The 72,089-nt window shown below is 38.0% G+C and overlaps 1 protein-coding gene and 1 long non-coding RNA gene across 2 annotated transcripts in view; one reads left to right on the top strand and one right to left on the bottom strand.

Annotated features, from left to right (window-relative positions):
* Nucleotides 1-20,393: 20,393 nt before the first annotated feature.
* Nucleotides 20,394-64,252, bottom strand: LOC144248896 (uncharacterized). Its single transcript, XR_013342080.2, has 3 exons — nt 61,525-64,252; nt 59,434-59,484; nt 20,394-21,929 (listed from the first exon to the last, which is right to left on the bottom strand). It is a non-coding gene; the product is annotated as an uncharacterized LOC144248896 (long non-coding RNA).
* A 7,565-nt stretch (nt 64,253-71,817) lies between these two features.
* Nucleotides 71,818-72,089, top strand: part of ST6GAL2 (ST6 beta-galactoside alpha-2,6-sialyltransferase 2) — a 172,082-nt gene continuing 171,810 nt past the window's right edge. The window contains exon 1 of the mRNA XM_021545540.4: nt 71,818-71,976. The gene's annotated coding sequence lies outside the window, so the exon portion shown is untranslated. The remainder of the gene's footprint in view (nt 71,977-72,089) is intronic.

Here is a 72,089-nt window from a genome sequence, read left to right as displayed (position 1 = left end):
CCAAAGTCCCCATCAAGTATCTTCAGGGAGCTTTCTTTGGTTGTAGCTTCTTTATACAGCTTTTGTTATAATGAGCAAAACTTTATATCAATGTTTGAGGCATGAACTATTTCAGTCTCTGACATCATCCAAGTCTGCTACCTTGCTGCCACAGAAAACTGTGTCATTTAAAGACAGGAGTTCAGCGTAACAAAATGGGCACAGTCCTGCTGAAGGCTTTATCTATGTCACTGCCTTAGAAAGACTGACTGGTTTCCAATGCATTTCTGTCATCAATAAAATGAATTAAAATATTTGGCAATGGAGTTACTGTTGCAGTATCTTTTTCCAGAAGCAGAGGTTGTACCTTGAACCTTTTGGTTATCCAATAGGTGCAAAGGCAGCCAGCCAAACTCCCGAGTGCTTTCCTCCCAGTGACTTATAGCTTTCTGGCACAGTAAGACCCAGCCTTGTTCTGGTCTTAGACCCTTGTTCCTAAGCATTAACCTCCAAGTTTGGTTATCCTGAAGATGAAACTCAGCTTGGCTAGTGACATCAGGGACTCTCTGTACGAGCTTTTCACCCTATTGGTGCATACTTGGTTACAGCACTAAGTATCAGCACAAATTCTCTGGTCCTGCTGCTGCTACTGGCAGCCATTGCAAGCAAAACTGCCTTGCCTTCTTCAATTTGTGCTTAGTTTAATAATTTTGACACAATAACCCAATCATTGTCTTTAATTAACACAAGCTTCTGATCACTAGTTTTGGCATTAAAAAAAATACAAACATTTAAACAGAAAGTTTTTCTTTCCCAGGCTCAACTTCAGCAGACACTCTTCTCTCATCCTCACATCAAATTCCTTTATTTTTGCTGTGGTTGCACTCAGACTTTTCCAACGCCATCTGTGAAGAGATACGGAGTATAGGTTGTTTGGATTGTGTGCATGTTGGTTTTTCCTGCTAACTTTTGCTTCTTACTACCTTTCTTCTACCCTATTGTGGGTCACTAATGACTGCAGTCCCTTGGAAATGTCCATGTCCTGGCATCTCTTACACAAGTGTTGGAGCAGACTGGACCCATTGTGTGCATCCTAGGCAGTTCCTCTCCTCTCCTTCTACAGAGGACACCTGCAGACCCAGCTACCCAAACCTATTATACCCAGAGGAGGTTATTCCAGAACACCACACCCCTAATGGGAACATTTTCTCTTCTCCTTCACTCCTAGCTCTGTTGGTGTCTAATTTCTCTAAAAGCATAGCCCTTTAGCCCTAGTTGTTACCCATCCTTCTAGGTGTTCAGCTGGGACTTGAACCAAATGAAAGAGGAGAAAATTTACAACAAATCCCAGAATTTTGTTTTGGCTAAGTCTCGGTGCTACGGGTAACTTTTTTAAGTGTTCACACACAGTAGTATCTTAGTCATTAGCCATTTTCCTTGTCTGATATTTAAAGCAGGTACTTATGGTAACTTTATGGTGACTGTTTTTTAAGATTGGTCCTTAATAAACTGGTAAGGAAGACCCAGTGGGGAACACTGCAATGAGTAAATGATTTTAAGAATAAGTGCTTATGACAGGGATTTCTAATAAGAATTGATTGTTCACAGAATCCTTGTGGCTTTAAATAAATGGATTGAAGCATCTGTCACAGCCAAGCATGGAAAAGAAAATTCCCTAAAAAGCAGATTACATAAAACATATATTTATGAAAATTTTATGCTGACAGAAACAGCCCATGGATTGCCATGCCATTTCTCCTTTCAATTTTTCAGCTTTTAAAAGATATATTTACATATTCTGCCTTTTACCAGTGATTTCTTATACAGATTGACAATAAGAAACAACTCACATATCCCTTTCTGTCTTTTCTTTGCTTTTGCATTTCATTTTTCCATTGTGTTTGAAGTGGAATAATATACACTGGCATAGATTGTGTTTTCTGTTACTTTTGATTACTCACCAAATCATTCTGGAGAGTTTGTTAGGCTTTTTTCCTAATTATTTGGTTTGATCTCTGCTTGGGGAATAGGGCATTCTTTGCTGTGCTGTCCTGAAAATAATTGCATTTGCAGTGATTGTTTTCTAATAACAGTTCTGTGGAATAAGTGTTTTGAGGCTATATCCGGCTTTATTTATGAGAACAAAAGAATTCTGCCCAAATAATAATTGAGTAAGGACTTTGTGTGTTGGTTCACTATTTGTAAAATATTTATACACCCCATGACAGTTCCTATATTTCTTCACTTCTCCAGTACAATAAAGAACAAATGTCATGTCAAGCCAACTGTTATAACATTGTCATCTAATCTGGGCAGCAGAGTGCCTTGGTATGGACATGAGGCTTTCTAGATATTCATGAGAGCTGATGGCCCAGACAGGGCAGAAATAGTTGCAGTAAACTGCAGTAAATATTATTCTGTAAGATAATATTTTATTTTTATTTTTTTTAGTTGTAGCAACAGCCAAAGCTGATTGCGACACTTTTGGCAACACTGAAAAACTATTTGCTTTCCCCAAAGTATTCTCATTTATTTTATACTGGGAATATTCAGGCTCATAGAAAGGTAATGAGAAAGAATGACAGTATTTTAACTGTGTTCTCAGCATGTATTTGGGTTTTGAATAATACCTAGTGATTATGTGGCATTCATTCAAAATGTTTCACAGGTTTGTGCCTAGGTATCCTGCAGTTCCACTCTTCCTGACATTCATTTTGAGCTGAGTCCATAACAGTTCAGACAAAGGCTTTCCACTGATATTAGTGGTGGATCTGAGCAAATAATTCCTGCACAGAACAGACTATCATCCTCCAGCTCCTCTTTATTCTCGTGCCACAATTAACATCCAAAGTAATATTTTCCATGGTGCAATTTTCATTTGTAATTTACAATTTGTGGAATATTGAATATTTCAATACATGCTTTTTCCAAGTTTTCTCAGCTGCATAAATCTAACACAGAAGCTCTATCCTTAATTATTTATGCTATTGCAGTGCACCAGTGTAATTCTTTTAATATATATTGTGGGTTTAATTTTTGCTTTTTATATTCTATAACCTGTAAGAGTACAGTTCAAGAACTTTTAAAAGTTGCTTCAAGAAATAGTTTTTACTTTTTTTTGAGAAGTCAAGAAACAAGTGTAATACTTAGTATTATATCTGGAGAATTACCATTCTGAAGAATCATTGTGACAAGCTGTAAAATAAATGAAAAAAATAAGTAAACATCAGTTATCCTTGAAGACAGAAAATAAATCAAATAAAAACAGAGCTTCCAGAACTCTGTTCTTCAGGTGTCAATTACAATTATTATTATTATTTGTCGAACAAAAACTCATTGTCAGTGCAATATATTGATCATTATTTTGACAGCTACTAACTGATCTGCTTGCACATGCACATTTCAGAGACGTTATATCAATTAATGTCATCAGCACTGTTTATTAAGGTATAGTGGCTTGTTCAGATTATCAGCAATCCAGAATAAATTATAAATTTTGATATCATTAAGGTTAAATAGACATAGTTTGTGTCTTTTCCTCTCCTCTCTTAACAAATCTGGCCATTCCTTTTATTTTGTTATACTGACTTTCACATATTCTTCTCTCCTTGCTCCCTTCATAAACCTATTTTTCCATCAGCCAGTAGGGAATTATAGTATCTAATGAGAAAGTTGCTGCTTTTGATCCCTTTATAAGGTAACTCTGATTAATGTTCATGGGTGTTATACAAAAAGGAAGAGGACAGAATTTATCTCCAGTTTCAGGATGAACAATTAAATGCTTATGTATATACAAAAAGGAAGAGGACAGAATTTATCTCCAATTTCAGGATGAACAATTAAATGCTTATGTATACCTTACTCAAGTAAACCTTCCAGTGACATAATTTGCTAAAAAAATAGATCAACCAAACAAAGTAGAAAACTATGAGGACTGAATTTATTGCTATGTATTTTTCCTGACATCACTTATTACTGCAGTGGTCTGAGCCTTGCTGATAATAACATATTGATATTCATGAACATCCTGAGTTTGGGCCCCAAACAGTGAAAAATGTTATTGCAAATTCCCTTAATTGCAGCCAAAGTCTCCTTTGGCTTATCTGGCACGTTTTCTTTAGTTATCAGTCCTACATGGACCTAAGATCATAAACTCAGCCTTTTTTAGCTCCCAACTCCAGTCATAACCCATGAAGAATCCACAGGATTAAAAGCAATCTTTTTTTACTGCTTCCTCATCTGTTTTATAGGTTATCCTATCAAGAACAGTTTAAACCATGTATTATAGAGAATTTGCAATGATTTTGTATACGTTTGTTCTTTAATTGAGATGAAATAAAAGATTTAAAGGTCAATTAAAATATCAAACTTTTATGTGCCTTTACTTTAGTTTCCCTGCTATTTTGGAGCATTCCCTGAGTTACTGTGCCAGTGATTTGCAGTTTCAGACTTCCCCCAAAAAGAAGTACCCAGTGAGGGACATTTTCTTTATCTGGAGATGCTATATATTTTTTTATATGCGTCCTCAAACTTAAAAAAAAATCCTCAGTACATTAATATTTTTGTAGCAGGGTTTACAAGGGTATGAACTCCTTCTTTGCCTAAGAAGGCTCTGGTTTGAACAGTGTGATATTGAAGTGTAACATTGCTCTGTTGTCAGGAATGGCTAAGTGTAAATATATCTCCCCAAATATCTTTTTGCATACTGCAAAAAATTATGACAGAGTTCAGCTCTACACTCAAAATGGTCTCAGGAAAGAAAATAGGGCTTGAAATTTGAAGAAATATTGAAGAAAAGCATTAATCCAGGAGATGCTTGATACTGAAACATGCTGAAGAAGTAGACATGCTCTTTTATGTACCTTACCTTTTCGGTTGGTGAATATTGTAATATATTCAGCAAATATTCCTGATAGGTTTTAAACATCTCTATCTGATCAATTACTCTTCTCTGAATAATTTATTAAAATATTAATGACAAACCAGATCAAATAAGTTATGGGTTCAGTATTTTTTTCTGTGTAGTAACTGGCCCTAAAACCTATTACAGGCTTTAATTTATAATGCATCGTGTTATATATATAAGAATTTAACAAGCACTGTGAATTATAGAAATGCAATTTTATCAAAGGTGACATTTTAAAACTCAAAAATTAGTCTGCAGCAGTTCAGAGAGACACAAATATTACAAAATAAAGTGATAGACCCATAATTCAAAGCACACTTGCATTTTAATTAATACTAAGATTCGATGTAACAGTAAATCTCTTTTTTTCACTACATCCCCTTATTTGTCCTCTTTCTACTTCAGTCCATTTTTGCATAGTCAGTTCTGTTCCTCCCAGTCCTGGTGCTTCTCCCCAGCTCCCACTACACCCATAGACACCAGTGTGCATCAGGGCAGAGCTAAGCTCCAGCTAAGAAAAATGCTAAAATTCTTGCTTATAAGACAAGGGAGTTGTCCTGCTGAAGCCAATGGGACAATGACACACCTTGACCAGTGCTCAGGGGACTTGAAGACTGCCTAAGGAGGTGGATGCCAGAGTGCTTCTATTGCCCTGCCTCTTTCCATGTCTCTTTCACTGTGCACACACAGGATTTCCAAAATTATTTAATCATATGCTGGTTTTAACAGAAAAGGGAGAGAAACTATTCTCTCCTACCCTGCACACTGGAAATTGTTTTACAGTAAGTCTGTCTAATTTTATATTTGACTAATGAATATATGATTTGAAAAATAGAAGGTAGCTCTTTTTGCTACTGTTCAAAAAAGATTATTTTCTCCCCTCTCTAAATAATTGTACTTTTCTGAATACCTGTCATTTTACTCCTTACTATCCAGGAAACATTGCCAGCCTCAGGTTTTGACTGTTTACATTGTCATTGTTCTCACAGAATTGTGAACAAAAATTGGAAAGGAAATCATGTGCCCTGAAGCATACTAGCTTAAAACGAGAACCCAGTTCCACCACATAAAATACACCTGTCTTGAACACATCAAGAAAAGCACTTTAACATTACCGACTTCTGAAAATTTGCATTAAACCCCCTCCTCCCTGTGTAGCTTTTTTTGTTTGTTTGTTTGTTTGTTTTTTTCAAAAATTTGGTTTAACACTATTTTTTGGATGGAAATATTGAGGCACAAAAATAAGGAGAAATATGAACAGTTGTGCTTGATACTCTCTAATTTTTGTCCTCCTTCCCTTTTCCCTACCCTTTAAACTCCATGGTTGCTTCAGCCTCTCTTTTTCTGCAGACTGAGGCCAAACATGTTGAGGAATCTGCTTGTGGTCTTTTGGCCACAGTTACAGAGTCACAGGTGCAGGAGAAATTTCTTCCCATACTTAAAGAGTCACTTCAATTTTCCTTCAGAAGAGAGGACTGTCTAGAGGTCAGAACTGCCAGAACAGTTTAATTTTGTTTAGAAAATATATTCTGTGCACATTGAATTTAACCACTAGCTGGAGCACTGCAGATACTGTGATAATGCCTCTCTTGTTTTTTTGCCTAGCTCATTTTATAAAAGACTGTATGTAGTTAGTGCTGCTACTTTGAGAGTGTGTCAAGTTGGCAAAAATAACATCTCAGGTTTCTCTCCTTTGTAGCTTTCTAGTTAGCAGAATTCCTCTTCAAGCAGCAAATTTTAACAGAACTCAAGCTCCTCTGAGATTCACAGACTCTTAATATTATTCAGCTTCCAGATTAATAAAATTACTCTCTCTAATGAAGGTTATCTTCTCTTTCATTCTCCAGTATTCCAATTTTGCTTGCAAAATGCACTTTGGAAAGTGTCACACATTTTCTTCTTGCCTATTCTAAAGAAATGTTATATTTTCTTTAAAAAATCTGAACTCTGCCAAAGCACTAAACATTGTGGGTAAATTGCAGCCAAAGTCTCCTTTGGCTCATCTGGCACTTTTCCTTTAGTTACTAACTGTAGATAAAACAGTTTTAGGTGGTGCTGTCTGAACCTGAGAGAAGGTGGTGTTCTTATCTAAGTTGGAGCTACCTTGAATGGTTGGAAACAGGTGACCTCTCAAGGTCTTTTACAAACTGAGCTGCTCCATGAGTCTATGATACTCTTCCCTACTAAGAAAACTGCTTCCTCTCAATGATGCTAGTCATTTTGAGGCTGGTTCCTGGGACTGCATGCACTCAGCTTTTTTTTTATTCTGGATGAAGCTCACAGCTACAGCAACACCCTGTATTTGAAAAACATAAAAAGCAGATACTACTTTTTAAAGCATATGAAAACAGTTCTTTGTACCACAAGTACAAGAGAATATGAATAAGATTTCTTGCATTTGTGATACAAAAGATTAAATGAACAGTGCCTCATTTTCTGAAGAACAAGATCCAGTAAATTGAACAGGAGCAATGCCAGTTAGATGTATATGTCTGTTACAGGGCCCTCGAAGCGTTTTATCAATTCCTCTAGCCTGCCTTTTCTCTGTCACAGCAGGAAAGACTTCAGAGAGGAATACCAGAGCAAACAGATATACAAACCCTTAATGACAGCAGTGGGTCTTATTACTACAATTCACTCAAGAAATGTTATTACCACCTTTAGCAATTTGTGGTGGTTGACATTTTAAAAAATAGTCAGAAGGAAGGGTGTTGTTGTGCTTTGTGATATCAAAGTTCATCTGTGCCAGGCACTGTGAGAGTAGATTCCAGCTGCAAGTGTGTGAACTTTAATTCATCTGAATCTGTTTTATCTTCTAAGAGACTTTTTCTTTCCCTTCATGTGCCTTTTCTCAACTTTTTTAAAAGCCCCTTTTGTGTCATCTGAAATGCAATTTCACAAATGGACTACCAGGACACATTGAATCCTAAGGCTCTTCCACCCAGAAAGGGAAAAATAGAGAAGAATATTCACCCTCAAAGCACCCACCTATCCTTCCATAAAAAGTTTATTGTGGCAGCTCTCTTTTATCTTACTGTACTTTTCAAATAGAATGCTGAGTTATTTTCTTAAAAGTCTGAGAAAGCTCTCAGGCGTTTTAACCTTCTTGACAAGGTAATATCTGTTGTCATTTCCATATATTTTGAGTGATAACTTATGCACCATCCAGTTGTGGCTGGGGCACTTGAGAGAAAGCCAGGACTATGGGATTGTCTGTCCCTGTAAACCTTCACCTCAGCTTCTGGCAAGGCAATCCTACCTGGCATGCCTAAGCCCTGAGCGCTACAGTGCAGGAGTTGAATTGTAATGTATCTCTTGACAAAAATGAGGGGGCTCCAGTTTTTATGAGAGCCATGAGACATTGCAATGTTATCATCAAATCAAATTATTAACATTGTCAGAAAAAGGGCTCACCTCACTGCCAAAAACCTGGACTCATTTAAGTCCAAACATATACCCCTATCCCACCCTTCTGTTGAAGTATTTAAGCCTTAGCAACATTTCAGTTGTTGAAAAGTTCAGGAATGGAAACAACTACTTTTTTTTTTTCCAAAAAACTATGCTGTTGCAAATAAATAAAGACTGACTGTTAAATTGAGACTATTGAGATCAGTGTATGGTCAAATTCCTCAGAGCCCCTTCTCTAGTAGAGACTTACCATCCATTTGTGTTTATGAAGTCTGTGTTAAAAGCCTCAGTCAATACTCCAAAAGCCCTGAAGGGACAGAGAGGAAGTTTCTATCAACTTCTTAGAAAGTTTCTTAAAATTTTGTGTTCACAAGGACAAAATCCAGTTTAGGCAAGTATAAATGTGTTGTCTGCCACAATCAGCAAATTTCTTAAACTGGGCTGTTCTTAAAAGCAATGCAAACACTTTCAGGGTGGGTGTAGGTTAAAACCTGGCCATGGGGTCCTCAAGCTCACAGTGCTTCTTTTAAGTGCAGTCACAATTAGGGATAGAAACCCTTGAAGGTAATGACTTCAGAGCCAAAATGAGAAAGAAGATACTGGACTTTTACTCTGCAGACACAAAAGAAATTACTGTAAAGGATTATTGCTTAGCAATTCATTGTCATAGGCTGTAACATGGTCCAACAGCATTAGGCTGTGGTCACAGCTGATTCCTCAGATCAGTCTAATGGGAGCAGACAGCAGTAGAGCTATATGTCCATGATGCCCTCTAAGTCTGGATCCAAGTAGAGAGCAAAGAGGAGGAGCAGAATTGTGACATTTATATAAACATTAAATTAGAAGAAATGTTAAATATGAAGCGGAATCCATACAAAAAAAAAGTAAAAAAGGAATTGAGGAGATTTGCAGTTCAGTTAGGAACTCTTCAAATTAATCTATTAATGTTAAATTGGGGTGAAAATAGGTCTAATACATAGTAATGAAGCTGAAATTTAGCCTGCAGAGTTAAATGGGCAAGCCCGTCATTCTGTGTTAGCATGAGTGGAAATCAGGAGGGACAAAGGGTGGATAGACAAAATGATACCATTGGCAGACAAACTCAGTCTCTGCTGAGCAAACTCATCACTGGCTTGCTCTGAGAAGCTCACAAATTCTCTGCCTTTCACCTTTTGGACAGAATGAAAGACATGCTGGCTGGCTGCCAACTGCTAATTCAAGTGCTTTGTTGAGGAGTACGACAGTAATTCAGCCAGGGACAGACAAGGAGTTTGTGTGGATCCAGAAGAGAGCCTTTATATTTTTCCTGGAGATTTCTCAGTTGACCCTGACTAATCCCCTCTTACTGGATTTGCACCCCTAGAAACCTCTCTTTGAAGAAAGTTTGCTCACCAGAGGAAACTGTCCAGATCATCAGAGGCTGGAGAGACAGTCTCTGAAGGGAAGAAAATCAATCTTTGCTGACCAATGGAAATTCATGAAAGCTTCTCTGAAGCCTTGTAGCAACATGTATTTTTATCACAGCAATGTACACAGTATATAGGGGCAAACCTGGCATCCTCATCCAGGACTCCCTGGAGAACATGGAGGGTTTATGTGAACATTTGGCTAGGTTTTCCTCATTTTTCCTCAGCTCCTTGTACTGCCCAGTGCTGGTATTTCATTGAGATAAGAAGAGAGATAATTTTTCCCATAAGGAATCGTCCCCAAAGTTAAATCCAAACAAAGTAGTTCCCAAGTGACAGACTGGAGCCATGGCACTGCTGTGTGGCAGAAGGAAGTGCCAGTGGTTGGCTGCATGGACCAGCAAGGAAAGGAGAGGGGACAAAAGGATGCAAACACTGCCTCTTCCTTGTGCCTGAGGACAGAGCTGGGGAGAGAGCTTCAGACCCTCTGAAGAGGCTATGAGGGGCTATGAAGAGGCTTAAGTGTCTACTGTTTGAAAGTACTTACTTCTGTTCCACGTTTTTAATACTGAGGGTGCTGGTGGAAGACATGCTCCTTGACTTCTGTTTCTGCTTTGAACATGATGCAAAATTCACATCCCTTGGTATAAAACTCTGCCATTACTCTTCCTCCACTTTCCTCAATTACTTGCAGTTCAAGGTCTGATCAAATTATAGAACACATAAAAATAAATCTTCTGTTCAAGTGGAAAATCAGCCAGAATTAGGTTTTGATTTAATATAGACTATATCTTATGTTAAGAAATTATTTTGTGTATTTGTTTTATGTTGCCATCCTGGTTTGGATATCTGAACAGGTTATATAAGTTATTAAAATGTTATTTTCCTTCCTAAGTTTATACCTTCCTTAGTTTATGCCTCATTCCTACACTTGTATCAATGTACCGTATTTTGCTGTGTATTTAGAAGTGAAAAAATATGAATATTAAATTTATATGACCTTTACCATCCACAAACATTAGGCTCATGTGTGGCATTTGAAATGAGTTATTTGGTCTGCACTGACGAATGTATAGGGGAGACTTAAGTCAACAGTGCAGTATTGATGGAAAAAATAAGCTTAGTAATATTAAAAACCATTTCAGATAGAAAGAGCAGATAGCGACTCAGTCTCATTGAGGTCATAGCAGATGCTTTTCTGCTCCCTGAAGTGGTGTTTGGGAGTTGCAATCATCTGTCTTTGTTTTCCAATCCAAGAAGGATGAATAATAAGAGAAAATAAGAGGTCATAAAACAGGAAGAACCTCTCCAGGAACCTCTAAATACCTGTAAGTACATGCATGAACACCTGCACAGTTTTAGATGCAAAAGGTTGGGAGAGTGTGCGTATGTGTGAAATGTACTAGGTAAAAAATACCACAATGATAATGCACATAAAAAAAAAAATCTTCTGCTCATATGATCATTAAGATGATACTTTTAGCAGAACTGTAGGCTGTCACATCTCTTGAATTGTGTGAATAGTTCTCATGTCAAAGGTCAGTTTCTGAGACAGGCACTCTTTTTAATCTGAATTCCTAAGGAAAAAGGTGCCTGTTTCTCAAGTACATGTTACAGCAGGCTTTTTTTCAAATCCATCATTGCGTTTCACAGAGGTAGATAGATGCCTCAAACATGATAATTACTGGCAAAGCTGTTCAAGGTGAGGGGCTGCTTAGAAGAGACACCTCCTGCTGCTTTCACGGAGGGCATGAAGCCGCGCTCACCACTCCTGCCCAGCTCAGCAGCCCTGCCCCTGCATGCTGCATTGTCTGGGAACCCATACATGGCACATACATATTCCCATATATATTCCCAGGTGGTGGGCAGCAGACTTACTCAGGGGATGGGGAGAATGTCTGGGGATAGCCAAGGGGAATGTGTAGAAGATGTAGAGTCCTTCCCAAGGCAGTTAGAAGGGGTGTGGGGGTCATAGGAGAGTGGGAGGGATGATCTCTGCTCTAGTGGTCAGCTCACACTGTTTGACTTCTTACCAAATAACATTTCCTCCATTATTCTCACTACCTACTACTCCATTATAGTTTTCTCACAGCTACCTGAGCGGTTCCTTATCTAAGATATGTAGTTTATCTTTATTCTGACAGAACCCAGCCATTTTTCCTCACTTGATTTTCTAAGGAGAGGATATGGGTGAGCACATTTGTGTTTGCCTTCATCTCCTCTGTAACTGTAAAACTTCATGGCTGAGTTAAAGGATGGAGGAAGAAAGGAAACCTCCAAAACGCTAAATTTTTATATCTTAAATTAAATTTAGTTGCAGGTGAGAAGAGGGATGTCTTTAATATTCTGACCAAGGAAAGGGACTACATATCACATCCTCAGACAGGGGAAATCTGTAAGTTAATAAATAAGACTTTATCACTGTCTTTGCTGCAGAAAAGTTACATAGAAACTCCAGTCCAGCCTGAGATATCATCCTAGACTGAACCCTATATTCTGACAGATGGTTTCTTCCCAAAGGGTGAAACTGGGGAGACACAATTTATTACAGAGGAAAATATAGTGTTTTTTCTTCCTCAGAACACTTTCCATACTTTCTTATTTTTTCTCCCTTCATTTGAAATGAATCATTCCATCTGTGTCACTCTTCCACATTAGATTGTACCGGTTTGATTTTGTTTGATGCAGGGGAGAGGGGAAGCAGCGAGGGGATGTGACATACACTTTATCTTGAGTATTATTTGTCTCTAGGAGCCTGCGGTGAGATAAAACCTCAGAAAGGCCCATCATAAAGGATAGTCATTACTTTGTAAGTGCTTACGCAAATGTGGTGGAAGATTACATTTGGAAAAAAGCTTCTCAGGCTGTCACAGGCTCCACACATATTTTCTCTTTGAGAGCTGAGTTAATCAGAGCACACTGACAGACAGGTGGGGATGATGCAAATTTACAAGTCAGAGGCTTGGTGACTGACAGACACAACACATAATACATGAGAAGGAACAATATGTGAGAACACTTTCCCCAGATTTACAGTATTTTGCTAGAGATAAGAGTATAATTCCAGCTTTATTATTAAGTGATCTTGTAGAGTATATTATTTCAGCGTTACTTATTTTATTGAACAAGTCAGAAAGCATTTCTCACTTTAAGAGAGTAATGAGTTTATAGGTTTGGGGAGAGAGAAGGGAGGTCACTTCCATTTTCTTAGAAAGTGTCAAAATCCCAGCTAGACCACAGGACTCATTCTGCAATGACTGAGAAATTGTCTTGGAGAAATTAGAGGACAAAGTTAAATGGTTGCATATGTATGAAAGCATAAAATCTGACATTTCCTATTTAACCACAAATCTGCAACAGACTAAGCATGGTAGAAGGAGGGGAATCTGTAGAAGTAGCATAAGTGAATCTGTACTCTAACAGTTAATGAAAGCCACTTGTAGTAATATTTATGGTGTGTTACACCATTTGCAGCATTTTCTCTTTACATACGTTGTTTTTCTAAAGAATAATGAAAGTGTTTCCTTCTGACTTTAACTCAAAAAACCATTATAATCTTGATATCAAGTGCTACATATAATAGCCTTGATGTTTAATGTTGAATAATTTCTAAAAATTTGTGAAATTCTGGAAGTTTGGGCAGTGTTTCAACAATGAGATATTCTGAAGAAGATATAAAATGGTAAAACACAGCAGTAAGTTGTTATTCTTATTTCATGTTATACCTACACTTTGTATTTCAGGCCTTTAATTTCCTAGTGAGTCTCCATAGCATATTCATTTTTCTCCCTGGGAAGATTTCAGCACTCTAGTATTTTTCTTTTTTTGTATGTCTCCACTTTGCAAAGGACATCTATTCAATCAAACAGTAAAAAAAATATTGTACCATATGAGAGAGCTGACATCCAACCAGAGAACTCTAAATAACAAACACTTGAAGTACTCATGATAGTCAGGCTCAGATGTGTTTGGAAAAAGCTCTCCATCAGCCAAATAATAAAAGCCATGATAAATTCGCAGATAATTCTCCAAGAGAAAAAGGGTCAAATCTGATGAATGAATTGTTCATGAGGGCCGTTTTGATGAGCTATAATTATGTGAGCAAAATCCCATCATCTTTTGTCTCCTGATTGCATGATAACCACATAAAAGGAAGAAAATAGAAAGGAGATTAAGTTCTCACAGTCAGTAAGAGATATTGCATTGATTCTAAGTTGTTGCTAGGTAAATAATTAAACCATGATTTCACTGCTGATTTTATTTGTCTGCTGTGTGTAAAGGTTATTCAGATGCATCAGTGAAAAATTAATTAATATATTTCTGCCACTGCTCAAATAATGGAAACCCATGAAAATAAAATTACTGTAGTGGTTTGAAACCACTCATTAATGATCCGCCTCAGCTTCAGAAAGTGTCTCAGTAGTCTAATGGTCCTGACAGCTCCAACCATCTTTCTTTTTTTTTTTTTTTTTAATATCTTCACCACAGTTGTTGCAATAAATAGCTATCTATGAATGGATGATGTAGCTTAACCAACCAGATTTCATGTGTTGAGGTTTACCAAGGCTGTATACTCACCTTGCATATTCTTGGTTTCCCATTTTGCCTGTGTAGATCTAAAGCTGTGCTCATACGCTGCACCAAGGGAAGGGCAGCGCTGAGCAGACTGAGGATGTCATGCAGTGGTTATCAGTGAAAGCTTTCCTTTCCCACAATTAAACTTAGCTGCAATGTGACATGAACCTACAAACTGCAGGAAAAGACAAAAGGCACTGAAGGTCTGAATGATGAAGCCTCTGAGTAATTAGCATGGTAAAACCTGAGGCACATTTGTTCGCACCACATCCGTGCTAATTGCCCATTTACCAGGCTAATTTAACATCAGTTATTTCTGGGTTCATTCCATCAACAGTATATTTCTCTTGTAACTAGGCTACTATAATTTCAACATCAACTGTGTTTTGACTTACATTCACTTGTAACCCTTAAATATCCACAAGGGAGCTCAATTTGCTACAAGTTTTACTGTTTAAATATCTTATATAGAAGCTGGGGAATTTGCATTTCCGATACCAACATAACTATTTCAAGGACACATTATACAAAAACTCCTGATCACCCTGTGGTCAGCCAATGCAGTTTTCACAGCTCTATTTTCTGCAGATTTCATACTATTTCATTTCCCTCAAAATTCAATCATTCAAAAAGGTATCCCAGTCATTAAAGTGATTAGTGTCTTTTGTGCATTTGAATGATTGTGGCAAATAAGAATTAAAAAAGACAAATGATATTGTGTAGTATGAAATAGAACTTGATTTACAAGGAAATTAACTAATTGATCTGGTGTGCCCTTTCCAATTTTAATGTGTTGGCTTCTGTGATAGTTATAGACATTCATATTTTTCATTATCTACCAATAAAACTAAAAAGAGTATTGTCGTTTCTCTTCCTGTAAAGATTTTGTAGGATACTAAATTTCAGTTTTACTTTTGGGGAAAGATGAATGTTACTCTTGATATTTATGAAAGCAAGTGAGACATTTGTAGTGATTTTGACACTAAAACATTATGCTTTTATTTCAGTCTATGAAAGGAAATTTTAGCTATCCTGAAAACCCAAAACCAAGAAGACACTGGTGGACTTCCTGGTAGTTGTCTGAGAGAAAAATTACTTACCAAATGTTGCCCAAACTGTCAGAACTCGCTTGGCATCATAAGTGCTCTGGAGATTTGGGGCATAAGCAAATGTACAGGGCTCCAATGTAGTATAAACCTGATAGGCTGTTTTATTGATAGTTTTCAGTATTGGATCCATGCATGATTGCAAAACTTTTTACAGTAATCAATGATCAGTGAGAAATACCACATGTAGATGCTTAATACTATCTACTAAAAATGAGGATATGTATTTCTTACTTGTATGCTTAAAACTGATGAAGTAAAGACAGAATGGATCAAAAAATGGATCCACTTAGTTTACTTACAAATCAGGCCTAGAATATCCTCCCCAAAACACAAAACTTAGAAATACCCTGTGCAGCTGCTATCTGTCTCTGGAGACACCAGAAATCCATGGTGTTTGATATTCTGCTTGCAGAGAGCTATGAAATCTTAAGCACTCACCAGTAAGGGGGCACCGAGTTGTCTGCCTAAAGACCATGGGGGAGAAAAGTGCCTGGCTCATCCTAAGGTAGCTTTTCTATCCATGAGGACAATGGCTGGGGGAATTTGTTGCATCTCCTCTGAAACATTGATAGGTAGGTTTTGTCACTGTTTTCCACAAGTCTTGCCTAAGATGTGTCACACTTGGTGGAATTCAAAAGGTACTTATGCCTTCAATTTCCATTTGTAACCATAGTGGGTTTAGGGGTTATACCTATCAGAAAGGGTCTTAAAGCACAGGTGAGACTGGGATTACAGCCTGGCATGTCTTCAGAGGAGACCCCAGGCTATTGTGAATGAATTATAACAAGCGGAGTTTTAACAGAAAAAAATGGAAGGTACATGCAAAGATGTCTTTTGCTTGGCAGTGGAGCACTGTCCTGGCAGCTGGAAATCACTGCTTGTCAGCTGAACTTTCTGAAGTCATAGATGTAATCCAGTCCCTGGTACATGCAAGAGGAAAGTTCTTAACTCCTCAGCAGAAGAGTATAAGAAGGAAATGTCATGGTTACAATGCCCAGCTTAATTAAAAAAAAAAAAAATAAATGGGTTTTGTGTCTAACTCCAGCTTCAAGGGGTGAATCTTGAAGACAAGAAGATGGGGTTTGTTCTGTATATCTATGTTTATTTACAACTTCCTCGCGGTGCCTCCTCATTCATCAACATGCTAAGTGTGTTCCCGTGAAGTAAGATATCTAGCAGATATTAGGAGGGTGGACAACCCAGAAGAGAGCAAAGTACTTAGTTAGGAGTCATTCTGTTTAATGGATGGAGGACACTAGCCCAAAATTTCCATGCTTTATGGAAAGCAGTGTACATACATTTCTTTCAAAATGAGTCGAAACCTGGATAGCTCCCTTCTGTCATTTCCTCAGAAGTTTGAAATAGGAGAATAGGAAATGGAAGCAATAAAAGCCACAGACAGATATTTTTGAACCATATTCTTACCTGCTTTTTTAAATCTCTGGCCAGAATTTTTCAGAAAGGAGATGTTCAACTATAAAATTAAAAACTGAATATAGAACAATCTTCAGAAAAACAAACACGAGAGGACCAGTTGGTAATTCCTCTGTAAAAAGAGCCTGAAAAGTAGAAACCAAAAAAGTTACAACCTTTTTCCATGTTAACATTGTCATCAATACACTACAAAAATGAGAAATGCAAAGCAATTGCTGCAGCAGGAAAAGACACAAAGAGATGTATCAAAATGCCTTGAATCTATATCTGCATTTGCATACCACTACCAGAAGTGTCTTGAAATTTGCTGTGAGCATATGGAGGACTTGATCAAAACTAGAACATACATTTTACACCAGGGGCTTTATACAGATGTGCTAAATTTACAAAGGCAACTGAAGGACGTTTCAGACAGACTTGACAGATTACAGGCTTCTGCTTTTACCGTCACAATCTCTGTGTAAATCTGCTTTAACAACAAAGAACTGACACCACACAAGGACAAAATTTGAAAAACAATTCAGAGGTGCTGTAGAACTTTTCCCATTGCAAATATTAAGGTAGCCAAATACAAAGGTGCTTAAATATAGGGGTCACAGACTGAAACCAAAATGGAGAAAAGTATATATCATGTGAAAAGTCTTATTTTGCATTATGTTTTTTATGCATTGAAATGATGGTTATAGGTAAATATACAGCAGCTAAAATTTTGTACCTCTCTTTAAAGGACTTGACATCTGAGAAACATTTGAGTGATTTCAGCTATTTTGACTAAAATTTTATAGCAGTTGAGAAGATGACAGATAAAGTTACACGGCAAAACTATAACCAATTTCAAAAAAGTGTCAAGAATGTGAGGCTAAACTGAGTAGGGACCTAAATATCCCCTTCTTCCCATTGTCTTGGTTTAAAGTAAAAAATTAAAGTAAAAGATTACAGCTCTAGTTACTGAAGGATTCTACCTGTCAGATTGCATGAAGGCATGAAAGGAGGTGTCTGAAAAAGTCAGATTTTGTAAGAACTGTAAAAACAAAAAACCCAATGCTTCTCCTCAGCTAGTGACCTGCATCCACTCTCTTTTGCTTTGACCCAGTAGCAGTCCTAGGAAGTAGCTCTATGCTTCCTGCAGTTGCTTTCCTTCTAGGTTGTGGCCATGTCTCCTGAAATCTGTAACTGATCTGTTCTGCCTCCAAGTATTTCTTCTTTCCCTTGGATCACAGTGTCTTCCTTAAGTGCTCATATTTCCAAGGCACAGCTTCTCGAACTGTGCTTTGCACCCACAGACAGCCACAGCCTGTCATAGTCCTAAGGTTAGGGAAATATCTCTGCCCTCTTAACAAAAAGCCTGATTACAAGTTTGACAGCAGTGGTGCTGACCAAAAGATTTGAGATGCTGTGCAACTGGAGAACCTCACATATAGTATTGAAGGAACCAGAGAAGCAAGCTTACCTGGGTGGGTCAGTGGAAGGACTTGAGGCAGCATTAGGGGAAATGGTGGTGGTAGCAGGGAAGCTGCTGATGGCTGAACTGTGGCTGAGAATCTGTTTCAGAATGACAGATGTAAGAAATTCCTGAAAACCTTTAATAACACTATGGTAGCAGTAAATTGGTACCAGGCACCATGCAAATGCCAGGAGCTCCTCACAGAGCTCATTTCCCAGGTGATTTTTCTGTTTGCCACAATTGCGCATGAATTACTGTGAACTCTTAGGATGAATTGACCCTATTCCCTGCTGTTCCAAGGAATGCCATCAGCATACCTGCACTGCCTTCAGGAAAAGCAGTAACTTTTGTGGAACTAGTCCTGTTTATAACTGCTAAAGATTGGCCAGAAATGTATAAAAACATATATTTATGGTCTAAGGAAAGTCAAAGGTGTTTGTTTTCCTTTTTTCCCTCATCTCTGCTTCTTTAGAGTGCTTTAGTTGTATTCAGACACATATTGTGAGTGCAGAACAAGTAAAGGGTTTTCTATTTGTTTATTTATTTTAAGGCATTTATTTTGTATCCATTATTGAAAAACAGATCTGAAGTTAATCTATACACCTTCTCCTAGGAATTATATTCTTCACAGGTCATTTGCACTACAAAAGGCTCTAGTCCTTACAATGCAGGCACTTCTTACGGTTATGATATTTTTCATATTCAATATGGATAAACCAGTTAAAATTAAATGACAGTTATTAAAAATATTAACACATTTCTAGACACAGTAGCAATAAAAATGTGTGAAAAAAAAATCATTTTTAGGCGCCATTGTCTGTTGGTTCTGCAAGATGAAAAGCATACCAAAAATGTCAAAGTCTTCTTAGAGGCATTTAATTAGAGCAATTTTGCATCATGCTGTTGTTACTGTGTGTGACTCACCAGCACAAAGTACAACACGCCATTTAGATCCTTGTGAAGTTTGGCAAGTATTTGTTACGAGTTTTTAATTTTACAAATTACTTTCCTGAGTAAAGAAATAGGAAAGTGTTCTTAATGGAGGTTATGGAACCTCTTCTACCAGTTTACCACATTATGATATTATGCAGGTTTCTGCTTTCCATGGATCTGTCTGACACTAATCCTGACATATTTTGGGCCTGTTCCAAGATTGCTCCTGTGACAAACACTATACAAGTAAAAAAATTCACCCTTCTTTAAGTAGTGTCTACTTCCCTAAATTTAGGACAATTTCAGTCCAACATAAAGGCTTACATTTCATATTTCACTGTTTTCTTAGCCAAGAAATCGCACTAACAACTGATGAGATATAGGAAAATTGTAACACCGGGCTTCACTGACACTAAAAATTATAGAAACAAGGATCATTTCAATTTGTCTGTAGTTCCACTGAGGTAGGTCAAGAAGATACTTTCAACACAAAACAAGTAAATCCTCAGAAGTCAGTCAACACTTTTCCCTCCAGCACAACTGTTCATTGGAATGGATTTTTATATTTTTATTCCCATATTGCTGCAAATTAACACTAAAGCAGCATCACTTTGGTTCCCTCACTTTGATCATAAAAAGTTATTTATGAGTTTGAGAGTGAAAATTGAGTCTCTACCATGTGGTGCTCAGCCACTCCACACCTTATGAAACACACAGCATCTCCCTGTGAACCTCTCTTAGATTATTTCTGTGTTACTTTAATCTCACTCAGCCTGTTGAAAAAAAGATTTTACAGTGAGAAACTTTTCCATGTTCTTACATGGTGCAGTGGAATGTCTCAGCAGACCTGAGGGACAGAATTTCTCTGTTGTTTAAATTGATGCATCTCTACCACGTTCAGATTCAGCTGTAGCTCAGGAGGGTTCCACACTCCTTCCTGTGAAGGGACAACACTTATTTTTATGTCATAAGTAGCAAGCACTAAAAACATCAGCATCCATGATGCTGATGGCTTATGCCATCTTGGACATATAAGTCCAGAGAAAGAGGGAAGAACAGAGAAGGGAAGGAGGCTAAAGATAGCTATCTTTTTCCTGTAGAGATCGCATGGGATATAGGATAAAGATTGTACATCTGAGCAATCACATTTCCACAGCAATCCTTTCTCTCTAGTTAACTCTCTAACATTCACTTCTTTAAAGCATACCTGTAATGGAAAGCTGGAAGACTGTGCTGTAAGATGTCACATAGTGGAGATCACAGCAGCTCAGGAATGTGCAGTGATGAACTGACTGGCAGGATTTACCAGGCTGGGAACCATGGTCTTGTGCTGCTGCCTAGACCACTGTCAGGTATCCACCTGGGATATCTCTCAGCAGGGCATCGTTTACACAGGATGGATATTCTCAAGCCACATTGAGAATTCAGTCGCTTCCTTTATCTTCCCCCACTGTCCTGTATTATTGCATCTACAAAGAGATTTCACAACCACACACTTCTTCCCCTGTTCATATTCCACATGCTACTTTTTGGCATCCCTGCTAGCTCTACTTTTAAGAGTCTTTTAGTGCTCGTAATTCTTCGTTCCAGTTGAGAGTGAGAAAAGATGCCTGACTGAGAGCAGGTGGAGCAATAGCCTGTTGATATTCTTCATATGATGGAAGGTGACTGGTAATTCACACATGTAGAAAAAATTTTAAAAACACATAAAGAAATTTCTAGTGTTATTAAGCTTTAAAGATTTGGCTTTCAGCTGGGCTGAATTTGAGGTTTAAATCAATTGAGTTATTAGGGATTTCTGGAGTGTGTGAGTAGCTTCTAAGCAGTAATAGAAGATCTCTACAGCTTCCCTTCTTCCTACCTATAAAGAATGTGTATTTTTGGTAACTCTGGTTAATGATTAATGAGACCAATTTCTCAAACATAGCTCATGTAATTATCTTTGCAGTGGTTCAATTTGCATGCCAATTACCAAATTCCAAAGTGAAGATGCACTTGAAGGGTTCTCCATTTTTTTTTTAATTCCAATGACCTCACTGGTCCAGTAAAATCTATTACCTCTGTGTAAACCTAACTTGGCTTATATGCTTAGACTATCACTATTATAATAATATTATTACTATATATGTTACTTATATCATATGCTTATTTCAACATGAGTAATTTTCTTTTACCAAAAATTTCCTCTCAAACTTCCATTTTCCTTTGTTTTAGTTCACAAATGGGGACTCTCTGTGTTCCTGAGATAAGTTCTGAAGTGGGTTCACCAGAATTAGCACTACTATCTGGTCACTACACCTTGGTAACTGAATTATCAGATCTGAGGCCATATGGCAAACCTCTTGTTGCTAGTAGCACTTTGCTCCTTCAGTGTCTGCAAGTCTCAAATCATGCAATGGAGGAATTAAAGGGGCGAGGGTGATCAGCGGATTGACTCAGATGCTGAGAGCTGGGAGCAGATGCTTGACCTTGTGCCTGCCACCAGCGCATGAGGACAAGGACTCACACAGCCTCAGAATGCCTCCTCACACCCCAGCCAGTGCAGGACTCAATTTCCATTTTAATTACACAATCATTTATCAGTACTTACCCATAATAAGCAAATAAAGTCCTTCATCTCCATTTAGCAGTGGATAATTCACACATGTCTGCTAGCACTAATATTGTCTTTTCCAGGGACCATACTTAAAGGTTTTTACTCAAGTTCCAACTTGGTTCCCACATTGACGTATTTCCTGTGAAAACAAAAAAGGAAAGTAGTGAGTCTAAGGCAATCAGAGTCTGCTAGTATTGTCCCAAATCACCATTAAAGAAATTTTTTTTCCTCCTAAGGTAGTTTCTTTTTCATCTTTGTTTTAATATCTGCTCTTAAGGCTATGGTCTTCTGCTGTTACAGTTTTCAAAGCCACCTTTTAGTCAGCTTATTATTTTTACAGACAGATTGTCTGCTTGGGTATTTTCAACATGTGCTATTTTTATGCAGTCCTGGTTTTGCCAGATCAGTGTACTGATTTCCACCCATGGAGCTGGAATGTCCGAATATCATTGCACTCACATAAGATTGAATTAATCCCACTTACTTAATCTTTTAGTCTAGGACATATAAACACTATCATTTGAGAACTATTGGTATAATTTCAAATTTCAAATGTATCTGAGTTAGTTTAAATTTAATTAGCTAGCACATCAGTATATTCTTAGGTTTTAATATCACTAACACCGTAGACCAAAAAGTTTTTCACAGGGACTGTGCACAGGGCTGCAGATAGACACAAACTCTAAAGTCCGTGTTCTGCAATTTCTTATGCTTGAAAATTGACACTGGATAGATCATGTTCACTTATTTGTGATGAGTTTTTTTGCCTAACTGCTCCTTTTTGATGTTCTCTTTTATTTTCATCTATCCTTAAAATGTTGACTATTCCACAAAGGTTGTTTTATTTTATTTATCAGAAAAAATCCAGACCATCTTAGGTTTAAGAGTACAGGGATTTTTGTCAAAATTTGATAGCAAATTCCCTATATCATGGACTAGAATAAAAAAAAAATAAACTGGAATCCTGCAAAGTCACCTATGTTGCCACCCTAACTATTCATGTTAAGAACGCTTAAAGCTCTAATCTTCTTAACAGAGAAAAGATCTTCCTATATTACTCTAAAACAATCTTATGAAGATTATAAAATTATGCTTATCTTATTATTTTAAAATATATTATTGCTATGTTATTTGACTGCTATTCCTCCCAATTATTTTCCTCAAGTTATTACTAAAAAGCATAATGCATTTGATGGTATTGAGGACTGAGAGAAATATTCTTCCTTTTTTTTCCACAATCTGTTTAAAGCCTGAAAGGTATTAACACTATAATGAAAGTTATACAGATGGATTTCCAAAGACTTCAACAAAAAAAGACTAAGTCACCCATGATTGATCAAAAGGATAAGTGGATTTTCCCTATTAAATCTTGAAAGACAAAAGCTTGATATTCAGTATCTAACTGAAGCATCGATTTTAAGGGAACAATTTTCCTACTCTTAGACTGGTGAAATACTCTAAACCTGTTGACTAGACTGATGAAAATTCTAAATCAATATGATGCAACTATTTTTTATATTTGGCATTAGTCTTCCTGTAACATGTAGCTATTATCAGAGTGAAATAAAAGCAATATCTTTTCATTAAATGGATGCCCTCTTCAGCTCACACCAAGATTTTTTACTCATCACCTGCTCTTGTGGAACTTTCATAGATCATCATCATTGTGTAAGGAAGTACATACTTAAGTATTTTAAGATGTTTCAAGTATAGGAAATATTCTAATTTTGGATAATTTTCTTCTAATCTTTTTAAAAAAATTCTTGCTATAAAGTAATGACATTTTCAGAACCACACACAATACTGTACTAACACAACCAGAGGATAAAAAAATTTGCCTTTGTTCCATAAGGTAAAACTTCTGAATTGAGTTCAGATTATATTAAACTTTTTTGATACTGTGCCATATTGCAAGAATGACTAATCTGCTCTGTGCTTTCTCTTCAGCCTGGAATATTGTTTTGCTAATTCTAAAAAATCATGGCTAGTTGCCACAGATTTTGTCAGCTAAGTCAGAGCCTCTAATCTTGTTGTTGGGGAAGATTTTATTTAGTAGCACTTTAATTTGCAATTTGATTTAAAAGGAGTGTCTCTTTTTTTAGAGCATTTTGGTTATGATCATGGAAGAGTGAATGATTTTCTATTTTTTGTCTTTTTTGAGCTTTCAGAAACTGAGGGAATAGAAAGCTCATCCTAGTTCAGACAATTTAAGGGCAGGACTGACTCAATACAAACCTTTTAAAAACCTGCATGCTGAGTAATCTGTTGACTGGGCAACAATCATGAGTTTGTTTATGAGTTAGGAGAGTCAGAGAGAGAAAGAGAGAGAGACATATGGGATTTGGGTTTTCTACTGTATTAGGAAATGTTAAAATGTGGATGGAAAAGGCTGCTATAGCACTGGCAAGAAAAATAGCAAATATGGCATAGGCCACGGAGGTGGCTGGATGTTGGATCTGTAAGATTGGCATCATTTTAGAGATGGCTCTTTATAAAAGAGATTTCCTGACAGAGCTTCTGGAGAGGTTTCAGGCCCTAGACATATAAGTGAAGGCAACAACAGGCCTCAAAAAAAAATTTGGGATGTGGTAGAAAGCTGAGATGATTTGCAGATACCTGGCACCTGAAAAGAAATTCTGTTTAAAAGAAAGGGGAACACTGACATCACACATCTTTCAAGAAAACACCTGGCTATGTACAAGAGAAGTCAACCACTGGAGCAGTCTCATTCTGATAATGAAAAGAAACCCAAAAAAACAGTGGCCTGATAAAATGGGATAGCAAGAATCATAGAATCATGGAATATCCTGAGTTGAAAGAAACCCACAAAAATCATTAAATCAAATTCCTGACCCTGCACAGCAGTATCCCCAAAGATCACATGCTGTGCCTGAGGGCATTGTCCAAATGCTTCTGGAACTCTGTCAGGCTTGATGCCAACATCACTTCTCTGGGCAGCCTGTTCCAGTGCCCAGCCATCCTCTGGGTGAAGAAACTTTTCCTAATATCCAACTTAAATCTTTCCTAATTCAGCTTCATGATGTTCCCTTGGTCCTGTCACTGGTCACCAGAGAGAAGAGATCGGTGTCTGCTCCTGCACTGCCCCTCATGAGGAGCCTGTAGACTGTGATAAAGTCTGCCCTCAGTCTCCTCTTCTCCAGGTTGAACAAATCAAGTGTCCTCATCTGCTCCATGTATGGCTTCTCCTCAAGGCCCTCCACCATTCTTGTGGTTTACTTTGGACACTCTCCAATAGTTCAATGTCTTCTTTTAATTATGGTGCCCAAAACTGCCCCCTGCACCAGAGGTGAGGCCGCCCCAGCTCAGAGCAGAGCAGGACAATCCCCTCCCTTGCCCAGCTGGCCATGCTGTGCCTGATGCCCCCAGGACAGGGTTGGCCCTCCTGGCTGCCAGGGCACTGCTGGGCCATGTTCAACTTGCCATCAACCAGGACCTCCAGGTCCCTTTCCTCAGTGCTGCTCTGCAGCCTCTCACTCCCCAGTCTGTACATCCAGGGATGTCCCGTCCCAGGTGCAGAATCTGGCAATTGCCCATATAAAACTTTACACAACTAGAGACTTCCCATCTCTCTAGTTTGTCTGGATATCTCTGCAGGGTCTATGCTTTGAACAGAGATGAAGCAAAAACCAGTCTTCAGTGAACAGACAATGAGATGATAAAATCCTTCAGAGATGGTGTCCAGGAACAATAGGAGTGTGCTCCAGAGAGCAGAGATAGCCAAAGGCAGGATGCAGTGTCAGAAGAAAAATGAGAAAAAAATAATACCAAAGAGAAAGAGACGTGTCTGTTGCTAGTGCCAGAGCATCAGCAGAGCCTCATTACTGAGAGGAGTGAGAAGGCATGTTATGAAAGAGAACCAAACAGTGCTTGAAGAGCAAGCTGATTTAAGGAGATAAAGACTACTGGTTGCTCTTTACATCAGAGCAGGCAGCCAGGTTCTTGCCATAGAAAACAAACTGTTTAATGTGATGAGGAAACCTAGTTTGAGAATAAAAAAAATGGGATTATTCCTGTCACAAAAAAAAACCAGATGAAAAAGATTAAAGAGTTTTAAAAGCAATAACATACTTCTTGATGATTATACTATATTCAAACATAGACCAGTACACTACCTATTCATGAAGTTTGACATTACTTTTCCAAAAGGTTATTGTCAGAGTCAGGTAATTGTTAGAGAAAGCTGAGAGTCTCAGATAACTTCTACTCCCTGCAAAACACCACAACCACTCAAAACTGTCTATATGCTGTGATCATATGGCTTTATATAAAAGCTTCAGCTGAAAATTAAGGAGTATACATAAACATGCATATTCTATCTGGGAACTCAGTTTGTACTTGGTGGAAACAACTGAAATGTTTTATGCTTGCGAGGATACTGAAATTCTTGGAAAGGTTATGAAACCAGACATTGCAGGAAAAGTGAGAAAATGTAGGAAAGGCAGGGTTAACTGGAGTGAAAGCATTCTTACGTTCAGAAAAGAGAAATGAGGGAGTTGGTTGTGCTGCATACCCATTAAGTAGCTGATAGAATGAATTGTACTGTGGCAGCAAGAATAAAATGAAATCTTTTCTTATAAAGATTACCCCTAAGAAGGATGATAAGAGCAGTATTACAGACTTTTCAGAGCTGGATATGGATCTAGCTAATAATGAGAGAAATACACACAAGAAATGATGGAGATGGGGGCGGGAGAGAAAGAGAGAGAGAGAGAGAGAGAAAATGTCAGCTTCTCAAATACATGCTGGAGGGTTTAAAAACCCCACCAAAAAATGCCAAACCACACAAATTACCAAACATGGTAAGACCCAGACATCTGGGATATTATATTTAGCAAAAATTTTGACAAATACTCAGCAAAACAGTGATGCTATTTTAGATTTGGATTACATGAGCAGCAAAAAACAGAGTAAATTCTCATAGAAAATAATCCTGGATTGGGTAGATGTGACAGATTTTGACTTTTTTAACTGAGAGGTTGAAACATTAGGAGAAAATACTGCATGACTTTCTAGGTGTAAATGTAAAGGAACAGAGAAAGCTAGTTTGCAAAGTTAATAGGAGTTAAACTCAGAGTTCTTATTAGGTATGGGTAGAACTGCTTTGGGTCCAGAGTGCAGTACTCTGGATTTCTACTAAGAAGGATGAAATAGTAAAGAAGAAATACAGTTCCCCTGGAAAAATATAGAAGAGAAATGGGTTAGTGAGGAAATAGTATTTTTCTAGTTAAAATGTACAGAAAAGGAAACATAAATGAAGCTGAGGTGGGACTTGAAAAGAAAATTAAAATTAATTGCCATAAGTAAGAGAATATGGAACAAACTTCAGGCATTCACTTTTGCATTAAGTATCTTCTGTAAAGCAATTTTGGAGGCCAAGACTCTGAGCCAGATGGTCCCTTCAAACTCTCCCTCTCCTTTCCACTCAATTTCTACACTTTCTGTCTGACAACACGAGGAGTAAAATAGTGGAAAATTAATTCTAACATTAGCTAGATTTTGTCTCTGTGCCTGGCCCCATTAAGTCAGCCTGCAGACTTGAATGTACCAACCTAGAATAATGTTGCTAGCAGCATTGCCAGGAAATACTCTCCCATTTAGGGCCACAGGGTTCATTCTGATGCTAATGAATCTACTCAATATTCAGCAGAATTGTCTGCATGATACCAACAGCTCAGGTGTACAGCCAAGCAGATGCATGGCTGTTACCATCCCTCTCCTTATGACAGATTGAAAAAGTCCACCCATGATGGTCAAAAGGCACATTTGAGATGCTTCTGAGTACAGAAAAGTTTCACAAAGCTTAGTTCTATATCTTTTCCTCTTTGGGATGCACAGTATCTGTCAATGAAATGCACAATCCCTGTTTGTGTGTCTACCAAGTAGTGTCCATCCTCGTGATACCAATCAGCTGAGGGTCTTGCCCAGCTGCTGCCATTCTAAAAAGGAATAGCTTCTTACCAACACACAATTCAGCACAGTATATACCAAGATTTTCTCTGTAACAATTTACAGAGAGACTTTTAAAAGTTAGCAGTTTTGAGGTCTCTCACAGGATATTGAAACCAGGCATAATTCTCTTTTATTTGTGATTTAGAATTAGCAAGTGTTCAGAAACATCCTGATTTCACTTTTGATTGACAAAAGGACTGTGCATGTTCCCCTGAAATATGCACATTTTATCTGTTACTCATCAACTGGGAAACCACTCCCTACAGCTACTGTAAATTTATGCATGTATATATTACTTGTTCTTACAGTTGCTGTGATCAGGAGCGTAACATCGATTTTCTGGAATTAATACTGTTTCCACATACAATCTGGATGTACCATATGGTCATAATCCTCTTCATTAGTAGACAAGGCCATAGCTGCTAGAATAGATTTATTTCAAGCACTCTTCTGTATTTCACCAAAGATACGATGATGCTCAGTAAGGTGGGTACTTTTCAGAGAGCTTTCAGTGAAATTAGTTTTAGGTGAGATAGGATTTTTTAAGTGAACACAGGCCTCATATAGTCCCAAAACACACTAGGAGAAGTTTAATGAAAAATATAGGTGGTAATTGAGGAAATGTCTTATTCTGCCTTGGAGAGTTTAAGGAAACACATTCAAATTAAAAACCCCCTCCCCCCTGCCTCTATTTTTGTAGAGTCAGTGAGTTTCCTGACTGTACTGGTGAATCCATTACTTTAATTATTATGCCTATTTAAACATATGTTAGCCAACAACCTCTTGTAAAACTGTAGTTCAAAAGCTGCTGTTCTGTTGTGTGATTTATCCTCAACACAAACTCTAAAACTAAAACTGCATTTTGAGCTGTAATGTAATCAGACAGCACAGATCAGCAAGATCATCTTCATTAGGGACTATATCCTAGATTAGTCTCATCTGTGGAAGAACTGGTCATGACTGACATTTACAAGTGAATAAAAGTATTATCTGGATAACAGAGCAAATAAAAATAAAAACATTATGCTCTCCTTGTGCCTAGACACACAACAAACAAATTTGGGATAAAAAGTCACTAACATTTTAAAAAATTGATTGACTTGCTTTAGGGAAGAGTTGCAGTGACAATCTCTCCAGACAAAGAATATCACCTCAGCTGAAATCTGCCACCGCCATACAAATTGGATAAGAAATGAGACTATATATGGCAGAAAACACTCCCAATAAGTGGAATTGTTTATACTGCCCTTTGACCTTTATATTTGCCTTGGAGAAACTGAACTGAACAACTTTGAGCAAGTGCACTCACTGCAAACTATTTTCCACTGTTTTACATAGCTTTATTTAGCAGTTTATTTTAATACATTATCATTATAATAACTTTCATTTCTGGACTGTCTCAGAGGCAATGGATAATGATGTACTATGATGCCAAAAGTCATGCCTTAATGTTGACAGCTGATGTTTCCAATATATTGCTTCCCAGAACACTTATCCAGTTATTCAAATCTCCTGGGTCAAGGTTTTCTCTGTTAGCATATGTATCTCACTTATTCTCAGATTCCTTCCTCCTCTAGGAAATTGAATTTTATTAATAATATTTTACAGGATTCTGTGAGCTTCTATTTTAACTCACAGTTGATAATGCTTAGAGTAGAAATGTTTGGGAAAAAAAAAATACCCCACCCTTAATAATTCCCCTCCATGTTTTGTCAACCATTGTATGCAAATGAAATCTTTCCATGTTTGAAAATTTGGGATTAATTCTAATAATAATCCCTGGTGTAGTACTGTAACAATCTCTTTGGTTTTTATTCTTTACAAGATATGAAGAAAAGTTTTCAGGAGAAAAATTTAGCATATTTCATATGTCTCCACACTTGTACATGACTCACAATGTCAGGAGGAAAATGCTTTCTGTTCTCTCATACTATTGAGCAGTGTGAATTTTCTGATTTATTTTCCTCATACCACTGAATAGTGTATATTGAAACCAAAAAGCATTGGTGTTTTGAAACACAGAATTTTGAATGTATGAATTCTGTACATGTTTGCTTGCCATCAAATCCAGGTTTGCTTACAAAGGTTTGGTATTATTCATGTCTGGGATTCTGCACTAGAATAGTTATTTCATATTAAGTATAAATTTCTGAATGGCCCTTTCCTGCAAACTTCTTGCTGCTGAAGCCAGCTGAATTAATCTTAAGCACAGCAGAACCTTCTGTAATGCCGTATCAAGAATTTGCCACAGTGACATTCCTGATTCTTTCCGACAGTTGAATGACACACAGCATTGCTAATTCACAAAGTAATGCTGGGCACTTTTATGCAATGTGACTTTTCATCTTCCCCACAACTGCTTGCTCACATTTTTTTTTTCATATTAAATTACTCATATGCATAACTGATATAATCTCTTTTCTGCATTCACATGTGTCTACAAGATTTAGTTATTATCCTGTCTGGAATTAAATCTGGACTCCGCTCTTACAATTAAACAATTATTCTTGCATTTTATATCTCCCTACATTAGGTGCAAAGGAACACATTATCAAAATTGCTCTAGCCTAAATTAAGGGAGCTTTCCTAATTTCCATTCCACTACCCTTATATTCTGGATGAAAGATGGATGTCTTGGTCTGCATCCAAATGAAACAGTGGTGGCAATTACTGGCAGGTGCATATATATTTATTAAAGTTTTCCCTTAACTTGATTTTCTGAAGGTAAAGTTTTAGCCATGTTTAGAACATGGTGCAATATCTATTTTTGTCCTTCTTTACTAAGCATGGGATCTGGGACCTCCCTGGTGACTAATCTTTAAACACTCACTCACAACACTTGTGGTGCAGCTTATTGGACAGCAGAGCAGGTGCATGATTCGTTTGATACTCTGAAGAATGCTGAACCTTGGAGAGAAGGTTTGCAGCCACATCTGAGTGGAAATTTGTGACACTTGAGACTTCACACTTTGAAGGTTTGCCTAGCTTTCAAGGCAGGTCCATTTCCATTATATTTGTATGATGTGTTTGTGTGCCTCCTAGATGTTACAGTGATTAATGACAGATTAATGACAGAAGTTAGTCCAGAAGCATCATGTTCTAAGTGAATCTTGTGGAAAAAATGGCATTGTATTAGAAAGGTCTGGTTCAGGCAAATTGCTTCAAAGAGCCCTGTTTGACCAAACAAGGGTCAGAAGATATCAAGCCATCAGTAGACACCTAAATATGAAATGAAAAGGGGATGGATTTAGACCATTCTATATGAACTTCTTGTAAATCAGACACAGACACAGAGTGCTCACACAGATTGCCTTGCTGCTTTTCAATGACAGCATACTGACATAAATCATAGTGTGTGCTTTCAGCAGCCTCCAGCCTGCAGGGGAAGTATCTTCCAGGTACCTCCACAGCAGCCATTTGTGACAAGTGATGCATCAATTTTAAATTCCTTGCTCTTTGGGAGAATCTGGCACATGGAAAATTGTAGTGCCCCTGACTGCAGAGCAGTGGGCTTGGTGCTGTGGGAGAGGGTCTTGTGTGTAGACTGGAGGGTCTCTGTGGTAGTGGAATATAGGCTTGACTATATCCATCAACGTACTCTGGGACTAAGGAGCATTTTCCATCTCTCTTTCCATTTCTACCATGAAAGAAGAGTCCTGGTGACCTGTCAGGACAAACTCCTCATGTCCAACCTTTCTTCATACACCTACCACTCCTTTTAAGGGGAATATTTTAAAATGGATGTTTCCATTAGCTTCTTAGTCAATTCTGGCCCCACAGTGAGTGAGACAATGCTTAAGTTTTGTCTAATCAAGGTTTAAATTGAGGTTTTACAATGTACATTACTGTAATGTATCCCTAATGCATTCATATTGATGGTTTCTTTTAGTTAATAATTCTAATCCATCCACCCATTTGCAGGAAAAAAAGCCAACAGAATCTAATCCAAGACCTAAAATATCTGGTCACAGTGGAGAAGCAAAGGACTCTGACCCCACCTGATAAATTCTTTAATAACTGGGCATTAGGAGTCCCAGCAAAGCATACTCCAGCTGCACCATATTGCTCTCTGATGCTAACCCCAGAGTTGCTGCCTTGTCTGTATTGGCTGCCTTAGCATTTGTACTTGACAGGGATTTCTGACTGACTGAAAATCAGCTATTGCATGGATCCCACAGATGGGTTAGTAAAGCCAAAGTATTTTCTTTCTTTTAGTTTCTATTAATCCCACCAAGGCTGTGTGTGACATCTGCAGTTGCAGATGAGATACTTTTTAGTGGTTACTATATTTTCACTGTTGGCACCAGTCCCTACTGTGCTGCCACATGTAACTTTTCAGTGGCTCCCTCTGTACAGTGTGGGGTTTATCAAAGGCAAAGCCATGCTGTCATGAATGAATGATGTCCTCATGGCACATGGCACTCTGTAATTTATTTTGGTTCTCTATTAGTAACTCCTCTAAAGAGATTTTTGTAATGTTCTGTATTTGTATAATAGGTTTCTCATGGCAGTTTTGAACACATGTAGTCAATTTAATTGATTATGCCTCTATTAAAAATAGTAATACGGCAGTGACAGTCTTGACAGCTCATCTGTAAACAACAGAAGCTATTTAAACCCAGCACTATAATGTTAATTAGTAAAACATTATTTGTGGCTGCATATGAATCTCTTGAGTGAAATCCTCATACTTTCACTACAGGATGTACTGAGGGAATGGGCATGAAGTTCTCCTTTAGAAATCCTCCAAGCATAAGGAGCACCTTTGCAAGGCAGGAGCCTGTGGCAGAGGAGCTTTGTTGATTTTGTTTTGTTGGCTGGTAGCCTTATGCTTGTGGAAGCACAGGCTGGTGATTTCTGCAGCATATGCCCCATCCAAGCATTGGCCTCTCACTTTGGCCATTTCCTACCCCAAGTACCAGTCAAGAGCCAAAGGGCAGGAATACTGGCACTTCCATTTCTGTTGAAATGCCACATTTTCCCTTTACATTATGGTGATATTTCTGGGCCAAATAAACCAATTTTATATGGGAGATTTGACTGGGATGTAGCACAAAGCAGTATGTTGTAACAGTAAAATTCAAGCATTATCCCTGCAGCTCTCTCAGGTGCAGTATCATTCTTTTGAAGTAGAAAAGATGCTACAAAAAAGAAAGGGCAGGACTGTGAACAGCTTTAATTTGACAGCTCCCTTGTCACCACTGGAACAACAATGATTTATACTGGCTGAGAGTGTAGGCCACTGAATTCTTTCTTGCATAACTAACAAAAGATTTCCCTCTTAATCTAATTGCTTCTTCCCTCTTAACTCTCCCTTTGCTCTAGAGCTTCTGCATTGAGTGGGTTTTAAGGCTTATTGCAGATAAAATGCAAGTGCACAGACAAGCAAAGCTGATGTCAAGTAGGAGCAAGCACTCCTGGAAAGCTACAGCCTTGTTTCCTGAACATAAGCTAAGGGACCAGCCACGCTTTTGGGCCCAAGCCTCAGAGGTGCTCATTATCTGTAAAATCCACTGAAACATGACAGTCAACACTGAAACATGATAGTCAATAGTAACTTTCAGGATTTAGCCTTTATATCCAAAATAGCTGTTTGAGCCTTCTTTTTCCCCCAAGATACCTTTGAGTATGGAATAAAAACATAGTTCAGTGACATTCTCTAAATTACCAATTTTCTATTTAATTTTGGTTCTTTGAAAATATTTTTGACATAATTCCTGTGCATGTTTTATCTGAACTAAAGGACAATCCTCATATCTAAAGGAAATTTCCCTCAACCTCTGCTGTGGTGTACTGATTGATACTATAATATGGATCAATACTTCAATTACCAGTACAGTATGAAGTGATAAGCGGTTTTCTCATTATGTTTAACATTTCTCTTCCTTTTGAATACTATGGAGCTGTCACATTACTATTAAAGTCACCAGTTATGATATATATTTCTGTAGATGCATTCTTGGGTTTTTGGTCACATACACAAGCCAGAATAATCCATCAAAATTAAATTAATTTTTTTTTTTTTTTTTTTTTTTTTTAGAATTTGGACCTTATCTTAGTTCTTTTGACTTATTAATTTAAAAGCATCAGAAAATTTATCACAGATCACCACTATGACATACTGTTACACCTAAATCCACTTTAGCCATCACAGGGATCATTTGTCCATTAATGGCTGACAGCAATGAGTGTGCATCCGGCACTTGCAATTTCTGCTTGCTTCTCACTTTCACCAATGACTTCACTCTGAACATTTCAACAGTGTAGAATTATTCAGTGTAAAAAACACTTTCCAATACTTGTCCAGCAGTTGCTGCAGTCTATCATCACAGCATATGTGAACTATTGCATTTTAAAATGTTTATAGACACAAGTGGTCTAAATTTCTGCTTTCCAAGAGGTGCCTAAACAACAGTGACACTTTGTGTCTTAAAATCCTTGTGGTTGCAACAAATATCCAAAATGCAGTGTACGTTTGGTATTATACCTATTGGTTTAACCATTTTGCTGAGACATGCCAAGAACTCTAATGGTTCTTATTTCTTTCATTTCTTAGAAGCAAAACTATTCTTTGTAACATTCAACTTTTACCATATTTAACTGAATAACTGACAGTATATTTTTTCGTTGATTTGTTGTTTTTTGTTTTGCCAATGGGCTCTCACTGCTATAATGCATGAGGTACACATTGACAGGGCAAAGAGTATTTTTTCTTCATCCATCTAGATGCTTTACTCAATACAACATTCATTTAACCTTATATGTTACCCACATTTTGCCACTTAGATTTTTATTTATTTTTTAACACTTTGCCCCCACCCTTCCACTTTAGGGCCCTGTCACCTTTAATTACCCAGCTCATCTGTCAAAGGGCTGCAGTTTCTACTTTTTAAGTCAAAAGCTTGCCAAAACTTTTCCTGAGAGCATGTGCATTGCAAACAAAGCCAGTATTTTATATAAACAGTTGTGGCAGAGGTGTTCCTTGAAGGTTGCTGCCCAAGCAGTGGAGCAGTTGATCAGACCATTGGCCAGGGCTGGCTGCACTGAGGTGAAGGTTTTCAAAAGTGCCCTAGAGCTGGACAGTCAGATCTCAATTAAAGTTAATGTTTGGGGCACATATTTACTTTGTTTTTCTCTTTTGAAACTCTAGTCTACCTGATGTATTTAGCCAAAGTTAATTTTGAAGGCTTCTGTACACATAAATAATATCAGCATATTTTTAATGGGTGCTCTTAAATGAATTTTTAAGGATGATAACAATATTTATTTTTGTACATTCAGCCCCATCAGTGGAGGGTGCTATATTTCCTCCCTGCTCTGCATTACTCCTGCGTGTCACTCAGGAAAGCTATGTCTGTCCTTGCTGGTATTTCATGTTCCTGTGTCAGAAGGATTTCTCCTCTCCTCTCCTCTCCTCTCCTCTCCTCTCCTCTCCTCTCCTCTCCTCTCCTCTCCTCTCCTCTCCTCTCCTCTCCTCTCCTCTCCTCTCCTCTCCTCTCCTCTCCTCTCCTCTCCTCTCCTCTCCTCTCCTCTCCTCTCCTCTCCTCTCCTCTCCTCTCCTCTCCTCTCCTCTCCTCTCCTCTCCTCTCCTCTCCTCTCCTCTCCTCTCCTCTCCTCTCCTCTCCTCTCCTCTCCTCTCCTCTCCTCTCCTCTCCTCCCCCTGCTTAGTCTCACATTTGCTCCCCAAAACATTTGACGTGCCACCAGGCTTGTGTGGTGCCAGGAAGACATTCAATGCAGTGGGTAGTTTTTTACAATATCAAAAAGACTACTGTGTGCTCCAACAGACAATGGGCCACCAGGACAGCTGAGGCTGGCATGACAATTAGGGTCACCTCCCTGCAGCTGCCTGCCCTCTACTGTGGCATAAAAGAGCTACTAGTCAGGATCTCTATGCTCTAAGCTTGAAGTTTTCAAAAGCTGACTGACAAGCAGAGAAAGTGGGACAGGTAATATGTGTTGGTATTCTCAACAACTGAGAAATCTGGATACAATTGAGGGGCTGGAGCCCAAAGAAAACCAGCAACAGTTAAAGAGGGAAAACAAGCCCATAACTGCCTTGCTTCTCTATTTAGTTGAGCCCATTTCCACAGCACACAGGAAGATCTTCTTGGGTTTCTGTGTGCTCCCTGGCAGGTGGGCAGGTGGTGAGAGAGGCTTTGCTGAATTCCCCTGAGAAGGGGGAAGAGAACAGGAAGAGATAGGGAAACCCTGAATAATCTCATACACAGCTGCCCATGCCCAGGGGCACAGCTTTGTGTGCTGTTGCCCATATGCACAGGTTTTGCAATGCTAAGCTGCTTGTCTGGTGTGTCAGGTTTAGCAGAAAGCTGATTTGGATCCCAGAATCACTGTGTAGGTCTTCTGGCTGAGGAGAAGCTGGGAAGGGAGAAACTGTAAGGGATGATTTAGTCCAGATTAAGCTGCAGGCAGTGTGAGCAAAGTATTTCTCCCATTCACATTCAAAATCTTATTTCTTTGACTCGCAAGTCTTTACTTCTCTATCTCCCGAATGGAATAAAACTTCATTTATTACCTATCTCTGAAAAAGTGAGGTCTGTATGCGAAACTGATTCATGCAGGACATCATTCCTGTGAGGACAGCTAATCTGTACAGCAGGCAGGGTGGTCTGGGAGGGGTCTGTCATCCTGCCTGGATTGCACGTTTGAGCCTTACACTCTGCATTTGCCATTGCATCATGGTATTATTCATACAAGGCAGTAATCCTCCTTAGAGCATAATTATGCACAGTCTGCTGAGCTCCCAAAACATAATTACCTCTCTATGGGGCTGGGTTATGTTCACAGGCTAAGCCAGGGCATGACTCTGCCTTTCAGGGCCTGGGTGCTACACACTCTCCCAAGAATGTTTTTTTCTGTTCTTTCTTGGCAGGTAAATGGGAGGAGTGAAAAATAAGCATTTTCTTGACACAGGCATCAGCTGTACCAAGATGACTGTGGTGCAGAGCTGAATAATGTGATCTTCTGCCCCTTACAGGCTCAATAAACTGCAAAAAAGGTGTCATGGTTTAAAACACAGAAAAAAAGACGCCTACATAGATTTCACTGGCCTCATCAAGTTGAGAAATGGGGCTTGGGCTTTTCCAGAGAACTCAGACAGCCTTCACTTTCCGGGATATGGTGTGTAAAGCACTGACTTCAGGGCCTAAGAAAAGGCTTTTGGTGAATCTTATTGAGGCAATCTAAAAGGTGTCTGAAAAATAACAGGGATTCTCATCACTTGTTTTGTGGTAAATTTTCTCTCCTGCTGCTTATCTGTACCCCTGAACTCCGTCCATTATATTTAGCTAATATAATGGGGATATCTATCAAGTTTCCAAAAGGACACAGGGAATTGTGAAGGGTTTTTGCCAATATTTTCTAATAATTTGTCCTTCTGTGCATACACCATTCTTGGATATGGCCAGGAAAACCCAGGGTTTCCAGGGAGATCTGAGCTCTGCTGAGTGCCATATATTACAGTAGGCTCAAAAAGAGTAAATTTCTATAGAACATTTTAGATACAGGAACAGGCAAATTGCCACACTAACACATTCTTTGTCTCTGAAGGGAGGCAAGGGAAATATTCATACAGCCTTTCATGAGCTTCCTATTCTGCATCATTGTATATGCCTTTCAGTCAAGAAAATCTTCTTGGTATTGGATCTTAGATGCTCACCTCTTGTTCCTCAGCAGGGAAGAGCAGGCTCTGCTGGATGCATCCAGGGCTGTTTTAAGGCCATTTTCTCCCAGCAGATTAGCCAAAAGTCTTATCAGTTGCTTGACTGCTTTGGAGATGCAGATTTGTGATACCATTATACCTAGAGATGAGAGAACACCCTAGGCAGGGCTGAGTTGAGGAAGGCAGCTACCTCTTGTTATTCTGATTGCTTCAGATGATGAAGAGGGCTTCACTTGGTTTAGGGGAAGAAGACTTTTTTGGCAATAATTAGAGCATGAGTTTTTGCCCCTCCACAAGACTGCTATAGATCAACATCTCATTAACACAAAGTTGGACTTTTACATTTCACCTGTGCTGGGAGGAAAAGGATAACTGTAGAAGAAAATCCCCACCTTTTTGCTCTATATATTTTTGTTTCTTTTTTTCACCCTATATTACAATCTCTGCTGTGAAAGATCTGTTTTGGTAGTCAAAGTGTGACTTACACATCTGGACTCTGATTATGGCAGTTTTCACTGCTATTTTAAAGGGTAACAATTAAAAGAATGGTTAATTCCATATGAAAAAACGACCCAAAGCAGAATTTGATCCTCAGTGTATATACTCACCTTGGAAACACACAATGCCTTAATATAAAATTAATCAACACCTCCCTCCTATTTTCACATAGCCAACAGATGTTTGATGCATCATTACATGCTTCAGCCACAGTGTAAACTCTTGACATCACACATTTTTTGTTTGACTCCTCCTTTAATTGGATTGATGAGGAACTTTTTCTGCTCCCACCAGTCCAGATCAATTGAATGCAGTAATAAGTCTCTGTGCTGCTCCATGTGTTCCTATGCCTCCACCTGGTTGCCAGGCAGATTTCCTGATACCATTGGAGATACTCAGGATGACTTGGAGGGATGCTCCTTGTTCCAGTATTTGAGAGGTAGTAGGATTCAGCTTTGCAAGCTCCAAACAATAAATATTGGGATTTTTTATTGGGAAAGGGGAGGTATATAGAATTCTTTTAGTTTTTTCCCATGTGCCTAAGTGCGTGAGAAACTCATAGCCTTCATCATTTTTGCTCGGAAGGAAGATTCTCCAGAAGGTGTTAAGCTCCACAGGAAATGAGTACTTCACAGATAAAGCAGTGGCTGCTGGCTCTCCTGGTGGAGCACTTCTGTGTTATACACCTGCATGTTCCCCAGTGCACAGCAGAAATGACTGGTCTTCAAGGCCCCCTCCCAAAAGTCAGAATGAATATGGTCTCCCAGCCTTGCACATTTCTCCTCCTTCAACCACCATTCCTACAATTTTTCTTGATGCCTTGAGTTTTAGCTTTCATACTTTCCAGATTCTGTACCGCATTAATATATAACTCTGTACTTAATATAAACTGTTAGCAAGTTCTCACAATTTATTTAGACATAACAATCCTTTTCCAGCCCAAGAACCAGGGACACATTGCAGCTTCAGACCCAATAAGTACAAACAACAGCAAACTGTGGAGAGCAATCTGGGAGGATGGGACTTCATAACCTGAAGCTGTAATTGGAAAATTAACCCCAGTATGTAAATGGACCAAAACTTGTAAAAGTGTGAAAACTCGTGACCCATCATCTTGGGTGTAGCCTTGGCCAGGCTCTTGTACTGCCCAAGGTGTATCCTTTGAAGTCCTTTTTAATAAATACCTGCTTTATTCCTTTAACACTGTCTTACCTCTTTTCTAGGTAGCCTCTCAAGGCATCACTCTTCCTCCAGACAGCTGTGGCCAAACTGAGGACAGGGCAATTTTCTGCTGCTACATTCTAAGGCTGTGCATAAAAACTGTGGTTAAAATGAAATAATACTTGAAATGGAAAATTTTTCAGGTCCTGTGTTTTAAAAGTTCACAAAGCTCCAACTTTGAAGCAGCTCAACCAAAACCTATTTTTTTTTTTTTTTTTAGTTTTTGCTCCAGAAACATCTTTTGAGCAGTCCTGACAGCTTTCAGAAACAAAAGAGCTTTCCAAGAGAATTTTAAAGATTTTTTCCAGAAACACTTTTGCCTTTGTATTTGAAAGAGGCTTTGGCAGCACTGTAAAACATCATTGCTTCTCTTCACACCCTCTTCTCTTTGTCAATCATCTGAATTTACGCTGAATTTAAAGTTTATCACATAAAATACTGAAGACCTTAAAATCATTCCTTCTAAACTGGTAATTTTTGTATGGAAAATCTGGCAGCAAGACTATGTGAAATTGCCTCAAACAAATGAATAGCTTGAAGAATGATGAAATTACAAATGTAAATATGTTAAAGAGCAAGCACTTTCCCTATTGTAGTTTCTACAAGAGACTTTTTGTTCTTTTGCTACGAGGAATACAATTGGTAGGCATTCTGAAAGAAACTGCTGCTGGGCAACTCCACATGGTTTTTTAAAAAAATGGATTTTGCTGTAAAAAATATGATTGAAACATCCATGTGAAAGCAAGAACAGAATTCCCAAATTATTTTTGTTTGGAGACAATATCAACAATAGTAACTGCACAAACTAATTTAGAAATCACAAGGGTCAACATTATGTATGTATGAGAAGGCCAAAAGAAGCAATGCAATCGTAGCATGAGTGGTGTATTACTAATTTGCAATATATTGGTTAGAAAGCCTATCTTACAGCCTGATAAGGAAAACACACCTCTTCTAGCAACAAGTCAGTCCTTCCTTATTTGCTTTCCTTCCTATAAGTATGGAACATTCATCTATACAGTCTTTATCAAGTATACATTTAGCAGAACTTTAAAGTCCTTTACAACAACAAATGATTCATGGAGAAGTTACAGTTAACTAGGTCTGTGAAACAGACATTCAAGATATGGCATGGAAAATGTAGTAAGTGTGTACACACCCTCAAACCAGCAATATGTTAATATTTCTATTTTAGTGTTTACAGATATTCCCACAACTTTGAACAGTTTTGTGTTACCGTATTTGTTTGTTGAATGAGCACTGTATTAATTATATGACCATACAATTATTGAATAAAATTATGTATGCAGAATTAATGCAGAATTAATAAAACTCACATTCTTTTAGTGATTACTAAGATAAAATAAGAATATTGCATCAAAAGATATGTATTTGACAAATAAAAAAAAATTAATTAATTTGACCAGAATTTGCTTTACTGCACGCTCACAGTAAGAAAACAGGAAATATATTGAGACAAGCACTCTGGGGCCGGATTCATCTGGTTGTATGCAGATGCTAGGAATTTATATTCTTTTTATTGTGTGAAGAAATTGAAAAAAAAATTTGGGGATATGATTAATCCTTTTTAAAGATAGTAATGTGAAATATATGCATGTAAAATAGATCATATTGATTTCACCCTAGAAATGCTTGCTTTAAATTCCATAGATGGAATTTGTTTCAAACATAAATATTGGTTAGATAAGAAGATTCTCACCCTTTTAACTCTTGTGTATTGCTGAAGAATAGAAAAGATGAAATCCTGCCCTCTTTGAAGTCAAAGGCAAAAATCCTTTCATTTTATGAAAGCAAATATTTCATCCAAAATTAATAAAACTCCATCAAGAAACCCTTACTCACTACTATTTTTTTCCCTAATACTCTTCATACTTTCTTTAAAAGTGTTTTAGGATCAATACATGTATCTTCATTCTCTTTCTCTCTCTCTCTCTCAGGAATCTGCATCTTGGGCTTTTTTCAGAACTTGATTCTTGAAGCCTGATGACTTTTTGCTACCACATTTAAAGACTCTCTGTAACAGGGCCAGCCTGTGCACATTAGCTGTCTTCTGGGAGGGGAGAAGGGGTAGGCAGGAATAAGATTTGTAAAACAAATAAATTAATTCTGACATCTTCACTGAAGCCCATACTCTTGCACTGGTTACTGTTGATTTATTAGATATCTGAAGAAAGTGTCCCAATGCAGGACTAAATGCAGATTTTCTGGGACATTTCTTTTGAACCGCAGATTGAGATGTGCAGGAAGGTCTGGGTCCTCACTTCTCTAGAGCTGGCTGACCTCAGTCAACCACCTCACTACATAACATTCAACCCTGTGTCTCCTTCACAAACTTTATTTGCCATCAAAAAATAAAAATATTATTCTGTTAGCTGCTAATGTGAGGAATGCATTGCAAACCAACAGACAAGCAGGTTTTGGCATAAACCTGCTTTGCATACTCAGATGTGGCTGAGATAGCAAATCACAGTTGATCAACACTGTCCCACACCTGTATTTTGGTGTGCACATGGTGAATTTTTCAAGTAGCCTTTAGTGTTGTCTGGGGCAGCTTTGCTGTGTTGGAAAACACTACAGTGATTACTGATGGTGACTAGGCTGTCACAAAACAAAGGGAAGCTTAGCCCAGCTGTCCTGTGTTTCTGCAGTTTGTTCTTTCCCTTGCTGACCCCAGCTAAGCAAAAAGTGATGAAGGATTTGCATGGGGGAGGGTTTGCAGTGTTTTAATAAACCTTTTATTAAATGGTTTTATGTATGTGTCCCAGTTTTGTCTTTTTTAAATTAACAGCATTAAAGGCTGTAAATGACAAATTTCAGTATCATCTTTATTTCAGGAGATGCAATTTTTTTTTATGAAAATAATCTATTTTCCCAACAAACCTTACCATTTCAGACCACCACTAATCATCAAGACATCAAGTGTCATTTAGCAAGAGTGCTTTTTCAAACAACCTCAGAATCGTTATTACAATGTTAAGTGACAAATCAAAAACATTACTTGTAAGGAACCCTTGAGTACTGGGAACAGGCAGGAGTGAGCTGGTTACTGATCCTTCTGTTTCTGCTGCAGAGAGAGAAATCAGTTCCGAGGGAAGCAAACTGAGTGACTTGCCAGGAGACTGAGACACAAAAGGCATCATCAAGACCAAGTAATTAGAGAGTGTTCCAATATGCAGAATTACAGCCACCATTAATCAGCACCCATTGCTTTTAATTATCACTGGGCTTAAACACCATCCCCAAACAATGTCCCATTAAATGATTTTTCTGATTAAGCACATACCAATTAAGTAGAGTGCACTGTTTGGCACTTGAAAAATGGCACCATTTATGTACAAATCGAACACAGATAGAGTGCTTATCAGATCCCCATTAAGGAATCATTTGCTGACATCAGAATATTCTCCTACTGGCACTCTGCAGTGATATATGTATAAAAAACGAGAATTATCTGACTGAGATATTAAAGATGAGACAAAGCAGACTGTGTTTTTATTTCTCTTGTCACCTGCTATGGAACAAGATAATTTGCAAGGAGCTGGTATTCAGGGAGCCCTTTATGGCTCTTTCAGTTGATGAAACAGAGATTGAAAACACTAGATAATCACTTAGAGAGATGAGTTTGTGCAGAGCAATAGAACTTTTAGTTTTGATTGTTTAGTTTTAGGTATTTAGTAAAATTTTATCAGAAACCTGCAAGTAAGTTGAAGGTGCTTCTTAAAATGTTTTTAATTACTTCTTTTGCATTTCTAACAGGTACTTTTTAAAATAGCTGTAACAGCTAACCTGTTATTTTCATATTACATTAGTAATGGCTATAATAGGAGATAACAAGCTTTTCTCCTAAAAGAGGTATATTGATGCATAGTATCAGACTCTGCATGCAAAGACTGTTCAAGTTCCACATTATTTCCTAAAAAAACTCTTGGTGACATGAGTCAAATTTTGCACAAAACTGTTTACAAGAGGCTACAAGTTTCATTAAATGACTGTGAAATTTATTTATCTATGTGAAGGTACGTAAGGTGCAACTGGTATTATACCACCTGATTTCTTTACCAAAAATAGTCCCAAGTGTGTGTATGTATATGTATATGTATATGTATATGTATATGTATATGTATATGTATATGTATATGTATATGTACATGTATATGCATATGCATATGTATACTTTTATATATATATATGTCTGTGGCTAATTATATCACTGAGGAAATAATCAAAATCAAAGTTGACCTGCTTCCTAGATTTCTACATATATCTTATTCTGATCACCATTCAAAGTACTTTTTCATTCTTTGAGCTTTTGGATTGCTGAACAAACTATAATGTTAATGTTTTGTTATGTTGTGGTTTTCTTTTTTGGTAAATTCTCCAACAGACCTGCTTTCATTTAATTTTGGCTGTGGTCAATAGATTAGGAAAGGCAGTAATGTCACATTTCTGTGCAGATGTATCAGAGGAAGCCTTTGGCACAGAGTGCATTTGGCATTTTCTAAGGGGAGAATATTTGCACATATGCAAAATCTGGAGTTTAAGCAAATCTTCTGCAAGCTGCTTGTGTGTGTGGTTTTTTTCAAAAGAAGGAAACTGAGGGCATTACTAAATTTGGGCTCTCAGAGTGATATTTATATGTTAAAAAGAGTCCTCACTTTTTTTTTTCCCCTGAGTTACATTCTCATTTGGTGTCTTCTTCTAGTGAAAAGATGTAGATAAGTACAATTGTATTTTTTAATCCTCCATTCAGCCATTTTTTAGCTGCCCCATCACAGTGCAAACCACTGCTGTCTAATCACTATGCTTTAGAAGAGAAAAGCCTTGCACTGCCTAGAACAGAGTCCACCAGAAACCTTTAAAATGTCAAGTCTAAAAAATAATTGAACATCACTTTTTGGAATTTCCAAACGCAGCTCAGGTCTGTGTCTTTAAATCACTCCTTCCATATACCTTTGCCATTCCAGTGATTTTGGGAAGATATTTAATGGCTGAAGAAATGTGAGCAGAATATATAAGAAGAGGAAGAAATTAGACAAGTTTTACAAATCACATTGTACCCTGAAAACTTTCCAGTCTGGTTTCCTAGACTTGAAAGACTAAGATGGTTTAAGAAATAATTAGGATTTTTGTCTAAATTTCCTAATCTATCAAAACTTCTGAGTTGTAGCCATAATACCTTGAAAACACTATAATTGGAACTTAAGATCACAGGGCCTGACTCTGCCTTTGCAGCATGAAATACTCAGTGCAGACAGTGAATCTGTCACTGTGTAAAACTAGAGAAATTTAAGATATTGACAGTCTACTAACATAATGCAGTCAAAGTCATATGCAAAATATCTGCTTTTTGATTTACAGTTGCTATGGTAATGTACAGTATTCTTGGCCAAAGTCAAGTGGCGTGGAGTGGCATGCAATGCAGTGTGGCGATGTACTAGAATCTTGGAAATATTTTTAAATCTAGAAAAAAATGAAGAAATATTGAGCCATGGCAATATCTATCCCAGACTCACAGAATGAACCAGATTGGAAAATACTTCTGAGATCACTGAGTCTGACCTAACACCACTTTGTCAAATGGCCATGGTACTGAGTGCCACGTCCAATCTTTCCTTAAACACCTCCAGGGGTGACTCCACCACCTCTCTGGGCAGCTCAATCACCCTTTCTATGAAGAATTTCTTCCTGATGTCCAGCAAAATCCTCCCCTGGCACATCTCAAGACTTTGTCCTCTTGTCTTGTCACTTGTTGCCAGGAAGGAAAAGCTGACCCCCACTTGGCTGCAGCCTCCTTTCAGGCGGCTGTAGAGAATGAGAAGGTCCCCTCTGAGCCTCCTCCTCTCCAGGCTGGACAACCCCAGCTCCCTCAGCCACTCCCTAGAGGACTTTTGCTCCCTGCACCAGCCTTGTTGCCCTTGTCTGGACACATTTTAGCATGTGCAGAACATTCTTGAATTGTCCGTAACACCTCAGTACTCATAAGAATTGTTGCCAGTTAATCTGTCTACATGAAAACATTTTACTGCTGTTGGGTTTTAATACCACTGTTCCTATATTAAGAACTTAAAATGCATTCACAACTTTATGCCCATTCTTTGACCTTTAACAGCCTATCAAAATTTCTAGATTTTCAATAGGAACTGTAAAAGCTCAAATTTCTCTCAAATCCATGTTACACCTCTGCAAGACCCACTCAATATTAGTTATTACAATGTTAGAATGGTGTGAAACAGAGTTAATAGCCATTATCCAGGTTTGATTTAAATATCTTTTAAATTTGCTATGAATTCTAAAAAGAACAATTTAGTACCAGCTAAAATACCCTAGGAGAGTTGCAAAAGAGAAGAAAACCATTCTGACAAAGCAATTATATTGGCCTTATTCTAGCACACTATGATATAAAAACTAGCAATGAACCAAATCTAATTTTGTCCCCAAGAAGCTATCATTATTTATCAAGCATGTTTTGTGAACCATTTCAAAGATCAAACCAATAAATAATAAAAGATCATTTTCATTCTTATGTAGCAGAGAGTAGAACAACAGATATCTTACAATTCAGCATTTCTGCAGAAAAAATTACAGCAAACCAATATTTCTTCTAAGTTTTTATTAACTATTTATTCAAGAAAGTTGGGGTTTTTTTCTTTTTCCACAGCTGAAAATCCACTGAGAAAGAAAGAGGATGGGAAATTGTAAAACTCTAATACTGATTAATTGCCAAAAATATCTGTTCTGAGTATTCTATTAATTATTTTACAAAATCAACCTATTATGTATGATATACCTCTCTCTTGCACTTGTTTCTCCTCTAAGAAACAAAATTCTCTCTTTTATTTAAGTGAAAAATGCCATTGTTTGTCTTAGAGTATGCTATGTATTGGTATATACTGGTGTCACAGAAAAATATGGAAAATATCAATAAGGGAAAATGCATGAAGTTCAATATAAAAGGTGTGAAGTGCCACTTAGTTATTAAAAATAAAAACAGATCGGGGGGTAGGGGTTTATTAACACTACATTTATAACAAAACACATCTCAGACTTCCTGTCAAGTCTGCAAACCATCTTGTTTAATTCCCACTCATGTCAGCAAAAAGAAATCCTGGTACTTTGTAGGTTAGTGTCTGGTGGTGGTGGTATGTCTTCTTATGTATCTGCTTTGATATCACAATCACAGGATCTCTGGGGCTGGAAGGCACTTCTGGAGATCTTCTAATCCAATCCCCTGATGAAAGAGTCAATTAGATCCAGTTACCCAGGGTTATATACTGGCAGGATTTGAACATTTCCAGGGATGGTTACTCCACTGGGCAGCTCCACTCTGAGAAATATACACCAGTGTTTGATCACTCTTCACAGTAAACCAGATTTTTGCTATCTTTAAATCCAGTTTCATCTATTTAGTATCTAACTAAAGCCCATACAAAACTCCTGCTAGTAATTATTGTTAGGTATAGACATAGAACAGTAAAACATGATGTAAAAATGCATAATAGAAGAGATTCATTGTTTGACAAAAAGCTAGTTTACAGCTAATATAAAGATTTAAAAGTAATCTCTTAAATAGTGAATTTAAAGTATGCTGCATGTTTTCTTTTTCTTTTTCTGTAAAGTGGAATGCCTGTCTTTTTCATTTCTACACACTACTCATGAATAATTGAAAATACCAATAAATGCCATGGAAACAGCTGTGCAATGTCCATGGTGTTATTGGCTGTATCTGCACTGACTGCTCTGTAGCCTTCAGCCTGTGTGCTGAGGCTGCATATCTTGGTCCCAGCCTGCACTGACAATGAGGGAATCTGGCATCTACCATCTCTGGAAAGGAAAAAGAGGTTTGAAGAGCTATGATGTGCTCTATTAACAAGACAAGTGGAAATGGTCTCAAGGTGCACCAGGGGATATTTGGATTGGATATTAGGAAAAATTTCTTCACTTCAACTGTAGTCAAGCATTGGAACAGGCTGCCCAGGGAAGTGGTAGAATCATGATATCTGAAAGTGTTCAAAATACACTGGAATGTGATCTAGGGATTTGGTTTAAAGGCGAATATGGTGGTGCTGTGTTAATGGTTGTAAACCAATGATCTTAGAGGTCTTCTCCAACCTCAGCTATTCCGTGAATCTATAATTAAGTCTCTTTATGAGAGGCTGACTGTGACACTGGGACAGATCTCATTATGCCTGGACAACTTTTTGCTCCACAGTTTAATCACAGCCATGGAAACCCACATTGCAAGACAGAGTTAAGTAATAAGCTTCTTGCCTAAAGCCTGTCAGTAACTATGAAAACAAGCAAGTCAAGAGCCAACCTCATGCTGTAAAAGGGGACTGAATGATGATTTCCCTTTCTCCGTATTCATACCAGAACAAGAAGGGTCTTTATTACTCAAGACCCTCTTTGCAGAGCTGATGGCACCTGAAGTGTCTGTAATGAGTGATGTGCCTATGCAACATGGCTGAAAGGCATTTAATAAACCATTCAACAAGTAGCAAACCATATCAATTGATCATCAAGAAAGACATAATAGTGCACACAAAGTCATAAGACACTCTGAAATTTCCTTCCCCTTTCCCTCTTTGCAACATGAACTACAGGCACACAATAAAGACCTGTTATATTTTAAAAATTAATGTAGCCACATGTCCTCAAATTTTCAAGCGGCAATTAGGAGAAGGCTAAGCCAGAAATACTCAAAAAGTCACTCAGGAAAGTTGTAAAGGGAGACAACTATTAAAAATGAGAGAACTTAGATGTTACTTCTCCCATTGTCTGTTTTTCAGACTTCTTTTAGGACAATAATAAAGCTCTAATAACTTTTAATTTAGATGTTTTTATTTAATCTTACATCCTCAGACAAAGAGGGATTCCATCAAAAGAAGTAACAATTCCCTGTCACAAAATTAGGTTTGTTAAGAGAAAATGCAGCAGCCTACATCCTGTCATATTTTAACCTGAGAGTTTTACACTTAGCATTTGCACTTTTGTACTGAATGTTCTGACCTAAAAGCACTAAATGAGAAATGTCCTTTTGGGTAGAGACAGCTTCCATCTGAGGACACTGCTCCTAAGAGCATGGGACTGGAAAGACCCTCTTTAGTATCAACACTGAGTCAGCCCTGGCCGTGCAGTAGATGATGCCTTCATAGAGTGGTTATCTAGCTTTGTTCCAAAGCTTCTAGCTTTGTTACTTGTCTCATTTACTGCTTTAGCTCTAGCTGGAAGCTTGTTCTAGAACAGCACTGACCTATTGGTAGGACATGTCCTGTTTCTGGTCTAAACTTATTCAGAGCCAGTTATTGTGCTTAAAGAGCTTTTCTTCTTGCCAAGAGGAAACTTATTCAGTGATCTTTGTTCCCTTATTATCTACTCAAATATTATTCACAGAGGAAATTATCTCTCCTCCAAGCCTTCCCTGGCTGGCTTTAATAACCAAGATCTTCCTGTTACCTCTTCTTTGCCTTATTCTATCAATCTCACTAGAAATTTCTGAAACTACAGTTCATAAATGCCAACAATCAGCATTTCATAGTTTCTTTAAAGCAAAACTGGGACATGTCAGGCAGTGGTTAGGCTCTATTGAATGAGAGACCAGAGTCTTCGTGATTTCCTCTAATGGATGAAGAGAATTTATATATTTTTCAATACATCTATATTATGTTTTAATGAAAAATTTGATTTATGCCTGATCCAGATGCTTCTTTGTAGGTAACTGCATTATGATCTCAGGGAGGAGAACAAGAAAATTTCTCAGAAGATGAAACTACACCCTGTATCAGGTAAAAGTTATAAAGTTGTAGGAAGGAGTCTCAAAAATACATCTGCCAGCTTTCGTTTAAAGACCATACCTCTGTGTCCCTGCCTACAGTAAGGGGCCCACCATTAAGTAATATCAAAAGAAGGTAGGCTTGCAACCATGAGAGTTAAGAAGAAACCTTTACATTAAAAAAAAAAAAAAATATTACAGGTTCCCACTCCACAGACCACCAGTGACTGCTCCAGTTGCTGTTGTCTCTATATCACAGACACGAAATTAAACTTTTGCATTTACTTTAGTGAGGAAGAAAATAGCTAATTTTTCTTTGGGAATATAGTTTAAAGTGCACTAAAGCACTTCTCAGTTTGTTGGTGTCCAGTTCAAAAAAACAGGATCACTTCTGAAAACTGTTGCATAGCTCTGCACCCACATGACTTCCATGGGAATTGTGATCACCAACAGGAGCACACAGAAAGGCATTATGCACTTTTCCCTGCTCATGAGTTTCTGGGCTGTTTTAATTTGTTCTGTTCTGCTTTTATATTCTTTTAATAAATCTGAAGGCCTTTCATCACTAATGCAGCACTAGACAAAACAAGTGGGAAGGATTATATGAAATTTGATCAGCAGCAACAAAAAGCCAATTTAACTGAGGGGGTTATTGCTCTGCTTGTGATGTTTTAACTTTTGTGAGAGGCAGAGGCTTAGTTTACACTGGGATTTCCTGCATGATTTACAAAGCAGGAGTGAAACCCCACACATCCATTCTGATAAATCTCTCCCTTCATCCATCAGTGCTGACAGTGCTAATCTGTAAAGAATTAGTGAGCTAGAAGTTCAAGTCAGCTCTTCCCTTCATCTGGCTATAACACTATTCAGGGAAACTACATATAAAAGGTACCAATAAATGTCAGTGTGCAATGGAAACAGAAATTATTGATTGTACATTTTGCATGAGAAAGTGTTTTATAACAAAAAGACTGATTATCAAATAATTGACATAAAAATGGTAATGGAGACAATGGAGTCTTATGTGAAAAACCTAGTTTTTGCTAGATAAATTGTTTCTGTTCTCTTTACAAAAGGCATAATTTGATGAGAATTAAGTGGCAGTACTGACATTGCACCATACAGGCTATCTATAAGTAAACTTCTAGTTTCATGCAAGACACCTGATATCTCAGTGGACTAAATGCATAGATAGTGTGGAGCTGGGCAAGGTCATCTCTGTCTAATTCATGAATTAAATGGTTTAGTGGCACAGCACAGAGGAAGTCACACTGACTTTAAAGACCCAAAATGTCTGTGATTGGCTCCTGTCTGATTGAACCTGGGAATATCTGCTGCCTCCAGCTGACCATTTTCAACTGCTTCTAACTGATGTAGCTATTGAAGCCATGAGCTGGAATTGATGTGCATAGTTCAAAGTCAAGACATATAAATCTTTGGTCTTCCATGAAGAACAGCAGCATATTTTCTCAGCAGGAAAACATATGAGGTACGGTTACTGTACTGCTACAGAAAAGATCAGAAACACAGGCTTTCCTTCTTCTCTCCTCCATGGTTGCAAAATATGCAGACCGAAGAAAAGAAACTTTTCCACGAACAAGAAAGCCAAGAGTTCCTCACAATTTTTGTCCTCCTGCAGTCTCATGCAAAAACAGTAACAGAGTCATAACAAAATAATGGGGGTGCTGAGTAGACCTCAACAGTCATCCAACATTTTTCCCAAAAAATTAGTTGCCTAAAACAACTGCAAGTTGAGAGGTAAAATAATTGAAGGTAGCAGTAATCCTGTATGGCAGTTCTCCTTTTCTCATGCTTCTAAGGACTTTTATTACCATTTGCACTCTAGAAAAAAATCTCATGTCAATCTAAGGCAAGTCAGGCTAATCCTAGGCAGGGGCAAATAGTGTGCTTGCTCTGGGGTACTGTATTTTACAGGAGATTCCCTGAAATCTCTGGGCTGCATTTCAGCCAACATCTCTGTCGCTATAGGACACGTGAAAGCACGACACGAGCCACCTGCTATTTGCAAGGTAAAGAAGAAAGTTTATTATCCGACTCCGTCTTTTATACTTTCCCAAAGGTGACATTGGATTGGAGAGTGAATGGGCCACCTCTCCAAAGACATTGGACAAACCACCAGTACATCAAGTGTTCTCCACCCCCATAAAAGAATGTAAACAATATGTTGTTTACAGAAATTGTGTGGGAAAGTTGTCCAAAAGAATGTAAACTCAGAAGGCTTTAGAAAGTCTTAAGGATCAGGGTGACACATCTCCTCCTCTACAGGCCTCCTTTCTGTGAAAAGTTGTACTAGGCAGAATGGGTTTGACTTTTATAGGAGGTCAGTGCAGGCCTCTCTAACAGACACCTCTTCAAAACCCTGTCTGGATTAGAGATAGGAGGAATTGTTGCTGAATGCAATTTAAATGTCAATTTAAATAGTTGAGCTTGACAAGGAGGAATGCTTCACCAAACCATAGAGCTCCTGCAATGGTGGGCAGGTGGTCACAACAATTTCTTGGGGGTGGTTAAAGTACTTAAGCATGTTTCATGCTCAGGTGTGCTTGGGCTTGCAGGGTCTGGTAGCCTCTTGTCATAGCACCAAATTTCACATATATCCCTTGGAGGAAGTGAATTTATGCTGGTTGAAAGAGTCACATGGGACTTCTGCTGTGAACAGCTGCTTTCTTATTCCCTCCAGTACTACCTTGAATTATGTCTTGAATTACTGTAAGATTTTGGCTATCTGGAAGATCGTAACACTTGAATACTCATTTTCACAGCTTCCTGCAAATGATAAAGCATTATTTCATGATGAAATAGAAAGATTGCAGGAAAATAAGTGTCAAAAGAGTGCTGAAAATGAGCTTGAGAACAGCAGATGCATTTCACATGAAGAAAGGCTGTGCGGGTTGGAGGTCCCTGAAAGACAGGAGAGAGACTTTAGATGATATTCAATAGGTTTGTCATATTTCCCTTTTGATGCAAGATACATCACAAGCCCCAGAAAGCTGTGTTTTAAAGGCAATAGGACAAACCTTTCACTACAAATCCAAACTTGGAGCAAGGCAGAAGATGGAAAATCATTATCTACTGAGAGAAAATGATGTGACCAGCATATCCGAAGGCAATGCTCACATATCAAAAGAAGTCTTTAATGTGTTCACATATTGACCACCACTGTAAGGAGAAGCTCAAAGCAGACAGTGTCAGAGAGTAGCACTTTTCTGCAATGTGTCTTGAGTGCATGTCTAGATAGTTTAGGTTGCAGGGAAAAGAGGATTGCTGCCTGCCTGAGACAATGAAAGGTAAAAAATGGCTTCTTCTTTCCTAAAACTCTATGTACAGTTTGATTTAGACTTTATTCCTGCAATGTCTTCAAAAACTATTTTTAAATATATGGTGGAAATTGGCATGAGATAGCAGAAAGAAATACAACAGAATATATTTGTAATGCTTAACTTAAAGTTAGTCCCGCAAGAATTACTGTGCTTTTTCAGCTCAGCCTGGAAACATTATTTGTGAACATGACGATTCCAAATTTAGCAATTAGTAGAGTTGTGTATATGCAAATGCATAGACATACACTGCACTACCCAACACACTGTTTATATTTCACAGGGCAACAGTTTGGGATCTGCAGCAATGATTTATTTAACATAATTTTGAAATCAGGGCATGAAAAGTGAAATTTACATTCTCTTAATTGGATCCCATGGGAACAGCAAGTATTCAATCATTCTTTTAAGCATTTGTTTTGAAAGTTCTAAGCAGTAAGTAGGGGTTAGTTTTATTGGGTTGTAAGGCAACTTCAAAAAGTTGGATAGAAGGGTTATATAGAAAGCATAAAGACAAATCATGACAGGGAATGTAGTCTGTCGTATTTCCTTCAGTTGTAAGAGCTATGAGAAAATGGGATGAAAAGACTTTTTTTGTTGCGATCAAAACCTTTGGGGAAAAGGGTATTGAAACCCATTACTGTCTTGGAGAAATATATAAACTACAGTTATGCCTTAAAAAACAACTAGTGTCAATTCCCTGATCTCTCTGCAGCTTAAATCAAAGTTCCCAAGTGACCAAACTGTATTGGCTGATAAGATGAGCATATTCTTGTCACCTAAGGAGAATTTGCAGAATGTCCACATAAGCTTTTCTTCTGCAATTTATTTGATTTGGTAGTAATACACAGAATTTTCCTGCATCTACAGAGCGTGATCATAACTTTTAATTGTCTATGTCACCAACAGTGTCTCTGGCTTGTTTTTAATCAACAAAAAGAGAATTTATCTAAGAATAATATTATGCACAGAAAAGATCATGGTTTTACTAACGTTGACAATAAAGCTACTTGAATAGTAAATGAAGGTGGTACAAACCCACAACTGCTGTTCAAAGGGGCTGCCCAGTCCTTAACTGAACATATGTGAGTGAAGGTTTATGGTGAGAAACATATCTTACCTAATATTCTGTATTATTGCTGGAAACAAAAGACTAACACATTTCAGCTGTACTTCCTTCTGGGAAGGCGTTCCTAAGATTTTTGTACAACAACTAATTTATTTCTTTCATGCAAATTCTCAAAGGTGGCATTGAAAATCTCAAGGAACACTGTAGTTTCAGATCATGATATTACTGGCAATTTTTTATTTAATGAACAGCAATGAAGCTGCCACAATGAAACGTATGTTTTTAAACCTTATCCACTGTCCAGTACCACAGTACCAGTTTCTAATCAGGTTGTTTCTCTTTTTTTTTTTTTTTTTTTGCATATTTTTTCACTGAAACATTGACACAGATAGCCCCTAAAAAAAAAAAAAAAAAAAAAAAAAAAAAAAAAAGAGAAAGCACTTCTGCTTTCATAGGAAATATTCAATTTTTGTATTTCTAGTCATTGGAATCCCATTTCTCTCTGTCTGTGTACAGCAGGCATACACACATGCAATACATATAAACATAAACAGAATTTTCTTTTAAATTGTCATTCTCTTTCTCTCTATATAGATATGGGTATAGGCATGTGTATGTATAAAGTCATAATTTCATATAAATGTTCAAGATCAGAAGTAGATTTAATTTTTTTTGACAGATTCCTTGTGATCTAAGCTTAAACATATTAATTTCTAAAAAGAAATTCCAGAGGAGTCACAATGACATTTATACAGGTTTTTAGTAGGAAATGCAGCCTGAGATATATATCTATCATTTACCCTTCCACCTTTAATTGAAATTTTGAGAGAGAAAATTACCATTTCAAGCAAAGAAACAAAGTGTTGGTGGTATTTCTTATGAAGGAAGATACATTTATTGAGTAGGTATACTTAAATGATGACAGAGAACAAGAGCTGGCACAATCTGTCAAGAGAACTTTAAAAATCTGAGACAATTTAATTAGAATGAGCTATGGTATGGTGCAATAATTTTCTGGTCTTTTAGTGTGTCAGCAGATAAGTTTTGCGTTGAAGTTCTAGGGTATTTTTACAGCAAGAAAATAATCCTGGAATATAGTGTTTATGTCTACACAAGCTTAAGTAAAATTCCCAGGAGAACTATTGAACACTTGCAACTGTGTCATTCATATCAAGACTCCCTTGTTTTCTTTTATTGTACAATAAATTAAGAGCTACTGGAGAGTGTGTTCTCTGGCTTGCTCAGATTGGAGGTTTTCATGACCTCTTGATTAGATGGGTTCCTTTAGATCCCAAGTCAACAGAAGAATCTTATACTACACCCTGGAGCATCAACCACTTTGGACACAAACAAGGAGCAATGTGATGCATTTGCAGACTGGCTTGTAACAGTTTTTCCAAGAGTCATATTGTAACATTTTGAAATACAGATGAAGCAAGAACTCTTCTTTGGGACCATATTGTCTCAGGGTAATTGTGCTCTTAATTTGGAATGGGAATCCAGAATAAAGTGGTCAGTAGACAGTGACTGGCAGGAGATGGGTTGAGAGTGAGGAGCCTTGATGCTACTTATGTTTACAGAATTAAAATAAAAGAATGGAGGTTTATAGACAAAATAGATACTATTTACATGAACAACTTAAACAGTATGAATTCTTTGGTCACTGTAAAGTTTAGTCTTCTGCAACAATGGTAGACTACAAGGGAAATTAGACCTACAAAAATTTCCTCCATGAAAATAGAACAGACCTTTCCATATTTTTATTTGATTAATTTGTTTACAATTTCAGCTAAGACTTGACTCTACAGAGGTTTGTGGGACCTTTAATTTTTATTTCACTGGGCTCTTCCCTGGACAAGAACCACTGAAAGTCATTGCTCTGAAGGAGAAGAGAAAATGGAAATATAAATGCTTCCTAGTCAAGTCTGAGAATTCCAAAATTTTCTTTTGAGGAGTAATTCATATCCATATATTACTTTGAAACTAGAAATTCTTGAATTGCAGACCTGAAAAATACTGACATGACACCCTTTGTACAACTTTGTACAACACATTCTGAAGGAATGTGTTCCTTCAGAAAGTTTAGTCCTTCCTCTGTGTTAGGTCTACAAATCTAGGGAGAAAGTTACTATTTATCATTAAGAAATATGCCCAGAAGGAGTAATTTATTTGTCATTCAAACCAAATAAGTGAGAAAGTCTAGACATCGGTATTCTTGACAGTTGAAATATTGTACTATTAGCAACATCTAAATAAATAATACATGCTGTAGAAATTATATTGGCAAGGGGCTATTAAAAACATTTCAAAACTGAGATAGTTGGGGAAGAAATGAAAACATTACAGAAATGATAAAGGAAAAGCACTAACTCAAGGGAAAGTGCTGAAAGTAAATATAGAGCCTTTACATATCCAAGGTATACATGTATATATATCCAAAATATACGTATATATATGGGCATATCCTTTATGTGCTCAAAGCATACTCATTTATGGAAAGGACCACACATTTAAATATTTCCTGATTTTAGCAGATGGGAAATTGGGGCGAGGAGAAGATTTTTATGAATTTCCAGTTCAGATGGAATATACACAAATATATATACATAAATTCTGTGTCAATGTCAAAATTTAACAATTTGAAATTCATTTTCTGGCAAGTATATTATCCACAATTAATTGTACTGGATGGTCAATTCCACATAGTCCTGATATATTTCACTGTCACTCCATAACTACTCTTCTCATTGTAAAGGACAAGATATTTCACTGTGTAACTGTGAATTTTAGGGAGGCTTGTCTTCCCGTTTTCTTGAACTCTTATTTTCATTCTTAATAGTGCCCTAGGTGAATAATACAGACAGTTGCTCCTTCAGTCCAGTCTGCAGACAAAAGCAAAACAACAATCCCCCTGCAGACAGTGCTTAGAGTAACATCATGAGATGAATGAGGATCTCAGTTGGCAAAGAAACAAAATTACAGCTCATCCTGGGAACTGAGGTGAAGGTTGCCAGTGGGACAAAGTGATTACTGTGACATAATTACAATAGTGAAGGATAAATTGATTTATTACATTTCAAGTGATGGGAAGACCTTACTTTTTGTATCTATAAACAAATATACACAAAATTCAGTAAAAGGAAGGAGTGGAAAAAGAGAATATATTGTTAAAAGGCAATTGCATTGATAAATGTTTCACAGATAGGGTATAATTAAGTGACTCAGAGAAATTTTTGTCACAGCTTTGCAAATTTGACCAGGAAATATCCTACTTTGGATATAAGTCTGTATTCAGCTGTAACAATGCATTTGCTGTGAAATGAATTGCATTAAAAACGCCAAGCTTCTCTGTTTAAGTAGGATGGGATAAATGTCATAAGAGACCATACTCTCTAAAGCAGTGTTTGGTTATCAATGGAAAAAATTACTCTCACTGAAATATCTTAAGTCAAACTTGAAAAAGGGGGAAAAGCACACTAATTATGTTTTCACTAATATTTTTGCATCAGTTTGCTTGCTTAAATCAATGCTATCTTAAAACCTAATGAAGTAATTTGACATGTTTAGAACAAATCAATCAGAAAAGACCTTAATGTGGCATATTTTTCTTCAATGTCAACGACAGGAGGACAACCTTCAAGTTTAAAAAGACACATTTTTGGCTTATTACACCAGTCATCACCATGACCCAGTGAAGTGGGCACTATGAGAAACAGGGTGGCAAAAGAAAATGTATCCTTCAAAACATGCTTCACTCTAGAACTAAAAGTGACTGTTATTCATAATTAGTATCCACTGGAAGAACTAGGATCCATCCCCAGAGAATACTTTTCTGTATCACTAAATATTGATGCGCTGTGCTGGTGGGATGTGTCTGTTTCTCTGCTGCTCCCAGCAGACAAAAGTGTGGTGACCCTGGAGAATCCACGCTTCAGTGTGTGAGAGCCTGAAGAGCAACAGGTCAAGCACCAGTTTCCCCTCCTACTGTGACAGTTGTAGCCAAACAAAGGCTGGGAAAAGAGAATTTAAGGGGGAAAGGAAATTGGAAAAGCAGGAGGGAGTGAGAGATATCTAGGAATGAAAACAGAATTCAGGTTTTGGGAACTTGGGCAAGGACTGTGCAACAAAGAAGGGGAAGAGAACATCAAAACTAGGGAGAGAAAAAAAAATGAACTCATAGATGTAAGAAAAATAGAAAAGAGTGTGAGAGGTGTAATGTGAAACAACAAAAATTTTGCTGAATTTATCTTGAAAAATTATTAGGTATTAGTTTACCTGCCAACTGCAAAATCCAGACAAAAGGGTGAAAGTCAGAGGGACCACAAGGAAATGAACACCACCTCACATTACTGTAACTGATGGAAGGAAGAAAGAGGAAGAAAAAAATCTCCAGGGCTGGTATCTTGTTTTGGAAATAGGCAGTAGAGATTCCTACAGCAGTAAAAGCTCCTTTTAGCTTTAGATCCACACTGACCACATACCATAATTCACTACTCCTCATAAATCAAGCTAAGACAAATTCCTTTTTAGTACCTGAAGACAGCATTGCCTTCAAGGCTCAACAGTGTTTAGTTGCCCATCTGCTGATAAAACAAGCCTTGACACCTTATACATAGAGTCCTTTCAATGTCAGTTGCATCTCCAATGCCTGTCAGCATTTTTAAAGGGCTGGCTAAGACATAAATCTGCCTACACACAGTTATACCTCATGTTTAGAGCAGTTTCCCTGTTGGTAACTCTCAAAATGAAAAGCGGGGTCTATCATACACATATGTATAACCAGTACTAGGACTCTTACCCTCACAGTGTGTTGCCTTCTGCTGAGAAGGCAGGCGACCTGGTTCCAAGGGACAGCACGGCAGCCCGGCCTCGCCCGGGCCACTCGGGCCACAGACATACACAGACACCAATGTGGTGGATGGTCAAATGGCGTTTATTACCTTATCTTGTGAGGTTAAATAGTCGAGGGGGCTTTGCTACATCAAAGGAAGAAGATAGGGTCTCTAGGGTTAGTAAGGGGTGGAAAACTACGAGTTAGGAGGGGTTACGTGTCTCAGGGGTGATGGATTACATGTCACAGATGAGGGGGGAGGGTCTTGCTTTCTGTTACATCCCGAAATCTTCCGTTCGCCTGTCCCTATCTACCGCAACAGTGCTTTGGTTTTTTTCCTTGCCAATCTAGAAAACCTGTTTTTGCTGTTACTAGTATCTGTCTTAGTTTCTTTCAATCTGTTTAATCATACCATTATCATTTGACACCTGGTGAATGTGTCAGCATAATACACTGGTCCATTAATTTTAAATTGATCTTGAGAAACATGCAGAAGAAAACAATTTACCTTTATTTGAAATAACCAATTCTGTTAGTATGACAATCATTGTAATATAGCATTAGTATTGCTCTTTGTCTCTACAACTCACCAACCACAGAACCAAATCTAGGTAATCCTCAAGCCTCAGAAAATTTTTGGGTTATAATTAGTATTTCCACTATTATGGGGGCATCAAATATTTTAAAAAGGTGAGAAGACCCTTCACCACTCGCAGAAGTGGATCTGGAACCACATCTGAATGCTGGTCAAAATAGGCTATTTAAAAATTTATTTACAAGTTTTTCAACTTCTTTAGGTACTGCATTCCAAGTTTCTTATACCAAGTCTTATCCCTACTGTGTAGTTTCTGCATCTGTGAAAACATCTATTTGCTTGATGAGGTTGTATTAAGGTAAAGTCATGCTCCAAAGACAAGATATTGTAGAAAGAGTCAAACAGGTCATCAATAGCTGTGTGTGTAGTGGTGGACATGTAGGCATATGGATTAATATAAATATCTGTTGGGATACACAAGTGTTAAAGTAATTTGGGAATCATGTATTTAGGAGGCTAAATGTTTTATAGATTTAGGTCTAAAAATTCTGCCAATATTAGCAACAGCCAGGATGACATTCTCAGTCTGTATCTATGAGATGTGAGGGCTGCTTATCCTGACTTTAGTAAGGGCTGTGTATTCTGGGCATGTCCCAGGACCAGACCTGCAATAATCTGACTCTAACTGAACAATAGATTCTGTACTCACAGCTGTCTGATCCTTCTAATGTCCATTCCTTTCTCTGTTCCCAGGGAAAGTCTGCAAGAAAATCAGAGACACAGATAATGGCAAAGAAATTTAAGTGAAAAGAGCAAAAGCGTAAGGACCTTTTCTCCAGACAAACAGGGCTCAAGTTAGACAGCTACTGTTTTTCATTGGTTTGTTTGTACACTCAGCCTTCTCATTCTTTACCTCATTCATATGAACATATCTCAAAGCACAGCCAGTATGCCATGGCATTTTTAAAATAGCCTATTTACCAAAAATTTCAGTGCCTGAATGAAATCCTGTGCCCATTCTTAAAGACCCAGCAGACACAGGGGCACCTGGCAGCATGAAGCAACTTAAAGAATTGGCTTTTTAACATTATGTGTTCCAAGAGTTTGCTAAATGCCATCATTCATTGGAATGAGCTCTCTCACCAGAACAATGAGTTAAGTCTGCATGTCTTTAAGAAAAACCCAACAGCCTGAACTTTGCATACTCTTTTAATCATGTTTCACTGGAAAAAAGTAAAAACTTTCAGAATAACCAGAAATCTCTACTCTTTCCCCATTCCCATTTTATCTCATTTTTCTTTATAAAGGCAGAGTGTTTCCTTGAAATTGTTCTCTTTAGAACTGTAGCACATTTCTTGGGAAATAAAAAAAATAAGGTTAGCTAAAGGAATAGCAATTTATCTGTGGCATTTCAGCAAATGTGGCGGTTTTCTCCTGTGCCACTGGTTTATTTCAGTTGTGGGAATACAACCAACCAATACATTTCTGAAGCATGAGTGAAAAAAAAGCCCACAAAACAAAATCCATCTGTAAGCACAGAATCAATCAATGTTGCTGTAGTCAAAAAGAAGGATTTTTCTCATAGTTAAAAAAAGTGTGTCACATTATTACAGACACAGAAATTAAGTGTGCTAAAGGCAAAATCCAAGATGAATGGAATTATTTCTATGGGAATTTAACACATACTGTGAAAAAAGATTTCAATTAAAATGATTAACGCTAGGTGAAACTCAGGTACATACATGACACTGTCATGTTAATGAATGAGACAGATCCTTTCCTTTCAGCTGGAGTTGTGCTGAAGGGTGATGACAGCTGAGTGAGATATCACCTCTTGTGAACAAGAGCAAATCATGTGGTGGTTTCATAGACCCATCCTGTCTCTGAACAGACATACCACCTCATGTGTTTAGATGGTATAAAGCTGAGGATGGGTAGCCACTTAATGTCTCTGCCATTAACCTGTGAAGTGATTTCATTGTAAAAAGATATTTTCATTACTTAAGGTGTTTTTCTTGAGTCTAAAACACTGAAGGTGTGAGATTCAGGTTCCTAAACACAAGTTTCTTCCACCATGTGAGGCATTCTGCTGTGTGCTTTGTGATCTGTGTGACTGACCTGTCTTTCTCCTCCCATTTCATCCTTCTTACATGCATTGTCCTCTACAGGAGTGGCACCAAGCCCTTTTTCAAAAAACACATTACAGGAGACACCTAAGGGAAATTAATAAATAAAGAAAAAATTGCTGTAGCCACACTAGAAATGGTTTAGCTACTGGGGTTTTTTGTCCTCTCTTTCATCTATAAGTTGCCTAATTGATCTGCAATCTGTCACTACTGTAAACATGATTATGATGATGATTACTATCAATTGTGTGCTGACTCTTTATTGAGATATAATATCTCAGTAACATGAATTAGTTAAAATTTCTCAAAAACAAAGGTATTTTTATTGCATAACTTTAGGAGAACTGTTGAAGATTGAAACAACTTCCCTTGGTTTTCCTGACCTTACTCTAACCTTCCTCTGAGGCCCTTAGGAGTAAACAAAAAAGGACAAACTATTGACTTCATTGGGAAATGTCACCATTAACATTCAACTACAATTTTTGTAAGTAAGGGCTAGGCTTTTCTCATGTCCTGCACTGAAATTATGATTTCCAAGACTGACCATCTGGATTAGGATGTCAAGAGGATGGAGCCAGGCTGTTCTTGGTGATGCCAAACAATAAGGCAAGCAGCAATGGGCAGAAACTGATGCACAGGAAGTTTCATCTGAAAATGAGGAAAAACTTCTTTACCATTCAAGTGATTGAGCCCTGAAGAGGTTACCCAGAGGATCTGTGAAGTCTCCTTTACTGGAGATATTCAAGAATAATCTGGACACAATTCCTGTGCAATATGGTCTAGGATGTGCTTGAGCAGGGAGGCTGGGCCAGATGACAACTGTGGTCCATTCAGAACTTGCCCATTCTGTTGTTCTGTGACCAAATATTTGGAGTGTCCTGTTGGTGGGCACGCCTTTGTATCTGAAAATAAAGAACAGATTGTCATCAGCCCTGCCTCTATTTCACTACAGGTTCTGAACAGGTCTGGATGTCTCTCATAGAAAGCTAATTATCCCACAGTTCAGTAAACCAGATTTTTCCTCTGAAAGAACTCATCTCTCACCATTTAAATAAAATATTTCCTTGATGTTCCACAAAAAGTTAAAAGAATGGTGTTCCCAAAAAGTGAGGCTCCCTATTAATACACCATGATGTAACAGCCAGAGCCTTAATCAGCTTTCTCACTTGGAAATTGACATTATGGTCAAGCTGCAGGCAAATTCCTAAACAGAGTGTTGATGCTTATATTAAGTGCAAGGTAGCAAAGAATCTAGTCCAGTCTGCTTTAGGAAAAAGACACAAAATAATAAAACTGAAAATGGCTCTATATGTCTTGAAATCAAAGAATTTTTGTTATATAATCAACAGTGCACTTAAGCCAGCATTGCAATCAATCATGGTAGCTGATATTCCTAAAGTTTTGTTCAGATGGATAATTCTCCAATGTTTCTACTCTTCTGTTAGAACTGATGGGATAGTTTAGCTGAGCAAAATCTCTGGTTTTGATTTGGATTTTCTTGTGGGATGAAAATACAAGCAAAAAAACCCAACAACAGCAAAAACTCATTAAAAAAAAACATGAATTCTTTTGGGTTTACACTTAGTACTACTTAAAATACCTTGCATTGGCTTGGTGAACAATTTGATGCTTCCATAACAACTGTATAATAACTTAACAAGTAAGTGCATCTAAAACTGATGTGTTACATACATAAAGATGAAATAATTAATAGTTGTTAGGTCTTGCTTTTTTTGTTGTCCCTTTCTTCCAAATCTCTTTATCTACTTTCTTTTGAAGTACATTCACTTACTCCATTGGGCAATAAACCCTGGAGAAATACAGTCAAGATGCATTCTGTGTTGAGAAAATTACTTTTCTAAATACAGATTCTAGTAAAGACTTACTAAATTCAAGATAAAATAACTTTATAATACTGAATTTTGATCTCTTTAAACAGGTGATTAGAGACTAACATGTACCATTTGATAAATAATACTTGATCTCATGACCAAGTTAATGTTTCGACCCACCAAGATCTGTTGTAAAGTGGTTACAGCAGTTGTGTCAACAACTTCTCTCTGACTCCAAAGTATAAAGATTAATCATAGGAAAACCTCATGGCCATTGTTAATAGCAGACTACTCTTTTCCTTGCAGGGAGTACGTGGAAAGTTTGGCCAGTGATGGCAGAACCACACATCTGAGTTTAGAGGTGTCTTGATACAGTTGTCCTCTGAGGCCTGCCTCCCCTTTTGCTTAATCATCCAGTTCTCACTCTTCAGCAAGACCTCTGCACATTGGCTACTGCTGTCATTGGAGCAGCATGCATGTTGTTTGGCTTGGCCGACATTCAAAATTCTCCATCATCATCAAGGCCCATTTTGGTTGATTCCTATAGGGAAAATGTTGAAATGCCACAGGCTTAAGAGACCAACATCCTACATGGACACTTTCCATACTGCTGCATTGAATTCTAATTTGCTAAACTTCTAGTTTCTTAGCTTACTCATTACTTGTTCACTGCTTTTTCATTTCCTATGGCACTTTTTTCCCTCCCACCTTCACATTCTTGGGCACAGACTGGCTTTTGATTACTTCTCCAGCTAAATAAAATTCTGCAGCGTGTGAGTTCCCTGCCCTAGGCCAGCATAGCCCTCTCTCATTGCCATCTTCAAGTTCAATGTTACCTTCGACTCCTGGGCAAGCTCAGTCCTTTGGGCATATCTTTAGGGGCACTTAAAATCTGTAGTTAATAACACACATGCACACATAAAACCAGTAGCATGGAAAATGAATTTACTGGTAATGCTGTTTAAAGCCAAGTAGCCTTCCCAGGCTTTAGACAAGCCTGATGGCTTGTCTGGCTCAAATTATGAAGGTTACCTCTCTTTTCTTGCTGGTCACACATCCAGCAGAGGAGTCCAACCCCCACTGCAGTAACCTTCTCAGAGCAACAACTTCTATGTGTCAGCCAGAATTCAAAAATTGCATGTAGCTGGATTACTGCAATCATCATATTTCATGCCCCTTTAGGCTGATATTCTGAAGGAAGATGCACATGGATACCAACCTTCCATGTCACATCTGCTGCAGCAGATTCTGTGCTCCACCACAGGTCTTGGCCAGAGCACCCTTGTGCAGTACAAAAAGCAGTATAGACATATCCAGACCACATAAGCTGCTGCAGGCAGGCATTTTCCATTTTCCTGTGTGGTTGCTTATCCTGAAGCAAAATCCTGTCCTGTATTTCCTTAGTGGGCTCACAGTGAAAAATGCTAAGCAGAAGATTTAGACGATGGAATTTGAATTTGGCTTTCTAAAATCTTTATTTTTCTTGCACCTCTTGAGGTGCTGAGCACCCACGAGATCCAGCCATGCTCTTTCTTATGCCCACCAAATAGCACAGGATATTATTACTTCTTCAGTACTGTGGGCTTATATAGAGAAGGAGGAAAGTCTCAAGCATAAAATTAAAACATATTCAATTATATTTCTGAGGATTTATCACTGTTTTTTTCTAAATGCTCTTATTATCCGATATTTCTATGCCTTTTGTTCCTCTGTGGGCTTGTGCCTAGCAAAAAAACAACCCTACATGTGAATTCTTTGAGCTAAAATATAAACTCATAGTTAAGAGCATAGCAACATGGTGAATTTAAACCAAATCTTTGCAAAAATGCCTAGAGCATGCACAGGCAGTATTGGGGGAATTAACTGAAAATAAAAGGAGCAAACTGATTCAGCGGTATGTTGTTCCTCTGTTACATTTTTCTCAAGTTCATAGGTGCTCTACTGGTGTAAACTGCACTAATTCTATTTTTACTATTTTTAGCTAAAGATCTACTCCAAATATTTTGGCTGCAGTGTATGGTCTCTTCATATAAGGAGCAACTTTCAACTATTTTACCTAAGACAGAATAAGAAATAAAAGAGTACATTCCTACAATGCCCTATTTGTGTAGCTAGGATAATCTCAAGTCTTCTCAGGCTTTCAAGGTTTTCAGACACAAAGTAGAATGTATTTAGATTTGTACATATTCAGAAATCAAAACCCCCTCAAGTACTAATGGCTTAATTTATATTTCATAGAATAAGAAATGTTACAGTAGAATTTTCTGAGCTGAGTAAACCTTTATCAGCTGTTCTTATGCTTTTAGCATTCTTTGTTCTCATCTCTCTCCCTCAGGATAAAATAAAAATAGCTAATGCTCGTTTTCTTCCCCAGTTTTTTCATCCACTGTTTCTGTTCGACTTTTATCTGACAATCCATCTTCCATGGTAGCCAGTGTAGGATTTTGATTCCTGTACCTCTTTTTCTGAAGGCTGCTGATCATACTTTCTCCCTTGCTGTAGTGTCATCAGATGGCTTGTGCCACCAGTGGTTGTGTCCTCACTAACAATACAAGGCTTGGTTCAAAGGCAAAGCTTTCTCTTCCATTGGAACAACTATTTGCCAAGGCACAGCAAAGTGCAACTACCACTCCAGTGGTACTTAGACAGAGCCTGAGTCCCTCAGCTACCCCTCACCTCCTCCTCATATTCCTTCCCCCAGGTTCCTTGCAGTGTGTCAGGGGGCAGAGGCAATGCAGATAAGCAGTTATGGACCAGAAAAGTTTTTTATGCCTGAGGAGGAAGTGAAGAGTCACAAAAATTAACAGACAGCAGCCTGGACTTATGTCTTGCAAGAAAGTCAGCCAGGGATGTCAGATTAATTATAGGAAATTTATTTGTACTTTCCCTAAAAAGAATAGTTGTTGTTTGATGTGACCCTGATCTTGTCTGTGTTGTCTCATGTTTTCAGCCATCATTTCCTCAGCTAGATTACATTCATGTTGAATGTGCATCCTTCTGTGTCTGGGACCATGACTGTTTCTGGGCACATGGACAAATCCAGGCAACATGAGAGCAGGACTTCTCATCCTCCATGCTCTACATACTGCCCAAAAGTGGGGATCGGGACAGAAGCTGCAGGATGGCTTAAGTGGTTGATTACCTCTGCCTCCAAGCACAGCCACAGCAAGAACACACCAATTACCATTCCAACCCCACATTGCACACGCTCTGCTCTCCTAGTTTAATCACCTCCAGCTGGATGGTATGATGGGCAATGGTTGGTGTGTAACCCAGGTCTTTCTGTTGTTCTCATGTGAGTTTAGGCTCAGACTGTGAGGACTTCTGTCCATTTCTCTTTCCATGTTTTCTTTTCCCCTTCATGCTGTTAACCCCATTATCTTTGACAAGACCTGGGTTAATCAGTAGCCCTTTACATTAAAGGGTTGACAGTAAAATCCTGTTTTTCCTTTCTCTAGGAAAAAAAGAAAAACAATTAGAAGGTTGTTGATTTTTTTTCTTTTCTATATGATAATCTAAAGGAATAGCCCTGTGATGTTTCAAATCTGGTTTCTTGTAGAGGTGCTTCATTTTCTGGTGTTGCAATACATTGTTCCTTGCTGATTAAACCTGCATAGCACAATGTTAAATGTAAAACCAATCCTAAAGGAGTCTGTGACTGTGGAGAGTTGCAATGCAGTACACTACCTCAGAGGTATGCCCCTGTATGATTTTAAGATTGGCTGTGCTCCCTATTGCTAAAAAGGAAATCTGACACCCTCTGCTCCTCCCTTACCTGGTCCTGTGCTGTCACTCCCTTTTACTTGGAGTAAACCCATTCTGATCATTACCACAGAAATCCATCACCTGCTTTTATATGCTGGGTGAATTTTTGTCTTTTAAGTGTGTTGAACTTCTTGTTGTGCACTCAGATGAGAGCCAGCTCTGGTGCAAAATATGCCACAAAAAATCACAGCTGGCATGGGGAGCTGGGAGGGGATAATAAGACTGTCCTTTTTGACAGAGGCAAGCTGATAATTAATCTTATATTGTATAATGAAACCATGCACTATTAGAAACATTCCAGATGCTTTAGTGATTGCCTCACAGTTATGGCACTCAGGTCTGGAAGACATCAGCACAATGACACATTTCAACTCTTTCAAAGCAAATGGTACAATCCCTGTTTTGCAGGTTTCTTTTCCTGTCATGCTTATGAGATTCTTCTTCATCAAGCACAGCAGCAGCACACACACATGCTTGTTAGCCACCACCACAGCCATCCAGAGTTAGAAGAAGGGAACAAGCTCCTTTAGATCAGTTAGGGTTTACTGGAAGAGCACCTTTATGGGAATGGAGAAGCAGCCTAAACATTTCTGCAGTCAGATCAGTTAACTTGAGTGCCGCTACAAATGTTCTGATGGCTGGGACCGAAATTTTCTGATACATTCAAAATGCAGAGAGTGACAAAGGGAGCCATATTCTGTGATGACTTCCTGCTACATCAAAGCATGGGGAGTTAAAAACTTGCTGGAAAAGTACTGGACTCAGCAGTGACAGCTCTAACACCCACCTCACTTGTTTGTGCTGCTGTTTCTGCTGCTGTTTCTGCATGTTTCACAGAGATGTTCTGCTAGCTGTCACCTTCCCAGGATAAGTCTGCACCTGGTATTAGTTTCTAAATTCCTTCTTTTCTACTTCTCAGGTGTTTTAAGCAATTACTATGCAAACTGTTTTCTGTTTCCTCAGATTCAATAAATGGGGACGATAATTAAAACTCCTCAAATGTAAATAAAAGCATGGAAATGCTGTTTAAGATTATTTTAAGTTACTGACGAGCTACCAGTTGGTTGTCCTAACTCAGCTTTGTGTCTTTGTAGCAGACACCAGCAGCTTTGCATATGCTGAGGGCTTATCCAGTGTTGATACTTCATCTCTTTCAATCTGCAAGGGTAAAAATGTAGGGAGAGAAGCCCACCACTACAGGACAGTGAGTGAGGCTGAGCTTCTGCATGGATCTGCCTAGAACTATTCTTGAGCATCCCCCAAAAAAATGCCAATAGAACATAATTTCAACTCAACTCATCTCAGGTTTTATTGAAGTACATAAAAATTATTTTATTTTCTTTTAAAAAGAGAAAAAACAATCACAAAGGTTTTATAGTTTTCTCCCCAGCTCATCCTGGATTACAAGACATTGTGTAATCCTAATTACTTAATAAACATTACTCTGAATTGCCTTTCTTTTCAGCTGACAGAAGCAATGCATTATTGTTGATACACAATTCCAAAGAATTGTCACTCACTGTCAACTTCTTCTATTTAAGGAGAAACAACCTCCTCAGAATAATGAATTCAAAATTTCAGTGGCCTAGAAACCCTGAGGGTTTTACAGCTTGACCTTGAGGTTTGGGTTCTGTAATTACACTGCAGAAGTTCCTGCTGATTCTATGTAACTTCATAAAAGACACACATCAATATTCACAGGTGCTAAATCTCTATTGTGCAACACTCTATGTCAGAGGGAATCTCTATCTCAGAATTTGTGAGGTTTTTACATTATACCAGACTTAACAATAACTTCATTAATAGTGTTGCAGATCACAGTTCGTATTGAAACATTGAAATTAGGTTTACCTGGATGTAAATGACAACAGAATACAAGCTTTATCACAGAAATTTCACTCCTCCTATTCATGAATTTTCCATGAACCAAGGAATTGATTCCTTTAATCAATGGGGTAAAATCTTGTGCATTAAGATGCACATGCTTAATTTTGGCAATCTAACACACATAAAAATCACTGCCTGAAAGACAGGCTGTGTCTGTATCTTTGCACTGTAAAATGATTAGAGTTTTATGAGAAAGGAATGAAAGAGGATAGTTATGTCTTCAGAAATCAGTTTTATCTAAGCTAGTGTGGTGTCACTCACGAGGCAGAAGTTACATGCATGCATGATTTATGTGCTTCCATATATCAGATCATCCAGATTTCTTTTCATTGTAAAGCTGATATTGATTCTCCTGTATTAGTAATACTGACACTGGGATAATTCTGACATCATTATAAAGTATGCACTAATACCTCCTTCCTTAGCGAAACCATTTTGCTCAATAAATCATGGTAAGAGTAAGGAGAGGAAGAGACAGAGGAAAAAATGTTATTAGAACTTGCTGGAATCAGTGTCCAGTCCACAATGACTGCCAAAGGATACCATATGCTTTATTAGGTAAGTCTATTATTTTCAGACAATAAGCAAGATACCAGTGTGTAAAACTTGCAGTTGATATTGATGGAGAGCAGAATCGATGCAAGAAATAAAAAAAAAAACCTGGTATCACCCTCATTCTCCAGTATATTAAATGCACATTTTAGTCCAGAGGTGTATTTCAAGCAAAATGTTGCATATCTCAGAGAAAATAAGAAGTGTTTCTTTAAGAACCTACTTCTACTGGAGGTCAATGGCTTTAGTATTGCTCATTAAAAATTAAGGATATTTATTGACCAGCAAACCACAGCAACTGGTTTATGGCACATAGATACATGTATCAGGGAAAGAGCCCTGGATGAAACATTCTTTCCACAATAAAATTAGATTCACAGGTCGCAGATGATTTGCTAGTTATTTCCAGGTAGTAGAGCCGTAATTTGTGGAAAAGTTCTCCCAGATTCTTTACTTTCACTACAAAAAAGAATCTTTTTTTACTAAAGTGTAAATTGCATGCACTCACTAGTGACAACCCACAGCTGATTGAATTAATATAATTCTGTAAGAACAGAGCCCTGCTATCATGAAGGTAAGAGGTATTTTTTGAACTCTGTTTCCATTCTTCTCTGTGAAGCTTCTTTTTAGCAAGCCCTGATGGAAGAATAGCTAAAGAGATGGGTACTTGGTTTTTAATGCAGAAAGATCTCACGTGTCAGCTATTCAGGCTGCCCTCGCGATGTAAACATCTTGCCACTGCCTACCTGTAGTTTCTAGAGACAAGCTTTTCAAAACCTGCAACTTCAGCTAGCACAACTCACAAGGTGGGGAAGCTCTGCCTACAGCAGATACCCTCTTGCCCAAGCCATGCTCTCTCCTGCTGCTGGAGCATGGACATGCCAGTTATGGGAGTGGAGTGAGTGCCTCAGACCCTCCAGGTTCTGCAGCAAGGGTATTTGTGATGAGAGAGAGGGTACTGACAGGAATCCCCAACAGTACTGGCAAAACTGCTCTGACCTCTGCCATTTTGAGCATCATAGTTTGCCAATCTCCTGACTAACCTCTCCAGAGGATGAACAGAGAGATAAAGAATGTGTTTTGTGAGGCTGAACTTTCACAGCAAATGAGCAACCAGTGGGATGATGCAATGTATGGGCTATGGGCCACCAATAGTCCCTGCTTTTTATAGCAAGAAAAAGAAGGTCTTGAAAGTTATGGCTGTCTCTGTCTATGCCACCAATGACTTCATATACCTTTGTAGCCATCTGCTTTGGGGATCCTTTAGGGACCAAGAGGTGGCAGACAGTGTTAGTCTGCAGCTGAAACACAAGGTTGTATTTACCACCTGCTGCCTAATGCACTCTGAGCAGGAGGGAGGCAGGAGTAACAAAGGACAGAAGTTTCCATTTTTTCATTTTCTTCTACTGAGACAAATCAAAGGCTTGGAAGAGGCATCTCTCTGTACACTTCATGTTTTATGATTTCCTAATAAACTTACTGGGCCCTAAAATTATTTGTCTTTTATTAAAAGTAAATGTTAAGCACATGTTTTGGAGATTACCAACTAGGCATCTGTGTTTGAAAACATACCCTGCAAAATGTTAGCAGGCTGAACAAGGCTTTCATGGAACATTGCAGAGCACTAACATTTTAGATACAACAACCAATGAGGCAACTCTCAGTTGTGACTGATTTTTTTAATAGGCTTCTGTCAATCAATTATTTTCACTTCTTTTCTTCCCATTTCTATCCTTGTTACAAGGTCCCCCCATGTATCTGAATGGTGATACCAACGAACAGTCCTTAAAGTCATTGTCACACTGGGGCTCTGCCAAGCTGGCTCCCTGGTGCTCCCTGTGGTATTCATGGGGACAAAGCCAGATTCATTTATATTTTTTCACTCTTTTCTTCATCTGCTTTACAGATGACTCTGTAGTTATTGGAATTGTATCAAGATCTGGACAAAAGCACTGCTTGCTGGGGAAGGAGGCTGCTGGTACATTGAAGGAAATGTTTGATTTCAGCCCCCATTTTTAATATTTGCTATTGTGTTCTGCATGTGTGTAGGTGGGTGTATGGGTGATCATGTGAGAAAAAGAGAGATGGGTTGATGGTGGGAAATATTGCAGAACACTTCCCTCTTTTACTTAGGAAGAGGATATTTTTTATCTCATTTTTATCAAAGGTGCCATTAGAAGTAATGACAGGATAAATAACTTTAAGGCTTCAAAGAACAAGGATTCTAAAGAATAGGATTCTGAAGAACTTTAAAGAAAGGATCTGTCTTGGAGATTAAGCTTTTTTAAATCCTTCAGATCCCTTTGCCAAATGCAATAATATTCTATTATAAATCCTTCTATGAATTTACACGTAGCATTGCATTTTTCCTTTGATGGTGTATGCAGGTACAAAAAGGCAATGATGTGTATTTACTAAACTGTTACCTTTTCAGTTAGTGAATTGCTTAGCCTGGATGGTTTCTTTCATAAATACAGTCATTAAATGCATGAAATTATTGATCTAAACTGCTTTCCTGGGAGATTGTTCCTTATAAAGAGCAAAGTCAGGTCTCTTTTTGACTGCAAGCTAGGCTAGATCTCATAATAAAACTTTCATCATAAAAAAAGGAAAAAATAAAACTCTCATCAACAATAACCTCTCTATGATACATCAATGACTAAATCTCTGAGAGAGCCGGCTTTAATTTTTCTTACAGTGAAAGAGAGTAGGAAGGATGCAATATTTTTACAAGGAACTCCTTTTTAAAGAGATAATGCTGAAAAGGCTGCCAAAGGGATCTCTTGCTGCTACAATTTGTAGAAAGGAGCTCTCATAATTATAGTCAGAGTTTATTGTACCTCTCCCTGTCTCCCCCCTTCCCACTCCCCCCACCCCCGCCCCCCGCCCCGTGTGCGTGCGTGCGTGTGTGTGTGTGTGTGTGTGTGTGTGTGTGTGTGTGTGTGTATGCAGAGAGCTAGAGAAAGCTGGCAGCACTACCTGAATAGCTGCTGAAAGAGTGAGACTTCTCAGTTCCTGCTTCATTACTGGGGAGCAGCTATTCCCGTGTGTGCGAGCTCCTAACTGCTTCTTCCCATCGAAAAGCCCTTGGTAAGTCCCCTTAGCTGGCAGAGCAGTGGATTAGCTCAGCAAAAGGTAGGAGGGGGTGGTGGCAGGGAGCTCTGGGGACATTCAGAGCCTGTGTGCAGCTTATGATCTAATAG

The sequence above is a fragment of the Lonchura striata genome, chromosome 1, assembly GCF_050655825.1.
Source record: "Lonchura striata isolate lonStrDom1 chromosome 1, ASM5065582v1, whole genome shotgun sequence".
Classification (NCBI taxonomy): domain Eukaryota; kingdom Metazoa; phylum Chordata; class Aves; order Passeriformes; family Estrildidae; genus Lonchura; species Lonchura striata.
The sequence above is the reverse complement of the archived record's forward strand: the minus strand, read 5'-3'. Positions and strand labels throughout refer to the sequence as shown.